The sequence below is a fragment of the Buteo buteo genome, chromosome Z (assembly GCF_964188355.1).
Source record: "Buteo buteo chromosome Z, bButBut1.hap1.1, whole genome shotgun sequence".
NCBI classification, from domain to species: domain Eukaryota; kingdom Metazoa; phylum Chordata; class Aves; order Accipitriformes; family Accipitridae; genus Buteo; species Buteo buteo.
In genome coordinates this window covers 74,191,014-74,263,102 of record NC_134204.1, presented here as the reverse complement: position 1 = coordinate 74,263,102, position 72,089 = coordinate 74,191,014, and positions in this window count along the sequence as shown.

The following is a 72,089-nucleotide window of genomic DNA, read 5'->3' as shown; positions in this document are numbered from 1 at the left end:
TTTCAGGAAAGATTTTTGCTTACTCAGGGAGTGGGTAGGTGGGATCCCAGGGGAGGCAGCTCTGAAGGGCCACAGGGCTCAGGGGAGATGTCAGGGCTTTAAAGGCTGCATCCTCCAAGGGCAAGAGTGAACCATCCCCATACTCAAGCAAACAGGTTTATCAGGAAACCCCCATCTCCACCCTTGGAGAGTTTCAAGCTCCTATGGGATAAAGGCCTGGGTAACCTGGTCTCACCCCTCAGCTGAACCTGCTGTTGCAGGGGGTTGGATTGGAGCCATCCTGAGGTCCCTGCCACCTTGAATTGTCCTACAGTCTTATGATAACAAAGTGTGGGACAAAGATGGAAAAAAGAGTTTCTTAAAGAACATTTCAGGTTTGCAGCGTAGTCATGTTACTGGAAAAGATGGTTGATGCGCTAGGTAGATACATCAGTGCCTCTGTTGGATAATCTGAGTTTTATGAGAATCTTTTTGCCTCTTCTGAGGAGAAATATGTGTCACATCCAAGTAATACATCTGTCAGGATAAATAGATGTCAAACACTCCTACCCAGAAGAGTAATACTTATGCTCCATTAGCCGCTATATAATGATGGAAGGCAGACCTCCAACCCACCCTGCTGATGAACACACATCTACTACCAAAGTAAAACTTTAATTTCCCGAGAAAGATAGTAAAAAGATACTATCAGGTAAGCCAAGATAGTTTTACTAGTTTAGTAGATACTTCATTCCATCTGTATGCATGTATACATACAAATTTACAGCCCGTGTCATCAGATTGAGAAAGGATGTATCAATGTTACCCATCAAGTTTCTTCATTTTTCTTCTTAACACTTCATTTCTATGAAAGATTTCTGCTCTTACTCAAAAGCCAGACACTCATAGCACATAGTATGGCCCATTTAAAAACCATATTCTTTTCAGCAAGTAAAACATGGTGGCTAGTGACCTTGACTGTTTGCTTACTTCCCCTGGCAAGAATCACCATAAGCTTCACTGACATCAGTGGTGTAACATCAGACAGCGAAAAGAGGTGTGCTCCCATGTAGTAATTTACACATGAAGAAGCACCTTTATAATGTTATGTTTAATCAGAAAAAATGCACAATGAGAGGCCCAATTTATACAGCAGAGCAAGAGCCTGAGAAGAGGGAAAGTCCACAAATTTCAGGAATAGAGCATGGAAATATCTATAACCCAACCTCTTGGCTTACAGTACTTTACACTCACATAATGCAAATGCACATTGTTTAGTAAACACAAGACAGGAAACATTCTACTGTTTTACAAAATAGCCAAATAATTTTAATATTTTACAACTATTCTGTATAAGCTATATAATATTCCTCTGACCTCTCACAGAAGGGTAGCTCCTGCTTTTTGCCTTTGTGTGTCAGTTCAGCATATAGGAAATAAAAAGGGATTTGTTCCCCCTCTTTCACCTTACACAATTACATATTTAAAAGGTATGCTAAAGATAACCAATTACTGGTGTTCAGGTCAGCTCCTCCAATGATTTAGGTGAGCTGAGTTCCTTTTACTTTAGTGGAGATTCAACAGTATCAGTCAGATACAAAGAAGAACTGAAATAAACCAAAATTGTATGTTTTCTTTAAAGATGTATTCCCTTGGTAAAGAGTAGCCAAGAAACCTAATAAATGTTAAGAACATTCCCCTGAATATGTCATGGATTTAAATCCTGTTGACTCTTAACAGCAGCCAGCAAAGTAGCCATAGCTGAACAGCTAGATAGAAGGACAATCTATTACATTGTTTTTCTGATTTTGAAAAATGCTAGAGCAAGTCAAGAAATAAAACCAGCTTAAATGTCAGTGCTTAGGAACAGGGTAAGCACAGCAAGCCAACTATCAGTAATACATCCCCTCATCTTCAAAGTAATGTTTCATTTCTGGCAACCAACTTAATTGCAAGTAGGAATGACTATTAGACCAAAAAATTGAAAGGTTTAAGCTCAGTCCTGCCTCAAATAAGTTCTGTGGATCAAAGTTTGTCTTCTGTGTGATGCCTTACAAAAAGATCTATTCAAAAAAGTAAACCTTGTTCCCATTGCTTTGACTAGAAAGATAGTGTTGCAGAAAGGCAGGCAAAAGGTGAGCTATTAGGTAGGCAAAATATGACTAGCAGCCGATGCTCAAATCTCTGAGTTAAAAGAAATCTGATTGCTTATTTTTTCATGGAACATCAAAGAAAAAAAACAAATGATAGTGTGAACCTTGACATGAAATTCAGATTTCACTAAGAAATGTATATCTATGTTTTCCTGCTCTCCAATAACTCTACAAATGAATTTTGTTCTCCAGTCAGACAACAGTTCTCTGAGCAGCCCATGACAACTCACATCATAGAAAATGGTCTTCCAGCCTCACTACACCGGTTCTGATGAACTCCATTATTTCTGGCTGGAATACATTTTGGAAATTAGACACCCACACTCCAAGTAAAATTGGAGTTGTTCACCCTCACAAAGTGGCCATCCTGAAGTATTCATCATGAAGACATTAAGTCATCCTGAAAGGAAAATATTTCAAGACATTAGCTGTTACAGTCAAAGTTGATCTTAAATTCTCAACACCTTAATTTACTTATCTGGATGTATTAAATGGACATATGAACATTTGTCACATGTACCTTGTAATTTGTTTGAACATATTTTGACAAGATATCTTCCAATTAAACACTGGAATTCTGAATTTCATTGCTTAACTCAGTACTTTGAATTTGAATGTAAGTAAAGATACTGAACAGTGTCATGTTTCACCCAGCAGAAGGAAGGATGGAGAATTTTAATTTAGTTAAAAATCTCTGGGCTTAAAAGCTTTAGGAACTGAATAGTATGGATTCAGCATCAGATTTGGTCCCAGCTTCAGCACTGGTGGCCATGGGAAAGAAGACAATCTCTTTGACACCATTGCAGTGCCAGGACCAGAACTGAACCAAATGTTAGATTGCCCATCCTGGGAGCTGAGAGATATTCCAAGAAGAGTGAGATAGAAACCGTAACTGTTGGAGGCTCCATTTTTTCTGTGTGGCATTGGGACTCCAGCGCTGGAATGCTCCATCTAAGGGGTAAACAGTTAAGATGCACATGAAAACAAAGAAATCATGTTAGTCAAGCAGGGACAGCTATGATTGCTTGGGAAAAAAAAAACAAACTCACAAACAGAACAAAACAAAAGTGCTCCTGTAATGATTTACGCTTCTCTTTTTCATGCCAGTTTTGAGCTAAATATATGGGTGGTGTGCTACCTTGGATGTAACAAGACAGCCTGAAGACTTGTGAGGGCTAAAATGGAAACTTTGGCATAGATCAATCTGATTTCTCTCATCAGGCCAATTTGGCAGTCAGAATAAGTTCTTCTGAGTGCAAGTTTAAGATACAGACCATTCTATAGGACAAAGAAATTTATTTCACCTATTATTTCTTATTAATCAAAAGGTTCATTAAAATTGGAAAAGCCAGAGCACAATATTTCCAACTTAAAGATGGAGCAAGGGAGGTGTTATACTTTCACCTCTGAGGGCATCAGATTTCCATAATTCAATTGCCCTGGAAGAAGGCAAGAGAATACAATATAAATGAAACTCCTGGCATGGTGAACTTGGCCTTTCAGCCTTCTGCACTATGGTGAATTCCATGTAATTTAATATTCAGAAAGGATGTTTTCAGCATGGACCTTAAAAAACAAAAGCTCCTCTTGCTCTGCGTGAAAGATGATACCTCGATATTTCCAGAAAGGCAGCATTTTAAATAGAAGTCTTCTTCAATGTTACCCTTCTGTAAAAGCATTGCCCTTACTGAGTGGTTATTTAACCAATATGATTTCTCAGAAGACAAGATATATATGTCAATGATATTACCTGGGAAAATTCCATCTTATAGTCTTGACTTTAAGGCACGTATTCTTCACCGCAGGTAAGGTACCTAATTTCCCCAGGGATATCATGGAAGCTTCATCATCAAAAGTTTATAAGAACCAGTTGGATCAAAGTCCATTAGAAGACACAGCTGATCCTGCTTTGGGGGGCAGGGGTGACACTCCAGACCATTTTGTTTTGGTTTTTTGCAGTACATGCAGTTACTGAGTATAATGACTAGGTTTAAAAAGGAAAAACAACACTATCCAGAGGGGTGGAGAATCCATCTGATCTAAAGATTTAGGCCCTCAGTTTTCTATTTCCCCTCCAGTAACTTAGTGTCCCATAATCTTTTCAATTAATGACTTAGCTTATTTAAAAACCCATACAAGTTCTTTCAAATTCCCTGTCTCAGCTTCAGTGATGAGAAATTGAGAATAAGTAGACAGGTATTCATCTATACACAAACAGGTATAAAACTTGCCTTGGATCACACCTAAGTCATGAAAATAAGGCTAAAATGTAAAAACCAATGAACTACGAAACATCCAAGCATTTTTCCCCTCCCTACTGTTCCTAAAGCCTGGGAAACATGAATCACGCTTAAAAGGAAAGATTCCTTAAGGGGAGCAAAATCTAGACTGACAGATATAAAATTAAACCTATTGTATAGCACTGGCATGACTTAGACTCATTCTACACAGCTTAAATCAATTTCCCAAATCATAGAATCACAGAATGGCTTGAGTTGGAAGGGACCTTTAAAGGTCATCTAGTTCAACCCCCAAATTGATACAGTAAATTAATATTTCAAATAAAAAGAAAAATACTCAAAATTGTTTTAAAGGGAAGGAAATTTCCTTTCTTACCATTTCTTTTGGGGAAGACACAAGAAGAAACTCCATTTTCAGAAATTATAAAATAAAAATACATATTTCAACTGATGATGTATTTCTCCAAACAAGCTAATAGCACTCAGAATCCACCCCTGATTTGTTTTCTTCCTTTTCAGGTGAATTATGAGCTAAATCCATTGCCAGCTAAGCCAGTCAGCTGAGTTTTTTCCTCATCTGTTACAGGTTGCCTACTAGACTGAACAGCCTATCCTCTTTTCACAAAGAAAACTTTTTTCTAAGGCCCTCACATAAGTAATATGCTCAGTCAGAGTGACCAATTTAAGCTGAATTTTGAAGATGAAGTCCTTTCGACAAGTTGTCACTGAGAAAAAAGTAGAGAATTAGAGATGAGACAGCTCTAAACTGCAAATCCTTGTCTCACATAGGTACTAAATTCAAGGCTATTGGTGAATCTGAAGAACTGGAAAGGGGTGGAAATTCACATGTTGCTCGCTCTCTCTGACATTTCCTAAGTGGTAGCTTAGTTATTCCTTTCCCAAAGCCTAAAGTGCAGCACAAAACTGGTTTCATAGTCACAAAGCACATTTTGAAGCCCATAACTTTCCTTGTACTGCACAGGAAAATAAGGTTAAGGATTCAGGGCTACCATTTCTACTCTGGAAATAAGGTACCTGGAAACCAGGCATCTGTTCATCTATGGATCTAGACAGATTCAGCACACATAAGTGCAATCACCTCAATAAAAAAAGCCTTCAGACAGGATCCTAATTTTCCTTCTGCAGGTGCTAGAGATAAATGGATCACTTTCTGCAAGTGTTTGAATATTCATTTTAAAAAGAGTAAAGAGCTATAGAGTAGTTAGTTAGATATCTCAAAGAATTGATCTAAACTTTTTCAACAGAGCAAAGAAGCCGGCCTCATGTTTCTCAACAGACAGGAAGCTAAACAGCCAATCAAACTTCTTGAAAATCCTTAATTCTGCAATGAGCAATAGGTGAAGCTCTATACAGCTGCCTAAATTACAAACTGCTGTCAGCAGGTGCAGGAGGAATAGGAGATGGGTAAAATATCCTACTCATCTGCTTTCTTCTTTAACCTTTACAAAATGCAGTTATTAAACCCTCCTTGACATGCTTTTCAGTGTGTTTTCCTCTTGCTGGGCAATCATACTGCCAGAAGTCACACTTGAACTGTAAACAGTCACTGTTATTTGAGCTAAGGAGTACAATTCAACCTAAATTGTTTGAAGAAATGAGGGGAACATACCTTTGTGGGAGATTTCTTTGCTGATGTTGAACCCCTGTGGTCCTTGGAACAGAATACAAAGCTACTTATTTAATTATGACCAAGGATTTAGTCCTGAGAAGCTTTACGTGCCTGAGCAATTCTCATTTCAAACAGCAGCCCTGCTGAAATTAAGAATTGTTTCCATGAATCTGTTTGCAGGAGCAAAACAGCACAGCAGCAAAACCTTTGCCATGGAAAGGCAAGCTAATCAAAGGCTGACTGCTGCTCCCTTTCAGATCCTATTGACTTCGTGGGAATTTTGATGATATCCATAGCTCTTTAAGGTCTGCTTTGCAGAGCTGCTGGGCATCCAGAGCCAGCTGAAGTCCCTGGGAATGACAGGATTCAGTATCTGAAAATTCAGCAGCTCACATGGAGAAAACCTCATATGGGAGAAAAATGGAAACCAACTTTCTGCTAATCTAGGTAAAATAATTGTTGTGGAGGTACCCCCAGGCTCTCCAAAATAGGTGATTCTCACAGTCACATAATGTACAGGAACCCATTTTGTCACCAGCATGCAAGTATCCCAGACATATCTTATATCTTCCTGGTTACATTGGGTCTGTATGTGCAAGTTCAGTCAAGAGGTCAAACGTGCAGACAACACAAAATATAACCCACCCCAGTACCTTACACCTCTGAGGAAGGCAGGGAAGAGCTTGCAGATTTTAAGAACTGTTTCAATAAGTTTTATATGGCTCATGGACTAAAAGCTACTTAGTCCTGTGGATAGTCTAGTTTTATGTAATTAGTGCATTTCCCTTTGCAGCTTGAGTAGGAGGAATGGACATCTGTGTTGATCATCTATCTATACAAAGATGAGCTGTTCCTAAATTACTGTTGTGGTGGGTTGACCCTGGCTGGACACCCACTGCCCACCAAAGCTGCTCTGTCACTCTCCTCCTCAGCTGGACAGGGGAGAGAGAAAATATAATGAAAGACTTATGTGTCGGGATAAGGACAGGGAGAGATTACTCACCAATTAACATCACGGACAAAACAGAGTCAACTTGGGGAAACTAGCTTAATTTATTAGCAATCAAATCACAGTAGGATAATGAGAAAAAAAACCCTGAATCCTAAAACACCTTTCCCCCACCTCTCCCTTCTTCCCTGACTTCACTTTACTCCCAATTTTCTCTACCTTCTCCCACCACAGCAGTGCAGGGGGACAGGGAATGGGGGTTGGGGTCAGTTCATCACACGTTGTCTCTGCTGATTCATCCTCCTCAGGCGGAGGACTCCTTACTCTTCCCCTGCTCCAGTGTGGGGTTCCACCCACGGGAGACAGACCTTCACGAACTTCTCCAATGTGGATCCTTCCCACTGGCTGCAGTTCTTCACAAACTGCTCCAGCGTGGGTCCTTTCCAGAGTGTGCAGTCCTTCAGGAGCACAGACTGCTCCAGCATGAGTCCCCCATAGGGTCACAAGTCCTGCCAGAAAACCTGCTCCAATGTGGGCTCCTCTCTCCACGGGTCCACAGGTCCTGCCAGGAGCCTGCTACAGCGCGGGCTTCCCATGGGGAAGCCTCCTTCAGGCACCCACCACATGCTCCGGCGTGGGGTCCTCCCTGGGCTGCAGAGGGACAGCCTGCCTCGCCATGGTCTTCCCCACAGGCTGCAGGGGAATCTCTGCTCCGGCACCTGGAGCATCTCCTCCCCCTCCTTCTGCACTGACCTGGGGGTCTGCAGGGTTGTTTCTCCCACATGTTCTCACTCCTCTCCCTGGCTGCCATTGTGCATTTTTTCCCCTTCTTAAACCTGTTATCCCAGAGGCACTACCACCATTGCTGACAGGCTCGGCCTTGGCCAGCGGCTGGTCCGTCTTGGAGCCAGCTGGCATTGGCTCTGTCAGACATGGGGGAAGTTTCTAGCAGCTTCTCACAGAAGCCACCCCTGTAGTACCCCACACCCCCACACCCGCCCAGGCTACCAAAACCTTGCCATGCAAACCTAATACAACTGTGCAAGAAGTAGATGAGGTCATAGCAAAGCTATCTAAAAGTTCAAACAAACTTTCATCTCAATTTTTAATCATATTTCTTTAGCCCCAATTCTGGTGCCAGTTCAGCTTTTTAGTGACTTCAACAGATTCATAAAGTAAGATTTATTTTCTATAAAGCAAGTTGGACCATAAAAACAGATTTTATAGTGTTTTTTTCATACTAATCCCATTTCCAGGAGAATTGCCATAGAGTCATTTAGACAGCAGAGTTGGATAAAAGAAGTACTCTGGAGATCTCTTTCAGCTGTTTCTGAAATTTCCAGTTCCTACTATTTAATCAAAAATTAAAACCTGGACAGTAAGGGTCTTAAAGGGGTTTTCGATATGGGAAAAAACCAAACTAAACCAAAACAAAAGCTTTTACAATGATTGTAGAAGAACAAAGGTATGTTCTATATACTGATTATTCTAACAAAAAAAATAAAAACTGAACCATAGCTGTTTGCCTGGAACACTAGAAATAGAGTCAAAACACACAGGCCTGAATTTTAAAGGTATTTAGATTGCCAGCTGACAGTGCATTTAATATAAATCAGAATTCTAAATACTAACATAATGCAAATAGGAATTCAGCGTGCTCAGTTCCATGAGAAATATTGGTATTTCTCTGCTTGCTGAAGTTTCTCAGAGACTAGAACTAGAATATTAAGTTTATTAAAAAATGAGGTTTTATTCTTCCTCTGTCAGTATAGCCATTCTGAGGTATCTGGATCACAGAATTCAGGTCCCAGTGGCTATTTGTAGGCATGGTTTGCCCTGGCTTTCACAGAACACCTGAGCAATGCTGAGCTAGTAAAGCAAGATCTGCATTGCACAGTGATACAACTTATGTGGTGTATAATAAAGCACCATTCCCAAACTCATTCCTATCTGTAAAAATACCTAAGTTTACCACATACATAAAATCAGAGCTCAAATCAGAGCCTTTTCCCTTTTCAGCTCTAAAAAAGGTTGAAGGAAAGGACGTGACACAAGCCTGCTGACTTCAGTGGACTCTCCTTTAAGCCATGATTGCAGGTGGCACCTACAAACAGGCTTTTTGCAATTTGATGCTAAAGAAATATATTTTTTTTAAAGAAGGAAAAAATCAGGATCAATTTGTTGTATCTGTTCAGATATTTGTTTTTCTGGAGTTATAAGAGAGATTTTATAGGTTTGAATCAGGAGGTTCACTTGTTAAATTGATCAACTCTGACTAGGAAAGGATTTGGCAGGATTTTCATTCTGGCTAATATAACAGGTCCAACACACTGATGGAAAAAATTGGTTTATAAAGAGTTGTGCTGGTTTTGGATGGAGTAGAGTTAATTTTATTCATAGTAGCTAGTATGGGGCTATGTTCCGGATTTGTGCTGGAAACAGTGTTGATAACGCAAGGATGTTTTCATTACTGCTGAGCAGTGCTTACACAGTCGAGGTCTTTTCTGCTTCTCACCCCACCCCACCAGTGAGTAGGCTGGGGGTGCACAACAAGTTGGGAGGGGACACAGCTGGGACAGCTGACCCCGGCTAACCAAAGGGATATTCCAGACCGTATGACGTCATGCTCAGCAATAAAACTAGGTGGAAGCTTGGGCAGGGGCCGCTACTCAGGGACTGGCTGGGCATCGGTTGGTTGGTGGGGAGCAATTCTTTTCATTTGCATCACTTGTCTTTCTTGGGTTTTATTTCACTCTTTTTGTTATTTTCCTTTTCATTACAAATATTATCGTTGTTGATGATGATATGATTGTTATTATTATTATATTTCAATTATTAAACTGTTCTTACCTCAACCCATGAGTTTTTTCACTCTTACCCTTCCAATTCTCTTTCCCCCATCCTGCTGAGAGGGGGAGTGAGAGAGCAGCTGTGGGTTGCTTAGTTGCCAGCTGGGGTTAAACCACAACAACAGTAGAAAGTGTATATACAAGTGTATAAATAAATTGCACAACTAGCTTCTGAAGACCAATAAGGACTTTCTGGGCAAATAATTTGCATCTAAATTAGCTATAACACTGTATTTTTGCTATTGTCAGACACATGAAAAAAAACCCCTCATGTTCTCTGCAGGGATTTAATGTATGGTTAGGTATTCAATGATTTTTTTCCAAGATTTGTAATATCTTTGGAGTTTTCCAAAGGAGTATCATGCTTCTTGCTTTATCTGCTTTTGTAGACATAAAGCATGTGTTTTTATTAAAAATAATTGACAAAAATATATCCCATTAAATATCCTTGTAGAAAGAATAGAAATATGGACAGGTTAATATAATATGCATGATATTATAAAAATATTGCTCCAACAATGACTGTAAAAATAAAGTGATCACTTTAGGCAAGTTAGAATATGCCCATTTTAAAAGCACAATTATTTTATGTCTACACATCAAGTGTTCATGCATGTACATAGCCCAACAGGTACCTATGTGACAGCTATAATGAATACATGCCTTATTTTCATAGTCACAGATAAAAATCAGAAGAATAAATCATTTCTCTGTGTTTGTGTATATACCATAGGTAAGTAAATGCATGATTTTTAGACCAGAAATTTGAAGTTGCTTTCAAAATTTCATGTTCAGTGTTTACTATTTCAATTCACCTTTGAAAACCTGAGCGTACACTGAAGCATGTAAATAAGATTCTTGAATGTATTTAGGGCCCTTTGAAAACTAGACTCTGCATATTTTCTAGAAGGTGGAATATGCTGAGCCTGCTGTAACTGAATATTTACTTTTTGTCCCTGTCAGACAGAGGCATTCCAGTCCTTTTTCAAACTACATGCTCATTATTACAACTTATACTGCAATATGCACTCCACTAACCAGATGCTCCTTTTCTAGTAACTGGATTGTTCCATTTCCAGCAAACACTCCAATAACCAGAGAGCTCCAGTTTTTTATTACTAGTCTGTTCCTCTGGAAAAAATAAATCCCATAATTCTCATTCTCTTCTGAGACACCAGAGCTTGGCAATATCCCCCAACACAGGCAGAGCTTTGGCTGTGGGGAAGTGATGCAACAAAACTAAAGGCTGGGAGTTTTCCTCTGAAATGTCTTCTCAGAAAAAAATAATACAGAAGATTTTTGTGACACATTTTTAACTTGGTGAGGAAAAAAAACAAAATAAAACATGTATTTTCATGGCTTTTTTGGTCTAATTATGACATCTTGCTTAGTTTATGTTAGGTAAGTTTAATAAAGACTGAACTTGCAAGCCATCTCATTGGCTCTTCTGAACTGCTGTTTTATTCTCTGGTTTCTTCTACGTACCAGACCTCCACAGGAGAAAAGGCAACAGGGATTGTCTTCTCTCAAAGGTACATTATGTTGAAAGAGATACATACCTCTGGATCCGTGACACTGACATACCTGCTATATTTCCCTCTTATGTTCCTAAACTAAATACATTTATGGATAATTATGCCCCAGGAGGAATGTAGGTTGATCTGTTTCAGTTTAGTTTCTGAAAATTAAAAGGAAGTTTTTATTTTAATTCTGTTAAATTTCACTTAGTTCAGAATTTCATTGGGAACATCATAATGCTTCATTTTCATCAAAGATTACAGTATGACAGGTCTTGTCATCTTCAGACTGACATTTGTAATATTTAACTTCAGTAATAATAACTAATATAACAATTTTTCATTCCAGTTCTCAGTGAAACCTGGTAACAAACTATAGTAATGTCCCAGAGTCCCAGCCTCCTGCAGTTCTGTGGCTAATCCAGTGTTGTGCTTTAACCCCAGCTGGCATCTAAGCACCACGCAGCTGCTCACTCACTTCCCCCCCCCACTCACTGGGATGGGGGGAAGAATTGGGGGAAAAAAGTAAAACTCACAGGTTGAGATAAAGACAGTTTAATAGGACAGAAAGGAAGAAAATAATAATGATAATAATAACAGTAATAAAATGACAATAATAATAAAAGGATTGGAATATGCAAAACAAGTAATGCACAATGCAATTGCTCACCACTTGCCAACCGATGCCCAGTTAGTTCCCAAGCAGCGATCCACCCCTCCCCAGCCAACTCCCCCCCATCTATATACTAGACCTGACATCACACGGTGTGGAATACCCTGTTGGCCACTTTGGGTCAGCTGTCCTGGCTGTGTTCCCTCCCAAATTCTTGTGCCCCTCTGGCCTTCTCGCTGGCTGGGCATGAGAAGCTGAAAAATCCTTGACTTTAGACTAAACACTACTTAGCAACAACTGCAAACATCAGTGTTACCAACCTTCTTATACTGAATCCAAAACACAGCACTGTACCAGCTACTAGAAAAAAAATTAACTCTATCACAGCTGAAACCAGGACATCCAGATACGCTCTATTTCAAACACAAATTACCTGGTTCAAAGCAATTACTGCATAAGATTTCATAAACTTTGTTCTGCAGAAGATCCCAAAAGACATTTATAATGATCACTTCTGAATCAAGGAGTAGATCCAAGACTCTGCTCATCCCTGGAGCCCTGGGACCAGCTGACATCAGTGAAGATCACTTTCATGTTGTCCTAAACAATGTCTGAATCCAAGAAAAACATAATCCAAGCATCACAAAGGTAACTTGAATTTATTTCATTTCCTTGCAATCCACATCTCCTGACTATTCTAAAATCAGATTACTGATTTTATTTCTTTAGAAGAACTGAAAAAAAATTTTTTACTTTCCCAAACGTATCAAAAACCCATTAATGAAGCTGTCATTAGACTAGTTGCTGGTTAATCTCCCCGACTAAATTAGATCCTAGAACTCATTCTGTGCAAGCCTGGTTTATGACAAATGTAACCTAGACTGAATCCAGTTGTTCCTAGTTCTGAATGTTCTGCCTGCAGCATTTCCTCCAGATTTTAGCCATGATTTGATATACAGGGATGCCTGGAAAGGCCAAGGAATGAAATCTGGGACTCATCTAAATGTATAACTAGGCTATTCTACCCAATGAAGGCCAGACAGAACCCAAAAATACAGCACATGGATAAATGATTTTTTAATTTCTGATTGAGACTTTTTTACCACATGACAATGTTACTTAGAAATGTTTCCATTCAAAGAGCTATGGAGACAAGCTAAGCCAAGCAAAGGTAATGATCAAAAATTAGAGGCTGGCTCTAACTATAAAGCTTAAACATGGATTGGGACAAAAATATGTATTTTTCATACCACATGTATGCCTTTTGAGATGAGTTTTTGGTGTAGACCTCCATTAGAAAGAGACTTAAACTGTACTTTCAGTCTGAAGGGAAACTTTTCTGATTTTAAGGCATCTGGAACTTTGATTTCCACTCAATTCAAGTTTTTTCCAAAAAATGGGAGGGAAAGGACAAGGAAGAAGGTGGAGGGGAAAATAATGTTCAGCAAGCATATGCAAAAAATTTTTCTTAAAAAGGATCTGAGTGCTTCTGTGTATGGCAAAAGCATGCAGCTCTGCTATAGCCTTCTCAGGAATCTGGGAACATCTGTTCAAGCTGGGCAACCTCACATCTAGAGTCCCTTTCTTCTCACTATTATGACATTGTCTTCACTAGGAAAGCAGGAGGAACACATGTTGTTAAAAATTCCAAAACTAATGACAGAGGTGCAACTGCTTTTTCTTTATTGAAAGAGGATTTCAAAATCACCATGTTTCACCTGCCATCAGCAGTTCTAATTTGCTCCCTGTTTTTTGGCCAGAGGAATATCAGATAACCTTGGCACATTGCCACTGCTCTGTCAGAACCAGAACCCAAAATTAAGAAGCTAGATCACTGCCATTCCTGATGCTTGTTTAGTCTTAAAAGGGTACATTTCCACCTCAGTAGTGGTCACTACCACATTTTAATTATTTCTCTCTTGACTTGAATCCTACGCATTTTCCAAAGCCTTTCTGTGTTTTCAGTGAAGACACATTTCATACTAAAGTTAGAATAAGATGTACATCCCTATTTCTACAGATCACTTTGTCATCACAAATTATTGCTGTTCCCCTACCCCAGTACTGGAGCTGCAGCTAAAAGGTATTAATTGATTTTAAAATATCCTATGCTGGGTATGTTATTCTCTCTGAACTGCACTGGTATATATCTTAATTTTTTTGTACATAATAGCACATTCCCCCCTTTTTACATTCCTGCGCAGTGAATAGTCTCCCATTGACCATCTGATTTAGTTTTGTCTGCTTGGATACCTTTTAGATAAAGGACACCATTTAATACTGGGATTAGCAGCACTCTCTTTTGTCTTCTTTTCCCCCATCTTCTCCCCTGCAGCCAGAAGAGCAAAAGAAGGAAGAGAGTAAGGAAGCAGAAACTCAAACAAATCTAGATGCAGCAAATTCTGCAACCACTGAGCAACAAGGTTTTGTACTCTGCTGGAGAACCCATTCATCTTAATCCATCTGGAAAGAGGTCTACTTGCAATATTTCACAATCTAAGTACTTTCTGACAAATCTATTAATTATGCACTCAAACAAATTATTTGCTGCCTGTGGAGAATTGCTACTGGATTTTTTATTGTGCCAGAATCCTTGCTCTTTGCTCTCTTTTTAACTCATTGTTTTCATCACTGTAGTCCAGTTACCATCATCATTTTTTCATAGTATTCTCTTACCTCACACCACAAATTCCTTGGGGAAAGGGATCTAAACAGATGTGACAAATAAAGTAACAATTGCCCCATTAAATGGGAATAAAAATCTTTTATCACCACACCCTCTCCCCTCTCCTCTTACTTTTCGTAGATTATCCCATAACTCTAACATTCACTGGCTTTTCTATTGCCTAAATTTAACACACAGGCTTTAAGTAAATTCTTCTGCTCTTACGATCACATTAGCATCATCAACTATTAGAAGACTGTGAAATCTTTTTTTTCAGGATAGACATGCCAACCCACTTAGGACCACAGGACAATTCAACCTGACAGGGACCTTGTGTAGTCTCCACTTCAACCCCCTGCCCAGAGCAGGCTCAGCCACGGGGTCGGAGCCGGTTGCTCAGGGCTCCATCCCGCGGGGGCTGGAAACCCTCCCAGGAGGGAGATGGCAGCACCTCCCTGGGGCCGGCCCCACTCCCCAGCTGTCCTGGTGGGGGAAAAGCTTTCCCTTGTCTCCAGCCTCTCGGGCTCTGCCTAGCTGGCTGCCCACCAGGACCCAGGGCCTTCTCCCCAGAGCTGCCCCAGGCCCCACCGGCATGGCTGCCAGGCCTCGGCCTGCCCGCCGCAGGGCTGCGCGGTGCTCCTGCCCCCAGCGCGGGGGGGTCCTGTCGGCCCCTTCCTCCCACCGATCTTGGTCCCGCTGGTCAGCAGCCCTGCCCCTGCATGTACTGACTGGTCTCCTCGGGTCTCAGCGTGCTCTGTCTTTTTGAAGTCCTTCTTTTCCCGCTGCTCAGGCAAAGTCCTAGTCCCATGGAAAAGAAAGCATTACCCTGAGTCCACAAGAGTTAAGGATTTAGAGAAATACATTTTCAAATAGAAAAGTGGACAACAGTAGAATTATGATCCTGTTCTCTCTTAACCAGTGATTTGCAAGGAGCTACATCTAACGGTGGACGACTGTGAGCTAATCAGTTCATCTTAATCAACTGAAACTGAAGTATAGGGACACCCATGGCTATCAGGACATCTGGCTTGACAAAGCAGATCCATACAAAACATGAGCAGCAGTAACAAATTTTCAGCCTTCTATTACTGAGGCACACACGTTTCTGAAAACAGACAGTTAAATCTCCATTCATGTACTGAAAATTTTACCATGCATCCAGATTTTAATTGTAGTGTGTTCATTCTCATGAATCCTACTTCACTGCAGCACAAGCAAACGCTATGGAGGCAACAGAGCAACCTCTCAAGTGGCCTTTTGTAAGAATTGCAAGGTAAATGATATAAACAGAGAACAAGAAATCTCCTACACAGGCTGTCCAAACAGAGCACAAAAATCCCTCACTTTATAGTACATAGGAAAAATAATTTTGGAAACAAAAGTTTCTAAATTGCCATTCTCTTTCTCACTCTGTTTCATATCTACAGACAATGCTCCTCTCAAACCAGGTGACATCTAAGTTTAAAATTAGAACTCTCATGTTACTTTTTGTATTTTTCAAATCTCATGTCACGCACAAAGTATAATGCATGGGGAGCAACACTTTCAAAAATATTTCAGATCCAATACCATACACCATGTTCTGTTGACCTTCATGTAACTAAAACCTGAGGATTTGTCACCATATAAGTAAATAAGATCATTAAGTACACAGATCTATTGTGCTACTGAGTAGAAGAGGGAATTAATATTGTGTGCCATTTCCACAATTTATCTGAACAATATAAAAACCACATCAATTCTGTTTCAACAGCAGTTGGTAATGTCATTTCTTCTTGCAAATTTAATAGGCTTTGGGCAAACTAAATAAGATCTGACTTTGCTGTGTAGATTATATCTCATTCTTAAAAACACTGAAGAAAAGAAAGGAACTGCAAATCCTACTGTTTGTAACCTTGATCAGCTATTTAAACTTTTTCAGAAAGTATAGTATGAAATAAGGATATATCTGACTGTGCCATACTGTATAGAATCTCTGTTACCTAGAATGATATATTATTGCTATAAATTGTTTATTTAGCAATATGTTAGCACTCTGCCTGCCAGAGGCAGGAGAGCATGACCTAGGTGAAGTGAATTTTCTGACCACTTCTCAGGGGAAAGATTTTGCAACTACTCAAGTCCAGTGTAATGGCAGCAGCCTGAACAAGACAAAGGAGGGAGCTGTACAATGTCTTCTCATCTCATGTGCACTCCTTGCATGTCCAGGAATGAAGATAGAGAGGTGGGTTGTTTTTTTTTTTTTCTTTTTTTGCAGATTAGAAGTTATATACCCTATCTACTTAACCTCATTTTTCTATTACACATTTTTTCAGCTCAGTTGTTGTAGCACTCAACCAGAACTGGTCTTCTTAATAAGATCTTGCTCTTCTTTGTAAATGCAGCCAATTACAGTTGCATACCTGCGTCAAGTTAGCAATCTTTGCTCACTCTCACCACCTACCTTTCCGTGGGTGCATCTGGCCCTAAAAAATGCATAAGGAGTTCAAGTAGCAGTATTGAAAAAATCAGGGGTTTGCACCAGGTTTTTCTTTGTAGCATTCTAGCAAATTCATGTCTTGGTTTCCTTTTGAGTCAGTGTAACAATACATGATGCACCATGTCTAAGATATTTGCAGAAAGTTCAGGGCGAGTATGAGTACCATTATACAAGGCACTGATGAAACATGTTCAGCTAACACTGTGGGCAGTTATAGCCAAACACATTTAAGAAAGGCAATTCAAACTGAAATGGAGCAGAGAAAATATTACAGGAATAGACAAGGCATTGGAGTCTACTTCATAAAAGGAGCCTAAAAAGCCTTCTTCACCTGCTCAGGTTAGAAAAAGGAAGGCCAGGAGGGATTCCACAGTTAAAAAAAAACGAGGAGGAAAGAAAATGTTGCTTAAACATTAGGGAATGAAAATAACTATTTTGCTAAACTCTAAGATAAGCTGTCTAGATGCAGGCTGGGAATTGGACAACAGTTTCTGCCTGCAGAGGAAGTGAAGTTTGAAGCAGAACACTGCAGAACAAAGTCAGCCTCACCACTTTCATAATAATTTTTATCAGCCATGAGAGAAGATTTCTGTTTTACTGCGGTGTCCGTAGTAAATGGAAACTGTGGTCATAGAAGTCCTTTCCAATTTTGCATTTCTTTTTTAAAGACTGCCTACACTTACAGCAGAGATTTTATCTCTGTGACCAGACTGAAGGCATCAGGCATGTTTCATTTCCCTTTCATCTGTTCTGCTACCATCTCTGGCCCTCCAAGAATAAGCCATTAATACCAGCAAGATCGACCCTTCAAATTCTGCCAGACTCCAAAGTGTTCTGGTGTATTTCTTCTCCCTCCAGTCCAGCTACTGGTGCCAGCATTTCAACATGTATATGTGAACTTCCTAGTAATCCTGATTTCATCAGTCCTAGCTATTCTTCCTCCACATCCCTTCCCAAGTACCTCCCTTCCTAGGAAAGGAGGGGGAAGGTAGAGCAGACGAGGGCCTCAACATGTCTGGTCTAAGGAGGAGATGGCAACTGACTGGAAGAGCAGAGTTGGATTTATAAGCATTATGGAGGAGTGACACATAGGGACCAGCCACAGAAGTGTATGGAGAGGTCATGGTCTCTTTGGTAGACATGACAGATGCTACTAAGAGGTGTCAAGAAAGTGAAGGGTTTTGGTTCAGCAGCCAGAGTCTGGTGAGTGACTAGAATCACTTGGGTCCAAAATCTTAGAAAACAAAAGTGAGAGCTTGAATGTTTAATGCTTGATTTTACTGCTGATTCAGTGGTGAGATGTGCAGGTCAGTAGCTGAGTACTACCTAAAAGAATGTTTAACAGGACCCCATTATTGCTTCCTCACTACCAAGAGAGTAGACATTGCTTCACACAATAACTATGTCTCCCCCTCCACCCTGATCTTCCCAGTACACATTTCTTTCCTGCCAGCCTTCCACAGCCCTGCAGGACTATACAAGTAAAAACATGATGGCAACCGAAAATGCTAATCAACTGAAACATTAAAATGCCAACTGCAGCTGTTACAAGTATCTATTGATATTGCTGTTGATCCTCATGTGAAGGCGTGATTGCCTCCAATTTAAATCACTGCCCATCCCAATACACTAGGAAAAGATTTTACTAAGAGCAGATGACACATGCAGTTCTGATATTGAGGGACTGTCGTGGTTTAAGCCCATCCAGCAACAAAGCACCATGAAACCACTCACTCATTCCTCCCCTACTCAGCCGTGGTGGGATGAGGAGGAGAAAATATAAAGAAAAGCTTGTGGGTGGAGACAAGGACAGGAAGGGATCACTCACCACTTACGGTCACAGGCAAAAGACAGGCTCAACTTGGGGAAGAAACAAAATCAATTTCAGTTACTACAAATCAAATCAAAACAAGGATAATGGGAAGTAAAACCAATTCTTAAAACATCTTCCCCCACCCCTCCCTTCTTCCTGGCTCAACTCCACTCCCAAATTCTCTACCTTCTCCCCCCAGCAGCACAGGGGGATGAGGAATGGGGGTTGAGGTCAGCTCGCCACACTTTGGCTCTGCCACTCCTTCCTCCTCAGAGGAAGGACTCCTCACACTCTTTCCCTGCTCCAGCGTGGGGTCCCTCCCATGGGAGACAGTCCTTCATGAACTTCTCAAACGTGGGTCCCTTCCACGGGCTGCAGTTCTTCAGGCACAGGCTGCTCCAATGTGGGCTTTCCCGTGGAGTCATGGCCATATTTGTGGACATCTCCCTGCTCCAGTGTGGGCTCTCCATGGGCTGCAGGTGGGCATCTGCTGCCCCATTCCCCTCCATGGGCTGGGGGGGACAGCCTGCTGCCTCACCATGGGCTGCAGGGGCATCCACCTCCTCCGGCACACCTCCTCCCCTCCTTCCTCACTGACCTTGCTGTCTGCACAGGGGCTTCTCTCACATTCCAATCTCCTCCCCCACTGCAGGTTCCCCTTCTTAAATCTGTTCTCCCAGAGGCGCTACCACCATCACCAATGGGCTCTGCCTTGGCCCGTGGTGGGTCCAACTTGTAGCCAGGGAAGCTTCTGGCAGCTTCTCAGAGGAACCACCCCTGCAGCCCCTCCCCCACTACCAAAACCCCACCACACAAACCCAAAACAGGGATGAAGTTTGATCTCTGAATCTGCATTTGCAGACTTCATAGAAGCAGCCTAATGTTAAAAATTGTAGTTATGTGTAGCTTCCACTGGAGTCAGTGGAAATGTGAAGTGTCAGGCTTTTCTGAAAATCACATGCAGCAGCTTGCTAATTGAATTTTAGACTTAAACCTTTGTTGTATTAAGAGCAGCATACAGAAATGTAAGTAGCATTAAAAAAACAAGAATCCTTCTCCTCACAGTCAGAACCATTTTCATCTGAAGCCAATTGCCACATTTCCATATTCTTTCACTGAAGAAGAAGCACGCTCATTTTGCAAAGCAGGCAAGCTTTTAAAAGTTGTGTATAATAACAGGAAGAAGCAGAGGGAGAACACGCAGAGGTCTGAAAATTGCCTCTGAACTCGGGCAGCACAGAAGAACTGCTGGGCAAGCATACAAAAGTATCACTACAGAGAAACTCTTTTTGTTTAAATGAACACTGAAATCATCCCAGAGATAATTGTTTGGGGATTTCTAAAACAATGAAACAGATTTTCTGATTTTCAAATAGAAATAATTTCTTTGAATTGTCCACATCATATAGACAAAAAAGGTTTTTCAGTCCATGAACGGGACATTTGAAGCAAACACATGGGTAAACTTTATATTCTGCTTATGGTTGAAGGCTTTTGGGATCCAGGGTTCGGGTTTTTTTTCATGCAAACCTTGGAGAAAAAAAAATATTAAATATTTAAGGGAGATTCTTCCAGTAATGGTGCCTCATAAAATTCAGAGCTAACCATGAGGTAACCTCTTAGTTTCTATGAATGCTTGGTCTAATTCAGCTTCCATTTGCAGAGGGATTGCTCTGTGCATTGATGTGATGCACTCCCCCTCACTCTTGTTTGCTAGAGCTCTGCTTGCTTGGCAGGGTAACTGGGAAACCTGAAAAATCCCAGCAGGAGAAAGAGAGCCAGCACAGCTTTAAATTCAACAATCTGCCTACCATCTAAGTCAAACCAGGCAAGGTGCGAAAAGGAATTGCCTTGTAATGCCAGTAAACACTCTGGGCTGGCAGCCAGGGTAGCAGATTTGTGAGACAGAGATGTGAAAAAAATGTTTTAATACTTTGGCTGAAATGGTGACAATCAAGGGCTATGCACAGAGGAAGGGAGAGCGCAGATGTGAAAATGAATGCCAGTCTCTGCCCTCCATAAAATGCTCCCTTTCTCAGGAAGAATAACGTGAGAACTAAAAATTTCACGGGTGATTTAATGACACTTCTTCAGGTCCCATCTAGAGAGGGCAGGGAATTTACTGATCATACATAGAGAAAATAGACAGGAGGGGGGAAAAGAAAAGTTCAGGGACCTTGCATTAGCTTTTCCTTCCCATTTCATAAAAACATAGGCTTGATCCCCTCTTCCATGTGTTCACTCCCATAGTTTAAGTCTGTTTAAACTAAGGCACCTACTGCTGCTAAGTCAGTCTAAAAGACAAAAAAAAGAAAAGAAAAAAAAACCCAAACCAAAACACAACTAAATGAAATGAAGTGACTGAAAATGTATGTTGAGGTACAGATATCAAAAAAGCTGACTTTTTTTTTATCAAAGCAGTATTTCATTTGAGCTGAAATGCAGTTCAACAGAAGAAAAAACTGAGAAAAAAAACATAACAGAAAGGATGTTTAGCTACTTTTAATGAAGGACATATGTTCCTCTAATGAACATAAAAACTAGGCTGAAATACTGGGATGTTCTTCCATGTTGGCTTCAGGAGGTTTTATCCAGAAGACAAAGAGAAAAAGCAAAATCATCCTACAACAAAAATCAATAGACAGCGCATACCCTATTTACACCTTCCAAACATTCAGAGGAGGACAATGCAAATGAAAAAAAAGAGAAAATCTCTAATGAGGAGGGTATGACAAGCTAGTAAAAAAATCAGTTAAAGAAGTTATGCCAATCAGATATTTATATAAGGAACAAAGAAAGGCTGCAGTTATTTTTGACCTATAAAGTTGAATAATCCCTGTTAGTATTGATTTGTAAAAATGAATTCTCACACACCCATCATCCTAATTTATTTCAACAAATAACACAAGGAGATGTTATGTTACCTGATCAGAAAGTAACTCCCAAAACACACAAAGTATGTTTAGAAAGGAGACATTGCTTTATTCTGCACAGGGTGCAAGGTGGAAGTTTTCCACAAATCGAGCACACCTACTAAGGTTTTCAAGTCCATACTTAAATACTACAGTTAAAACACCATGCCTATCTGATACTTACGTTCCACCTAACTACTGCATATTCACTGTGTTGAGCAAGCCTGACATGTTGTTCTCTTGAGCAATCATCCCAGTCTTGTATGCCTGCACGGGGGGGGGGGTGGGGGTGGGGGGGGGGGGGTATGTGTGTGTGTGTCTCTAGTGGTCTTCAGGGATCGTTTGGGGAAGAATACCCCTATTCCTTTTGTTCTTTTATGGGCATGTGTCCTCTGAGGACACCAGGGTCTTTGTTTTTCTTGCCAAACCCTCCTTTCTCAATGCCAAAGGAGGATTTATGTCCTTAACTAGCAGGTCTGTGACTTTGAAATGTCCGTTATCTGGTGCTTTGACTGTTATCCAAACACTCCTCTATTGCATCCTCTATTGTAAGCAGAATCTTAAACTAGATAAGCTTTACCCTGAGTACACATAATCTAAACAGTCCTTGAATAGCAAGCATATCACATTTCTCATGTTTTAGGTGTTTTTTCTTTAAGCTATCACCACCTTCTTATTTGTTAGTCTGTTGAAGGTTTGAGGCAAGAGTTGCCACAAGGCAAAACCATAGAAATGGTGTCAAAACATCCTTACCTATGTTTTATGACTTGCTAATCACCAGTCTTTATGTCTGTCACAGACATGTATCTGATTCTAGTCAGAAAAACAGAACATTACACACAATGGCAGCCGTAAAGGAGCTTGTGAAAAATCTCATGAAAATCTAAAAACAGCTGATTCACTTTTGTGCCACTAGGCAGAATTCACTTAATGGTTTATTCATGCAGACCACTGGGAGGGGGAGAAGCGGGGTTACAGTTTTTTGGTTCTAAATTTCTGCTGCTGAAGGACTTGCTCCTTTACCTAATATGAAGCACTGATCAAGCAGAAGGTTTCTTACTGATATTCTCAAAGTCTAAAAGTTTCTCTGCACCAAACATCTTAGGAACGAGAAGCAGCACACCAGTTCAGTTGAGCGAAGATGACCTTACAATGTAGACACGCTTATCTAATGAAAATGCACTCCCAGAAACCCAACTGTGGTAGAAAACTACTCTTTCTAATGTATAATGAAGGCTCCTCTAATACTTGTACGGGAGCTGAAAAATATGTACCATTTAATGTGTAAATTGTACCATTTTAGTGTGTAGTTTTTTTTAAAAATAAGAACCCCAAACTAAATTCAACAAGGTTACTCCAGATGCAAAGACTTGCCCAAGAAGCTACTACTGAAGTCAATGGGATTATGTATCTAAATACTCCAGAAATCTCCATAGGGCCTATCCGCATCTTCAGCAGCTCCTACTGTAGTTATATGTTTAAATTACGGCCCAGCTGTGGTGATACTGCACAATTCAGGGTTAAAGATGATGCATTGTGCTTTAAGGAGGACCAGTATGGGATAGCTTCACTATGCAAGCCTGATTACTTCGTATAAACGATGCATGCTTTGCTAACGACTATGCCCTTGAAGAGGGAACTAAAGATTGATAAAAGGAAACATCCTGCCCCAGAAGGCTCCGAAGGCTGGACAACTGCCAAAGAAGCATGAACTAAGGGAAAGGTAAAGGTAGCAGGGGGAGATCTCGACCACCGACTCAATTCAAGGCTGGAAGAACTTGTCCCCCCACACCTGCAGAGAGCATGCATGCTAATTTACATAGCAAGCGAGGGTAATTTAAATATAACTGGCCAATAGTAGATGAGAGGGTGACTACTAACCAATGAATGCAAATTTAGGTGGGTTTTGACTAATCATGTAGCAGAATACATTGTTTTTCTTTGGTGAGGTGTGCCAGCTCTGTGGAGTTACCATCTAGCACCCATCTCCGCGCAGACATGAAATAAATAAGTATCTTGGCTCTGTGTGTAAGATTGTCTCATTGCACATCCGGTACTGAACCCCACTTGTGAGACAACACTATTACTATGAATATTTTTCCTTTCTTCAAAACACAAATTCTCACCTGATCCACTGAGCCCTTTTTGTTTAACTGCATATGTTAAGTGAAATTTCATCCATGCCTTTCAACAGACATCAATCATTTGCAAATCTTTCCCACTACCCCCTCACTCCCATGTTTTATATGTTCTAAATTTCAGGGTTCAGACAAGGTTAGAGGCAAAGCTGACCAAGAGAAGCATTTCTCTTTCTTTTCTTCTAGCCATAATCAATAGCAAAACTAGGGAAAAAATCATGGATGAGATTTGTTCTCATGCTGCATACAGCTCAGTGTTATAAACCAAAAGGGTTTAAATAGCTTTGAAGTCAGAGCTCTGAAAAATCTGTCTGGACACTTCAGCAGTCCATCACAGACACAGGTGTGAGGAAACTTCAGGAGGTACTCGGCATAAGTACATAGCAGCCAGAGGCAGAAGCAAATCTTTAGCAGTCAAAATTACCATGGGCAGCAAAAGTTGAATGACACTAGTATAAATCAAAGCAAATAAAATTGTGCCTTGACTGTCATTTTGTTCCCTCCTCAGCACCTGCATATAGAGCTCTCATTGTTGGGATTCTTCTGAATCCTTCATCAGGTATTTTTTTAGATGCATAAATTTTTATGCTTATGTTGAACGCAGGTTCAAACTCTGAAAGAAAAAGATGAAACATTCAACTTGATCAGGATCTTGTAGATGTTGGGTTGAAGAGGAAGGCTGAGTTAGTACTAGGCAGGCTAGAAAGGACTGAGACAGTTCAGTCATTACCTTCCTATTTGGTCTTGGGTAGCCCATGAGTGTAACTGGGATAACAACATGTCATGTCTCACAGGTCCATTGAGAGAATAAATGTGCAAAAAGCATCTGATACAGTTCTCAGGTATTATGGTACTGGGGATGGATGAAAGCAACTGGGTTATTAATGGTTCCTTATCCAGTATCATGTCCTTTCATTTAGAATTTTCAAGGACATAGATCTTTACCGTTCAGTCAGTCTAACTGATAGTGAAAAATTCCCATTAAGGTGAGCGTATCATGCGTTACGCATATAGTCCTGTTGTTTGTTGTTAACAGCAGCTGTGCATGTTGTCTGGCCAAGGTTGTTTGCCACTTGGTAGTTTTCATCATGACACATTTAAAAAATGTGTCAATAATTAGTTCATGAGACTCTTGTACAATGATCACTGTCCAGTGTTTATTACTGTACATAATAAAGCTCCAGAACAGCAATCAGGACAGTGACAGCTACAGTAGGTGCAGGGAAAGATATTAGTTTTAGGAATGTGTAATAAATCACATTTCTATAAAATGGATTGTTGTAACATCCAAGTAATACTGCCATAGGGGCTTTTCATCATACTGGTCAACAGACTCAGATATTATTAAAAAAAAAGAAAAAAACCTCAACAAATGTAAATTTGAATAAAGAACTGTACCTTTGAATGGATCCAGGCCCAGGTTAACAGAATTACATTCCTTCTATTTTCCCCCTTGCAAGCTGAGCTTGCATAAGCCCCCATGTGGTGTAATGGACAAATCACCTGTACTACAGTGAATCGGAGCAATGTTTCCAATATAGTTTGTGCTCGGTTTTATAGCAGCCAGGAGAAACAAGACACAGAAAACAAACGCTTATCTCTTCTGCCATTATGGTACCATCAACCTGAGAAGAGGACACAGTCCTGAATAAAGCCCATCTCAGGAACAAAAGAGCTTGTGATGGACTCTACCACCCCCTCCCAGCTTTCCCCATACTCCCAGTTCAGTCAGTTCACTATTGCCCTGAGATAAAGGTCTACGGCAACATCTACCACCCACTGTGTGAACTGAACACAGAGGCTGTTAGCTCCACAGCCTCTTGCCACAGTCACACGCATGTAGACAGCTTCTTGATAAGCAGCTCTGGGAAGGCCCTTTCTCATTCCCTTGCCTGGACTTCATCTAGCTGAGGAGATCCAGCAGAACATCCCAGGTGCTCATTTAAGGGACTCACACCAGACATTTCCTAATTCTGTGCTGGAGTAAGTGTGCACTAGCTGCTGCTCCAATGGTTTGTCCCTCCTGCTTTGTGTGGAGGGGAAAGGCACATGTAGGCTAGATTGGAAATTCAACATATGTCCAAGGAACTCCAGCACAAACAACTGGAGGACCAGGACCCAAGGATTACAACAGCATCCACTGCGAGCCAAGTGTGCACCCAGACAGAGCTCAATCAAATTTCAGCCCATAGTTAGTGCGGTGTTAACTCAAAAATTTTGTGTGTCCCCACCTCAAACTCTAGAAAGTTAAACCACTTAACCAATATTTTCTTGGTAATGTATGGAGGTGTGACAACATTTTAAAGGCTGAACTCCAAGAAAATGCAAAATTAAATGTTCTTGGGGGGGCGGTGGTGGTGGTAGTGTTTTTTTTTTGTTTGTTGGGGTTTTTTTTGGTAGAGGCCACTGCAGAACCATTGGCTTTCTGACTTCAAGAAGATAACTTGAAAATGCCAGTATTTTTTTCAGGCTATTCTCACAAGAACTTAAAGGTGTGAATGGCTGTACCAGCTAAGACCACAAGTCCATCTGTCTTGTTGTGTTCCCAAAGACAATGGCACGGAGCAAATATTTAGGAAGGACAGTAGTAACAGAGCAGACATACACTCATCTCATTCCTGATATATCAATCCTGCTTTTAACAAGCAGAGGCAAGGGGGCTTTCTGAGCTGGAGGCTGAATTCAAAGCAGTGTTGCCCAGCTGGCAATGGACTTATGCTCCTACCTTTCTGAAAATGTAGTTACTTTAAGCAGGGTCCATAATATTAGCCTGCCATGAAGATGCAGTCCATGGCAAGTATCTGGCCTCTCCTTGTAGCTGATGAAGAGAATGGGTACCCCAAAAGCTGATCAATTCCTGAGGGCCCTATCCTAATTGTTTAGCTTGGACAATCTTCAGCACAGGTACATGTGCATAAGGTATGCCTCTCATTGAAGATGAAGTAAGTTTCACCTTGATAGCAGTGAAGAGATATCTGGGAGGTGTTGACATATTTGCATAAACCTGTGTTCATTCAGATATTATTGAGAGATATTGTATGACCCCTTCCCAGACTGTGTTTCTTGTCTCTGACTGAACAACTACCATCGTGGTTGGTTTATGGAGTTGTCCAAAGCAGAAATCCTGCTCTGTTCGTGTGGTATCTTCTATAGGTGGTGATTTCTTATGCCTTGCCATCAGTTACCAAAATTGAATGTAAGTATTCATGTTGCTCCTCTGCATTCAAGATGTTATGAAAAAGATTCAGAGCTGCCACTTGTAAAAAAATCCCCCCAAATCCCCAAACTTCTTCATATTTGGATATTTTCCTGCTGGATTTAAATAACAGTAACAATAATAATATGAATGGAAAATATCTACTTTTCAAAAAAATGATAGTAAACCACAGAGTCTCCTGAGAACTGTACAGATAGTGAGCATTGAATAAAATATGATCAATAAAATCAGGACCATCCAGATGGTTAGAATTTGAGAAGACACTGCTCTTTGCACCAGGACCAACAACAGTACAGGGGTTACAAAACTAAATTTAGGCTTTTGTAGGAGTAAACCCAAGTCCAGGTATTCTGACCCACAGTCCCACTTATACTTCAGTGATAAGCACACTTTGTGCAGTCCTCTGAAAGAAAGCTAGGTCTCTCATCCAGTACAGTAGCCCTTCTAAACAAGCACCATTTCTGCAATGAATGGGTCTGTTAGAGTAAGAAGAGTAAGATCATGGAAAGTTTTAATAAATACAGACAATTCTTAAAGGGTTCTAAACATATATTTTTACTTCAGGAGGAAATCTGATGCCATACACATTAAACAGTAAGGTACATTTACATAAATTCTAGGGAATTTGTATTCTGCAGTATGAGACAGCACAAATCAAGTAACAATACTGTGGAAAACAAGTGCAGTTCATTTCATTTCAAGTTATCTAACTATTCCCTATGACAAAAATTGTAAGCCCTCTACCTAAATGCAAAAAAGAAAAATTTAATGAAAAATTTAGCAACCTGACTATTTGTATTTTTCAGGCATCATAATGTGGTTTATGTTTGTTATTTTAAACATTCTTTGAAATTTTTCAGATTCTTAAAAGTTACTAAATGTTTTCCCCAAGTTATTTTCCTTACTTTTTTTTTTCTATTCACTGTATTAAAATGCAATACTTCTGCAAAGCTTTTCAACCATATTTTTGAATTTGGCTAGCCTTTAAATTTTCAAAAAGTGAAAAAAATGCAAAAAAGTATGGTAAGATAAGGAAACTCTGCAAGAGAGAGAATGCAGCTGCCATTATTATTCAATCACATGTGATGTAAGGAATAATAAAAGAAGAATGAGAAAATGGAAAAGAAAACAAAATTTTGGAATTTTCAGATTCAACAGAAAACTAGATATTTAAAGAAAAAAAAAGGAAACCTTTTTGTTACAATTTTCAGGTTTTAAATAAGTTTATTTTTAGTGGAAAAAATTTCCATTCAAATTTCCAGCCAGGTCTACATATCATCTGGAATAACATTCACCACAGATGATGTACCACTGGGACATGCAGGGTATCCTAGTGATTACTTCACTGCACAAGACTGATATTGATGTCCTTCTGTGGGGAAAGCCTCATAATAGTCAGCTGCAGGTTTCTATCCGCAAAGGACTATGCATAGTCAAACTTATTATGCAGGACATACTCATAAGGACTACCCAGAGGTAAGAAAAAATAAGTCTAGACCCACAATTAAGGTAAGAAAATGACAACAGGAGTAGGTGTAGACTGAAAATGTCCAGTGGACTTGAAATAGTTAAGTTATACCCCCAAAAGTGCAAGCTGAAGCCCTGTAACTTCGGATGAACACCTAAAGATAGGAGAAAATAACTTATCTGTAGATACTATAACTGGAGTATTTTCAGCTGAGACAGTCAATGCTGTTTGTGTTCACTTCTAACACATAATAATTTAACAATTTACAAAGCCGTTTTACTTGTACAGTGCGAGGTAGGTCCACAGCTAGGATGACAAATGTCCAACGAGATGCTGTAAGCATTTCTCACCCCCACCATGTGACGAATTCTCAAATGGGCTCTCTGTGGGCTGAAGCACCCTCGCACTTCATGCAAAAAGGCTGAGTGCCTTCTTGATATTTTATGCTGTACAAGAAAGCAAGCAGCTTACACTTGGGCTGAATGTACAAATGCTGTAAAGAAAAATCAAGCAAAACCAAATTCAAAACACTGCATTGGGGTTGCTTTTGTCCAGACATTCAATGTTTTTTCATCATGGGAATGCCATGCCCTTAGCTGAGATTTTATTATAATCTCCAGGTTTTGCTGGTGTTTCTACTCACCTTTTCCAGCAGTGCTGTGCACATTGCTAAAGGGCAGTGGTTATCTAAAGAAGACAGGGGGATAGACAGGCTCTGTGAAACACTAAGGCTCTGTAAAACATTGAGGCTCAGCTTTTTCACCCATTTTGGTGGGCCTTCCCCATAAGCTCTCAAGCGCTTCCATTCCCGCTGTATATCTGCATCTTTTCAGTATTCCCCCCACTCTATTCAAGTGATACAATTTCTTTCCCTGACAACTTGATTTTTAACATGCTGGGGAGCACAGTCTGCAAATGTAAAGCCACTTAAACAGATTCAGAAGGTTTTCTAAGCAGCTGACAGGTGTTTTTTCACCCAAAGAAAGAGGTGTGGAGGGAACCCTGCTCAAGAAAAAAAAGATTTTTTTCTTGCAGACTCCTTATCTCACAATGTAAAATATTCATGAATTCTCAGCTAGATACACTACATTAGATAGCATCAGAATCTTTAACACAGAGTAAAAATCATTGAAAAGTGCCTTGTTGCTGTACAATGACGCTCAACATGTCCATGAAATCCAAATTGCAATGCACTGCCTCATACTGCAATATCCTCCCTGCATGGAGTGGAGGAAGTCAGGTCCTTGTTCCTAATAACATGTCTAAAAGAGGCAGCAGAAGGCTTCTGACTCTTTTAAGTCTCTTCAGCTTCTCAGATCAGTGACTGAAGTGAGACTTAAGCAGAGCTCTGGCCTCATGCCACTCCTTTGCCCAAGTGTTAACTTTACCAACATGTGATGGTCGGGATCACTATCCATATGCACCCACCCTGCTAAGTAAGTCCACTAAAGTAACAGTCACTCCAGAATTGATTTTGTCCAATCCTAGTTTATAATGATCCATACTGTGTCTACCTTTTTGCAATAGGAAGCTAAAGATATTTTATGGTAAGGGTAAAACTATGCATTTGCATCAGCTTGCAGATTCTAGAGGATCACATAATGATCTGGCTTTTTTTTAAATCCAGATTATAAACCAATGTAAATTGGCATTGTTCCACTGGCAAAGGATATGTCTTTCAACACACAGATTTATTTGGCTATTCACCTAATTTAAATGGATTTATCTTGCACATCCATAAATCATGTAATAAGCAATCTTCAATCACTAGTAATGCTGGGTCCACAAGAAAGTGATTTGTAAGTCTCTTAAACATCGATACAGTGTCTGAATTAGTTTGTATGGACTTTCCAATGCCTAAATAGTATATGCTCTCTCCTAACAAATACTGCCTGCCTGTAAGCCATGAATCTTAACAATTAATTGCACCATAACTGAATGAACTGGAGTACTATGACTACAACCCAGACGCCATGAGCAGGAATATCAATGCACCAGGGGAAATCCATGTCTTGGCATCGCTTCCTGTTTGAATCACCTTGCCCCAAAACACTTGCTGCTGGCCTTGAAGGAAAATCCCAGGTAACATAAAATGTAACTTTTTCTTCTCATAAACACAAGCTTCTGCAAGCATAGTTATGTTGCCCTTTGGCCTCTAGCAGGGCTTTTTGTAGAAAGTAAAATAAAGTACTAGGCCTAGGCCCTGATGTCCAAAGAGCTCGTGACATGGCCTTATGAAGTCTGGAAAAAAGCCATAAGATGAAAGCACAGGTTAACAGTTCAGTTTGTATTTATCCTACTGGAAGGTAACCCTGATCTAGGTAGAAGGCAAAACTTTGCATCTTGAAATTTAACTACAGCCTTCTAGTGCAAACATGGCTTAATCATGTCCTTTCCCGCAGCAGCAATATACATTTTATAAAGATGATTGAAGTAAAAGAAGCCTGCTCTTACATATATTTTTATCTTCATTTGAGACATTTAAAAGGACACATTCTCCAGTGTTTAGCAAGTCTTGGGCTCCCACTGCAGCTCTTCCATCAGCTGGAGGCCTTGCTGAGATCACTTACATGGCTTTTCAGCTCTTCCTGAACACCTGTTTTCACAAAATGCTTAAGGACTCCATTATTCTGGAGACATCTACTGCTCTGTTAAATCTGATGTTGATCCATGGGTTCAAATGCTATTTGGATACAGGAAGGAAGCAGAAATAGGAGTAAAATGCACTCAGTCTAAGCGCTTACAGAAACCAAGAAAAGAGGCCAAATCCAAAACCTCACCAAAATAACCTGCTACTCTATACAGATGTAAGAGAAAAAAGGAAAGAAATCCAACTTCCCATTGCAGAAATTTTTCTAAGAATATGTTCAGACATCCAAGGATGTGATGTAAGTAGAGAGCAGAAAAGAACTGTAGTGAAGAAGCAGACAGACATTAAATGAATTTGTAATAGTCATGGCATTAAGAAACAGAAAATATAGAAGTATTGAAGAAACTGGTTTAACTTAAATTAAACAGATCTGTATAATTCATCCTCACAGCAGATGTGTGTATGTATTTGAATACATCCTACATACTTAAAAGAAGTGTTAATTCAACATACTATTTGTTTATACAAAATAAGAGAAAAATGAAACTGCTTAACAGGTTTTCATTCCTATACCATAAATGGAACAGTAACTGTAGGAACAGAAAACTCTCGTAGAGTTTTCCCACAGCTGTAACTGTAGAAGATAGGGTACTAGCACCACAAACCAGGGCACAGTGATCTAGCTAAAGCAGCAATGCACACTCTATCTGGAATAGATTTAGGCTAGATATGCAAGAGGTGCACAAAAGCCAACAACAAAGCAAGCAGCTTAAAAGTGCTACAGCTGCCTTGCAGAGCAGATAACATGATTCTGCCACACTATGAATATCCAGGAATAGATTTGGGTAACTCGTTTAAGTAGGGAATGAAGCTTCCTGATGTCACAGCAGTGTAACAATGGCCTTATTGACAGCTGACCCATATAAAGAGGTTGTGAAACAAACTGGTCCTACAGAGCAAGTCCAGTCAGTCATGTCACTAGGGAAATTTGCAACTTTACCTGTGTGGTTAACATCTTAGATGAATGACCTGACATGATTTATGATTATCTTAAATTAATGTAAGTTTATAGAATATAATATAAACATCTATATTATTAGACACTTGAAAAGTTTTGCTCACAGTGGGATTTCAGCAAGATGTCATCAGCTAGTGATTATTCTAAAACCAACAGTTATAAGCAAGGCTGCTCAACACTGTCAAAATTCATGCAGATTTACAAGATGCTGCACATTATCGCCAGACGTTTTCCACTAGTTTTGAAAATATACCATGTTTCCTACATGTGGATGTGTCTATAGCCAGCTGCCACACATGGGAAGAAACATAGCCACATTTCAAGTCTTCATTAATATTACACTGGAAAAATATCTGGGGGAACCTTCTTTTCTAATCATTTCAATGCTGTACTAGTTGCCAAAGGAAATTAAAATAACTTTCTTTAATAAGGTTTTTACCACACTTACTTCATTCCTTCAATTCTTCTCTCTCTCTCATAGGCATAAAAGCATACACACATACCACTTGGAATACAGTCTCAGTATTAAAATATCTTAATACTAACATGAAGGTAAAACAATATTGTTTCAGCAGGTCCAACTTAATTTAAATCGTAATTTGAGGGATATCCCAGCTCTGCAATGATGAGTCTGCAGCAGAATAAAAAAGAGGAAAAAGAAAGTCCTTTCGCTGTGACAAACTATTACAGTTTTAACTTCATCATGAATTTCCTGTATGAAAAACCTAGTACCCCAAGCCACCAGATGACAATTTAATTGATGTTAAATACGCACAAAGTAATTAAAAAAAATGTTAGGACTTTTCAGACTATAAAACCTTTCAGTTAAACTCAATTTAAACTGAAAATAAACACTAGTAGTGATCCAGCTGAAAGAATTTATTGTCTGAAACATCCTAAATTCTCTTTTGAATTACCCTGCGTGCATTTTACACACTGAAATTATCATGTGAAGATTATTGTGTACTGATAGGACACTGTCAGTTAATTAAGTCTTCTGGGCACAAAAGATTCCTCTGTGAGGCCTTTTTCTGTACAAAGAGCAAAATATTTTTGTTTAGCCTCAAGAAAAAATTCTTAAGCAGCACATTAAGGCAGGAAGGTAGCAATAAACCTTCAAATAGGTGTTATTTGTGAAAATAAATTGTTTGTTTAGCTACTAAAAATAACAAGTTGTGGAAACATGATTTTGGGTCACAGTTAAGAAACCAACTGGATTTGTGCACATCTTTCACTCTCACCTTTGAACACATTTATTTTCTCTCTTCACCTCTCTTTAGCAGTACAGTAAGGTCAGAGGAAAATCTTCTTGGAGCTCAACTCAGATGAACTAGCATTTACTTCTAGCATTGGGTGGTCTAGCTAAATAAGGGCATTTTGTTTGTAAATCACCCATATGTAAAACAATCTGACCAAATATTCCACTTGCTCTGATCAGAAGTGCACATTCACTCACAAACCTTAGAGGTCTCTAACTTGGTAGAACTCATGAAGAATGACAAGGCTTTTGCAGTAAAACTATTACTATAGTCTCCTCACTGTCAGGGCAATTGAACCCTCATTCTTGTGGTGCCTCAGGCTCACATCCCTGTATGTCACAAGGAACACTCATTATGAATGAAAAATATGATGTCATTTTAAATGTCAACAGAAAACAGACAGAAAACCTATATGTATGGATGAAACAAGTCCTGTACACATACAGAACTCAGGATTATACAGGCTTTGAATTTCAGAATTTAATCCTTAAAAATGAAATAAATAGAAGATGCAGTTGGAGATTTCAGCATTACTTGGAACAAAATGGCAGGAATCCAATGTGATCATGTACAAGAAAAGCCTTGGCAAATGGGTACTTAGTCACTACTCCTGGGGCTCAGGTACCTTGACACATTCAGCTACATGAACTATTCATGAAATTCACTGCCATCAGTAGTCTTCTATCAGGGATACATTAACCCTCAAGTATAGACTGAAAAGTACCTCATTTCTGTCCATTTTTGAGACAATATATTAAACATAGATAAATATTATGTTAAAAGCAAGAAAAACATCCTTGCCTGGAGAAAAAAATTCACTATGATAGGCCCCTGTTCCACTTCTCAGTGTATTTTTCAATCTCTACAGGCTTCTTCCTTCAGCCCATCTAAGAAAGGGTTAAATCTTCAGGCTATAAGGGAACAGTCAGCTTTCATATAGAGATATTTCTCTGTGAATGGCATAGTGATATATAAGCACCATTTTTTTCGTGGTGGGCAGGTACTGCTCAGCCTTTATATAGACATTTTTTTAATTTGGAACATAAATTAAATTAAATATTTATGGCAGAACTGCCAGAAGAAAGACAAATAGAGCTGGCAAACAATTCTCTTAATAAAGTTCAATCACTGTAATACACGCTGTTGTCAAAGGGTAAGTGCAAGTTAATTTTTTCTTTAAAAGTTTTGCTCTCTTTTTCCTGACAGTGATGTCAGAAAGAACTGTTAACTTGAAAGGAGATTTATTCAGGGCTTAATCCTGTGCTCAGCTGAAGTGAATACAGTTTCTTTTCCCTTTGGCAACATCAGCAGCTGGTGAAGTCCTGTAGCTATTTTTTTTTTATTTTTACTGGCTCTTTTGGGGGAAGGTTTTTTCATTAATATATATTTTAACATAGAAACAGATTCACACACACAAATGAAAAGAGAGAAAGATTACTTAGTTCAGTATTTATTTTTTTTTTTTACTGTTCAAGGCAGATGATAAAGACTGCAGAGGTCCAAAAGAAATTGGTAATAATCTAAACATAGCCAACCACGGTATCACGATATCCTGCTGATCCTACCCAGGTGTAAAGCATTGCTGGATCATCAGTGGGCAGGAAAAAAAAAAGATGCTATGTGTCTCTGAAACACAGGTTTTCAAATATATAGAAATATGCTAAGAATTTTAAAAACCTGGCTTTCAGCACAGCTAATGAGTGATTTCCGTCTCCTGTACTGCCAGCCTTCATTCCTGTCAACACCATTTTAATATCTACAGATAAAATCTGGGGAGACCAAAGCTAAGTGTAATAAGAGGAAAACTGAGGTAGGCTTTGGAGAAGTAACCTCCTGCAATGCTACTGCACTGCTGAATTCCCTGGAAATAAAATATAGAAAAAATGCTCAAATACCTGAAATCCTTGCTCAGTGGCAAATTCCTAAGAAGTAGCTTACTGTAGTGCCACAGAATGTAATTCTAATGAGACTCAATGTGTCATGTCCTCCTAAGCCTTAAAAACTCATTTTAATGGCCTTTTCCAAATCTTTTCTCAAACAAGTCACGTGTTTAAATAAGGACAGCTTGCGTGGTTAAGAATAGAGGACTGGGCTAGTCTAAACTAAAAAGTGGATAATTGCATACTAATGGAATACCTCCCTGCTGTTTGTTTGCTAGATGACCCTGAGTTACTCCTTCTCTGTGCCTCAATTTCCCCATTTTTGAGTGACAATTATTTGAAGAACTAGTAGCCCACATTCACTTCTGGAGTTCTTCAAACTCCAGCAACAATATTGAAAGAGATGTCATAAGATCTGAATTACATTTCCACCTCAGTTTTAAATCCCCCAGTGCCTTTTAGTCCACTCTCTGCCTTATCCATATTGCAATATCTCTCTTAGTATGTGTCTGCACAATGTGATTTGAGCTGGCTCTTAGTACAAGAAGTCCTGAGCTGAGAACATAGGAAATAAAAATTGATATATTAAACCTATGGAACCAGTTCCCAACTGGTCTAAATTATCATCACTGAAGTCATTCTGCTGGAAACCACTAAAGTCCACCTTTGCAACTTGCTGTATTGTGTGATTCACCATAATACAATGGCATGTCAGTTATGTTTTACATTAAACACCATTTTCTACTGCTGTAAATCTTGAATCCTAGCCCTCAAGTATCACCTGGGATCTCTAAAAAAGTCCAGTTTTTTTATTAACCATGCATGTATATTGCAACATGAATTGTTGTCTATGATTTGTGATAGAATATCAAATACGATTTTCAAAGGTCAATCTATTTTGCAGAATATGATATATTTGCCTTACCAAAAAGAAAGAGGCATTTTCCAGTGGGGCACATTCCACATGTACATTTTTCCTCAACAGGGGAGAAAGCCAGAAACCTCTGAAATCTTCTGAAGAACAATGAGGAAAGCCCAAAGAACAGAAGCCTTGGGCCAGAAATTAGAAACAACATGCATATAAGTAGAATGAACACCATCCAAATATTGTTGCCTGCCTGTCTTAATTTCACCATTTAGGTGGACATCGTGCAATTCATCACTTAAGATAACCTGCAATTTTTTAATGGAAAAAACACCCTTTGGACTGATAAGTATTTGAAACTGTGCTATACTAGTGGTAGTTCATTCACTTGCTAAGCCTGCCAAAAGGATGCTAGGTTTTGGGCGAATTACTTCCTTGTATTGGCCACTTACAGCTCACCTAGAAATTAAACCTCCACATATTTCACAGCTGTCATGAACACCCAAGATACAATACCATTCCTAATAAGTTTTTTTAATATTTATTTTGAAATTCCTGCAGTCTCTGTACTTTGCTTTCTATGCAATACCTAGATATAAGGCAGGCATTGGTAGAGTCAGCGCATTGTTTGTTAGAACAGGGTGGGCATCTGAAAGCAAAATTGTGAGCATGTATCTGCATATATATATATCTCACACTGCCTGAGAACACATCTGCTAATGATTCAGTAAGTTTCAATGTTCACCTCATGTGATATCACAGGTCAATAAATGAAGCTATTACCTCTGATGCCAAACACCTTCTGTGGCAGCACTCAAAAAGCTTGAAGAGATTGAAAATATCATTTAGAAATTCAGTATAAAATGAAATAGTGGGGGTTTTTTTTTTCCTTCTGGAGTATTGATTTCTCCACCACTGTGGTGAGGTTTGCTTATCTAACCTGATTCATGACCATGCACCTGCAACATAGCAGCAACAGTAGAACTAGCTTGCAACATTATGTTTTCTTCCCTCCTTTTAATAATACATATAAAACAGACATTTAAATTGGCTTCCTTTATGATCTATATGTCTTCAGATACATTGCACCTTAAGATCGAACAGCATCTGCTTTTCATCAGACACGTCACAATTTTGAAAAATAGGCTAAAACTGAGAGATGCAAACACCAGCTTTGTGAAACAAACATTGAAAGTCGCAAATCTCAGACCTCGTGTTCCTCCTGGACTGATGTGAATATAGTTTTACAGTTGTCTGTGGTAAATATACTTAAACGAGTCATAGTGAACTGAATAGTCAGTGGTCTGAACGCCCAGTCCTAAGCAAGTATATTGCAAGTGCCTGGTTAGACAGCTATCCAGCTGCACAGCCACTCACAGATTGAGACAAAATGGGGCTGGGAAGCTGGTTGCTCAACTGCTCGACCGTTCCAGTAGTTTCTGCCATGACCTTGTCCCTCCTGTACTGTGACATAACAGAGTCAATGAGCCCTTTGCATACTCAGGGAACTTGACCACCCCTTTTCTGGGCAAAACAGAGTACAGGCCTGGGAATTAACCAAAATTACTCCCAGGACACGAACTTAAACAGAGTTTACACATAGTGTCCTGAGAGGAGTTGGATGTCAGGTCAAGGGCTTGCACTGATGTAAGGTTGCTGCTTCCTTGCCAGGAAAGGGGAGAGGTTTCTGTGTATTCATTGCACACTCACTTATATCACATCCATTGACCTGTATCTACTGACCTGTCTTTTGAGGAAAAAAAAGTATTCAAGACTGTTATTGGAAGCAGTGTCTTGCCTCTCCTCTAGTGAATAGATGCCACTCTTACAAAAATGAAAGAGACAGAGAATAAAAAGGTCTTTAGATGTTCTCAGAACAGAAGATGCAAGTGCCAGACCTGAGAATGGAGATAAGTGGTAATGAGTTTCACCTCCTCGACCTTTTCAGACACCTGGAGAAGTTGGCAAGATTTGGTCCACTACAGAAGCAAGATAACAACAAGCTGGAAGCAATGCTCTTGGATTTTCTTTCTGCTGAATAGGTTTGTTACTCTTCCTACTTACTTCTAGGAAGGCCATCACAAGCCTGTAAATGGATTTCCATTTCAAAACAGGTATCTAAGCCTAATTAGGTATGATGGCCAATCAGGGCTGGTACACAGTCTTAAAATGAGCCTGAGTAACTGCGTATCTCTACCCCAAAAGCATGAAAAGGCTCCAGTCAGGAAGAGAAGGGAGAACTTGGAGACATCAAACAGAGGGTAAAAGTGCAGCTTGTCCTGAACTTGACAGAGATGCTTTGGATTTGCAGTGGTAGTAGAATTTGACCCAGAATAGCTTAAACACCAGTTATACAGAAATATCAACATAAGAAACATAAATGTTTTTTATATTAACACTTGATTTAATAAGCAATACTTGAAAGAAATATTCAAGCCTGTCAGAAGGCAGATTGAGTGACTGGAAACTAAAGGTGTATAAATGATTTACCAAGGATTTTTCATATTGCTATACATTAAACTAGAAGGCAACAAGACAACTTTGAAGGATATGCAAAAAATCACTTTAGGTGCATTCCAGAGAATGGAAAAAAGAGTGCTGACAAAATGAAAATGGGGAGAGAAAAGAGATGATGTATCAGTGGCAGAGTTTATTTGTTTGGGTTTGGGCCTTTTGGAAGGTTGGGGGTTTTTTTCTTCAAAAAACACATTTATTTTACTATTAAACTGATAATCCAGTTTAAATGCTAATGCCTGAATACATATCCAGTCATGCAAGATATAATTCACTATAATTACAAGAACAATCATACATTAAGGGAAACATCAGCCCTTAAATCAGTAAATCAGTTTTTAATAAAATACATTGTACAAAGAGGGAAGGAAGTGATTTCTTTAATGGCCAAAATCCAAACATTTTTTTATCAGATCAGTATTTGATGACTATCAGAACATGCAAGTGCTTTCATAGTTCTATTTCATCAATAGCGGTGCTATGCACTCAAACTGGAAAAGTAGCATTATTAATAAACAATACAAATGCATATAAGTACTACAAGAAAAATCCATGTTTACCTTATGATGTTAATCTATCATATTTTTTGAATATCCCCCACACTCCCCCCCCGCCTTGTTTGCTTACCTGAAGTAAGACGCATTACTTGGGCTTGTTGATCTCTGTATTAATTCTCAATAATTTAACATTTATATAAAAATAAAAGTTCATTTATTATTATAGACCTTAAGAAATAATTTATTCATAAAATTGCATATATTCTTTGCTACTTTTTAAATTAGATTCATGTCTCTCTTCTCCAATTTCTGCAACACTGATATTGTCATGACAATGACCATGACACGACCCTGACAGCTGTCATGCCAGACCCATCACTCATATATATCAGTACCTAAACCACATTATGCTAACCACTGCAAAAAAAGAATGACTATTTATCAGATGTTATGGTAAGTAAGAATAAATTAAAAGCCTAACTATGATCTTGTTCCTAATTCCATAACAGAAGGTTGTCTGGAAGTTAGGCATTCTCAGCTCAAATGAATCTTGAAATTTACAGTTTTGGATTAGATATAATCTCAGTAGGTATAATTAAGAGCCAGGAGAACATAAACTAACTGTTTGTATGATATTTCATACAATTCTGATTATTTGCTAACAATTAATAAAGAACTTAATGTGGTTGGTATCGAAAAACAATAACTCTGAAGTTACCTCAAAGAGACAAATTCAACATTAATTCTATGCAAAAATTACACTATCAATCATATCCCAACAGAGAAGCAGAAACCCTTTGTTTGTCCTTTTTAGGAATGGCTACGAGTTACAATGTTTTGCAATCTTTAGTTCATTACCACAAACACATTCATCCAAAAAAAACCACAACCCAACTGTTAGGTGTAAAAAACTCTTTCTGCTGAAGATATAAGCGTTTAGTAGAGTTAGAATTTTGCTCTGAAACTTTAATTGTATTTAAAATGAATGTTAAGATGCATCTTTCTCATTTGCTTAAATACCCAAGGATCCATAACCAACATTTCACATGACCCAAAAGCCTATTTCCAGTCCTAATAGACAGCCCAGAAGGTTGGAAAATCAGCCCAGAAATTTGGTGCTTAGCTCATTCTGATGTCGTGCAGATCCTCTCATCTCCAAAACTGGAGCTTAGTTTTAATAACCACAAGTATCATCATGTGAGAAACTGAAGTTTAATTGCTTTATCAGGCAGCAGTTTCACTGAAGTAAATACAAAGGCTATATGATTAGGATTTCATAATCAGACTCTAAGCCACTGCTACTGAACAGCTGTTAAACTATTTATACAAAATTAGCTTGCAGTTCATAGTGGACAAGTGTTGATAACACAAAAATCACTACTAGAACTGGCACTAACTGGCATGCTTGTTGGTAATCTGAGAAGCCCATGGTCCCATGGAGGGACAGCTATTTGAGAAATGTTCCATCTGTAATACTGCAGTATATAATGAGTAAATCATGACATCCACAACTTCCCTATTTTTCAGCTAAAGAGCACCAGAGGGCAAGAAAATCTTCTGCAGAACTGTGATTGTGAAAAGGAGAATACAGCTGCCTTGATAACTGTAGGCTGAAGTTTGTATTCATCAGGTTTCTGTCAAAAACTGAGCTCTAAAAATAAAAATTATATGGCTGTTTTGTTTTCCATTTTTCAACTAAAAAAATGTGCTTTTCCTAGAATTTAATAAACGAAGCAGTTTTAATCCTCATGTACAGACTGCAACAGTGCAACAGAGACTAAAACTGATGAATATGAAGTAAACAAAAGAGGCTGGTTAGGAGGCATGCACACACCAGATAAGGAATTAATGATCTCAGGAAATATGGCATTGTGCCCACTAAGGTTTTGAAACGTGTTGTTTATTACTCTCCACTCTGCAGACATCTAAATGTAATGCCCTTGCAGACATCTATATGTAATGTCCTTACTTTTGCATCAAGGGGTAACTCAAATTTTATTTGTTAATGAAGTAGCACACTGTACTGTGCCTAGCTGTGCAGAACAGTACCCAGACAGGCAATGCAAGGTCAATAGTCCAGTATCCAAACTTACTAACCTTCCTTACAAAAGATCAATCTTCCATGGTCATTTTCAACTTCAACCAAACCTGTGTTTCCTGAGTATGGAGCGAATTGAATACCTGATGTTCAAAATTAGTTAGGTGTTATTTAATGCTAAACTTTCTGTCTATTCGGGTGGAAAGTCACCAATTTTACACGGGGAAAAATATGGCAAATGTGATTTCCTTTCCAAATTTAAGAGATTACATTAGAACATTCGTCAGGAAGTAGTGTAACATATTGTAACTAATATCAACCTTAGTCCTACATACTAAACTTCTATCACTATAGAGTAAAAAGTGAGATTTAACCACATGAGAAAAATAATCAGATGGGACATTTTGCTACTAATACTATGCTTTAAGGTATTTAATATAGTGGCAATAGGATGGCTTAGTTGACTGCTTGGTAAGAAGCTGTGCTGATAATCAGTAATTTAGAATTACAAGAGGACATCCAAATTTTGAGATTATGGAGAGTAAAGACAGTCATGTGACTAGGTCATAAAAGGTTTCATATTCCTGACTGCTTTTCACACCTGTGTTCTGTGTCTCTCTAAGCTGAATCACCTTTAAAACCAGGTATTATCGTCACTGATCCACCTCATTTCCCAACATTCCAGTCTTCAGTACTTGGTGCTATGGAGTATGTGTGTCTGTTCCACCAACAAATCACAGCTAGGGACCCCTTAATTCTGAAATTACAGCTAGGAACCCCTTAATTTCCAAAGTCTACCCCAAAAGCTACGGAACCTAATCCCAATTTTTTGCTGCTAGGGTAAATGATATGCCTGGATTGTGTCAAAGAAGGGCAGGGAAAGAGACAATTTGTTGCACTAGTTAAATGCCCCTTTGTACTAATACATCTGCAATAAGCACTTTCCTTTACAGAACTGCATGAGCAGCACAACACTTACATATAGCACAGCGAAGCAATTGCTCAGAAGTTACAAGAATTGAATTTGTCCTCAACTCCATGTAAATAAGTCTTAAGATAATTACTAGAAGGAAGCTGAAATTAATCCAAAAAACAGCATGGTGAAGATAGGAAAACACAGAAGGAAGTATTAACAGCATCAAAAATATTCACAGCCAATTATTATCAGGCAGGAGCAGAAAAGGTCAAAGAAGGCTGAAAAAAAGCTTTTAAAATACCCTACCCCACCCCAAACAACAACAAAACCCCCATAGAATGGAAGAAAGAGAGTGAAAACATATCTAGAAAGGAATAGACTATAATGTAAGATTTGGGGGAGGAAAACAGCCAGAAAAAAAATAAATCATTTTTGTAAGAAATAAGACCAAAGAAAAAGAGAAAAAAAAAGTATTGTATGGAGGTATCAAAACATTTTCAAAGCTCTTTAAATCCTTCAGGAGATAGAGGTCCTCAGGATTGAAGGCTTGGTCTGTGATAAGTAGGTATACTGGTTAAAGGTATAGTTAATTACACACTGGAGACTAGCTTCTCTGTTATACAGTGTTGCTAAACCGAGACTGATACCAGCTGTGTACTGTGTAGGAGGAACAATTGGAAAGATGAAATAAGATTCTTTTCTCAAGCACTTGCGTGTGATGGATCTTTTTGTTTTGCAGACTTTTCCTTACAATGCTTATAAATAGAGCCCTCACTTTCATGCTCCCACTGGGATGATGCTCAGGGTTTCACTTCATTATCAAAAGCCGAGAACACCAGCACTGTTTAAATTCTACTGCTCTTCTGTGTTGCTGGCTGTAGCATCCCTTCCAAAACAACAATGAAAACTGTACTACATACCAGATTACTCTAGAAACATCAGCTAATTGTGCTTCAAACATGTCCATGACATAGAATTACAATCCACATCTTGCAAGTAGAGCATATGGCATGTTTACTTATTTGCAGTGTTCACATTTACTCCCATGATGGAAGGAATAATATCAGATTTATCTTGAGAAGCAGATTCCTTAATTTTAGGGACCATTCAATTGAATAGTTCAAGGCACATCCAGAGACTGAAGTAGCAAACCTAAGAATAAAACTGCCTTCTATGTTGCTACGTAAAGAGGCTTAAGAAATTTAGCTCATCTTTGCTGTTTCCTTCAGGAGCAATGAATGTCTCCCTCTACTGCCCCAAATAACCAGAACAACTCTGTGTTCGTTTGGAATATGAGAAACCCTCAGTCACTTGACATCCCATTCTATTTTTCTTTAGATACGGTGTCTCTCAGGAAATCACATAAAGCTGGCAGAACACCACAATGGTGGGAAAAAATTAGAATAAACATATCATCTTATTGTGTGTGAACTTATTTAAGAATGACAAACCAGATAATTTTCTTTTAAGTTAGAGAAAACTGTTATGCATAAGCAATGCTTAATTGCTCCACCCTGTTATTTCTAAGAACAGGTATTTACTGTTGTAGCTTGAAATCTATCCAGGTATTGCAATTGCAGCTCCTGAGAATCAGAGTCCTGCCAAAGAAACTTATGAACTGCATTTCTCTGACTAGATAGACTTTAACTGATAGCAAATACAGACAATGTTTCATAGGGTGTTCTGCATGACCCAGAAAATACATCTTTTCATGTTTTTTCCTTGTCTTTCTGGGGACTCTTTACAAGACTGAACTATTGTACTTTTTTTCTAAGCCCTCCCCCAGATTTTATGCTATAACTCAACAAACTTTTCCCTAAGAATTCAAAGCCTGTAAAAGAAGTAGGTGATAAATTCCCTAGAATAGAAAAGGAATTGGGGCTTAATTAGGTGTGCCATTCTCTTTTCAACATTTTGTATCATTTCACAGCATCTGATTTCTCATTAATATTCAAATACAGGATATACAAGACTATGTCTCACACATGAAGAAAATGTTTCAGCTGTCTAACTTCAGGCATTCAGAGGTAGCACTGCAAATGAAATTGTATAGCTCTCAAACACCATGAATCAAGAAAGAGAAATTTAGAGATGAAAAAACAAATCATACTGCAGACTCTGGGGAAACTGTTTTTAATAGTCATGAGAACAAACTATTGTCACTAAAGAGTTAGTAGAAAGCAATAGTCAGGAGGTGAGATCAAACACTAGAGAAAAGAGGAGTGCTGAGGGAATTTTGCACAGAAACCTGTGACAGCGGGGGAGGTCCAGGAATACTCTGAAGGAGAGGAGAGGTAAGTTAGAAGGGCGACTGTGGGCAAAAAGGAGGACTTCTCATTCATACACTTACCTACTTGAACATGTAGAAAAACGGAAGTATAGCATGAGTTCTCCAGGGTTTTGCTTCTAGCAAACTCCAGGAGGTTCTAAAGAGCTCTGTCACTGCTAACAAGATGATAATACCCCATCCAGTCCTGATGTCCCATTGAGATGGGCCAGGACCAGAGGGAGGAAGGGACCAAAAGGACCCCCACACAACTGGGGCAAGAGCACTGTGCAGCCCTGTGCCAGACAGGCAGAGCCCTGGCAGCGATGCCAGTGGGGCTGGGGACAGCTCTGGGGAGAAGGCTGAGCAGGGTCAGAAAGGTGGGAGATAGGGGGAAGACTTTCCCCATGAGGACAGTGGGGACAGGGCCCAGGAGTTGTTGCTGCCCCCTTCACTGGAAGGTTTCCAGCACTCACAAGATAAAACCATGAGCAACCTGATCTGACCTGATGGCTGAGCCTGCTCTGGGCAGGAGGTCGGACTGGAGACCTCCTGAGGTCCTGAGTTATCCAGTGGCACTGGGTAGAGGGCCATACACTAGCAGGGAGTATGACTGGGAAACAGGTACTCTGTTCTTCACAATGAGACATCTAATGGACTCTCAGTTACTTATTTAGAAGTAGTTACTTTCAGCAAGCCTGGCAGTTTCCAGAAGCAAAAGAAAATCATGTTTGCTGTATTACCAGTTGTACAGTGTAATTAATAGACCTCTCTGTCAGCAGCCAGATTTTGTTGCAAATGCCATGGGGGAATGAAAAATGATTTTTCTCTACACCATCTTAGGATCGCTCAATGAGTCTGTGCTGTGCAAGTGAAGGGAATCACTTGGTACCCATAATGGCAAGGAATGTCTCAGAGCACTTTGAAGAAGGTAGTGTAGTGTAGGAGACTGGGACTCTGAAGGTCTGCATGCTGTTTCAACTTCTGTCTGATGAAGTTCAGTTTACCTAGTTGCAAAAGGAAGATGATGATGCTACCATCCTGGAGGAGAAAAACCTCTCTTTGTAGACTGAAGTATGCTTGATACTAGCTTATCATTTGCTCCTGTCATTTGCTTCTTGTAACATCCTTGCAAGCAGGGGCTTGATTTTTTTATATGGCACATGTACATGGAAGAAGGTAGATAGCTTGCCCATCAAGTTGACAAGGAAGTGACCTTGTCTAGATTTTAATCACTGCAGACATGGCTCCATGAAATTGACAATAAACACTAGCAAACAAAAAACAGCCACAGGTTCCAGCCCTAAATAAAACTCCATTAATAAAAGTCACACATCATAAAATGTCAGTGAAAAGTAAGGAAATATTTCCAACAGTTCAAGCCAGAGTATAGGAGGTTTTGCTCCAGGTCATCCTGATTATAAAAGGATGTTGCTTTATAAGATAGCATTTCAACTGTCATCACAGTGGCTTGTACATCACTGCTTTTGATACAATTCAGTCAAAGTGTTCAGAGGATATATATGCATTATTATTAAAGAATGCAAGTTCAGCAGCAGTGGGTGTGACACATAGTTTTTATTAATCAAATATGAGACAAATTACTTACTAAAATAGAATGTTTTAATTCATTAAGTTCTTAGAAAAAGCAAGGAAAGACAAAGACAGAGAAAAGGTTTTGGTTTACATATTAAAATACCAGAGATTCACACAAATCTTGCTCACACCTCCATTCGAAGGCTTAAAATATTTGAATCTAGAATGATGCCTTGAACAAAGGCAGAAGGAAAATTTTACCCTATCACTGTACTAACGAACTTTTGCTTACTTGAATACCTTCAAAATTTTGGTGTGTACTAATTAGATAAGAAAAAACTGGAGCTTTGTCAATGGTATGTGCTAAAGGCGCCAACAGACTGAAGGCCTTGAGCTGACATGCCTTGGGCCCTGATGATAAGCTTTGAGTTCTGCTGAGTTTTTGTAATTAAAAACTTGCCAAGGCCAGCTAACTAGGAGAAAAAGATGACCCACACTGTGCCTGACCAAAGGGTGGATGTTATGTAAATGATAATAAGAATATGTATGACTGGAATAATATAAATTTTGCTTGCTGTAGGTAATGGTGTGCACAATAGGTGGAACGATCCCCTGTGCACCCAGTGCTGCAATAAAGAATGCCTGTTTTCTAAAACTCCAAAATCGAGTCTTAGAGAGTTTCTTTGACCTGCTTTTTCAGTAGCAATTTGGCAGCTGAGATGGGACCCTGCCTTTAAACATCAATGGCTCCGTGGGATCTCTGGACCTCCAGCTGGCACCTAGAATTTCTGCGGGAGAACCTCTGATCCCTGGACCTGAAGATTTCAAGGCAAGTCCCCTGGAAAGGTAAGAAGGCATTCTTTCTTTTCCCTTGGGGTTAGATTCCCCTGCCTGTCTGTGGTTAAAATCCCCAGACTGTCTGCCTCATCAGACCGCGAGTAAAGCCCACAGAGTTTGGACTAGGCACCTGTGGGCTTAGAGTCCCCTGACTATGCGGTTAGAGACCCTGGCTGGTAGGACTGGTAATACTGCTGTGGTTGTGAATGATGTAATTGTGCCTGGTTATCAGAATTTGGTTATTGGCAATATGGATTTGTTTTGTTTGCTTGGATCATTTAATTGTTCTGTTACTCATATTTAATATGGGTGGGGAATTGTCTAAGGGAGTTATTTTGAAAAAGTCACCTTTGGGATGTATTTTGGGACTTTGGAAGCAGATTGCTGGACTCCCAGGTGGGGTCCCAACAAGGGAAAATTTGATTAAGTATTGCAATCAATGGTGGCCACTGTATAAGTTGGATGATGGGGAAAGTGGCCTTTGAATGGTATGTGAAATTATAACACCTTATTACAATTTATGTTATTCTTGAGGAGAGAAGGAATGTGGGATGAAATGTTGCATGCGGATATGTTCTTCACTTTCAGGAGACATCCGGAGTGGCAAAAGGAATGTGGTATAAATCTTGCACCTAGTGATCCCCTCATTTTAGCTTTGGAAAAGGAGAAGGGTGAGTGTTAAATTTCCCTAAGCAGAACTAGCACAACAGGCTAGGGAAAAAAAATAAATCAAAACTGGGACTATAACAATGTAGGAGACTGAGCTGTTTGTCAGACAGGGCTTTGAAATTTAATAGAAGCCATTAGGGCATGTGGAGAACTAGGGGTAAATTGCTAAATTGGACTAAAAGGCAGAGACCTGGTGAGCGTCCCAGTGATTTTGTGGGGACTCAGACAAGATCTGCTAACAAAATTTTAATGATACACTCACATTTAGTGTCCTTGTAGGTCAAACAGCCCCTGATTTAGAGAAATCATTTGAGTGTTGCTGTGTTTGTTTACAATGAGCATGAAGAAAAGCAGAAAAGTGAGAAGAGAAAGAAAAAAAAAAGGGGAGGGAACAAAGCAACAAGAGGCTGATATAGTGACAGCCACTTTTGCAAGGAATTTACAAGTAAGGTAAGGATTAGGAAGAAAGATGATCATGTACAGGGTCTGAACTAAGACCCAGAAAAAGGGTTAAGGAAGAGGAATGTTAAAAGAAAAAGGAATCAAGTGTGTTTGCAGCTGTGCTGAGAAAAGCATTTGAAGTAAGCAGTGGGAGAAGACTGATAGGGACTGGAGGAACCTCTCTCCCAGCTGAACCTCTGGTTCTAAAACTCCAAAATCGAGTCTTAGAGAGTTTCTTTGACCAGCTTTTTTGGTAACAAGAAATCCTAGAATCAAGGATTTTATGAGGCTAAACCTTAACACGTAGTTTCACTCTTCCACTAATGCCCTGATTCCAATAATTTCTTTCGTTTCTTACCCATTTCTTAGTCATTCTTAGTTTTCTGTTTCTTACCTTTAAAATCTCAGCCAAAAGAAGCAACGGTACTTACCATTCTCACTTTAAATGACTAATCTATTATTGGTTCTTTCTACCCATGTCATTCACCATCAGCCCTAACTCAAGGAGGAGAGCTTGATGAAAAACTTGGAGTTCAGATCTTCACAGAGGAGATATCAATACAATGTTTGGATACATTCTGAGTAAAATTTCTCCTACTTATGCTACATCAGTGCCTGGAACAGAGGGAGTCAGGAGTATATGGGTAGTTTACTGGTTCTGGACTAAAATATTTTTACTTGGATCTGGCCCAGAAGAGCAGTTCAGAATGCAAAATCAGTCTGACAATTAAGGAATAAAACAATTTATCTGGCTGCTTAGAGAGTTCTCTATAGCCAGAACTCCATATACGGAATTTTTTTCTCACTCTAATAATTCTACCATGCTCAGATCACTTATCACTTACTGTGATAAGATGAGCCAGCAAAGCTAGAGTCTTTCCTTAAAGCAAGCCAGCAGAGTGCACTGGTCTTTCCTGTGCTTATAATTCAGATTGAGGACAGGAGTGGATTAGGAACATCTCACTCACAAGTTCCCAGGGTTTCACAACACTCTTCCAGTTATATCCGCTGGCAGACAAGATACACACAAATATGTAAGAAAAAAAGACCAGCTGTAGAAAACTAAGGGCATTGTAGTAAGATGAGACTGTACTTAACTGAGATTATTGAATTGCAGTGACTATGAACACTAACCTCCTTCCTTGATTTAAAAATGTGAACCAGAAAAGAAAAGCCTCTCTTCTTTAGAGGCTCTAATTCTTTGTAAATGTGACTGGATAGAGTGACAGGGCAGCAGAGGGAGAAGAAAGAGACCAATAGGGTTATGAAACAGAAGATACACTAGAAGCCAGATGCAGTGATCTGGAACTTCAGGGCTTGCTGTCTTTCTCCTGCAGTTGCATCAAAACCTCAGACACCTCAAACACATAGTATTCAAGATCCTGGAAAAAAAGCAGATTGAGCCCAGCAAGGCACTTGTGATGTGCCAGAATAATTATTTCCAAAACAAAAGCTCTTTAACTGAAGATGACAGGGAACTAGCAATTCAATCATTCAGCAATTCTTTGTGACCATGATACAAATTTGAAAAATCAGGAATTAAAGTGAAAATTACCAGCTGAAGATGCAGTTGGATGTACCTGGGGAGGAAGTATATGTGAAGCAGGGAATAACCTTTCTGTCAGCTGTACAAATGCTTCAGAATCATCATCAATCTGGACTAGCTAGGCATAATTCAATGTTTGTCGTTAGAGTTTATCCTCTTTGTAACTGTACCAACAATTCGTACTCAGTAACATGGTGGAGTCAAAAGTTTTAGAGTTTTAGATTTTGAAAGTGTGTTAGAGGAGTGAATGAAATAATTTCAACACTGAGATCAAATTCAGCAAACAGTTTAGGCCAAAGAAAGCGAATGTGGGATTTTTAGGGGGGAAAAAAGGCCCGAACACCACAAATACTGAAGCATACATTGTTGTACTTCAAAAAAAAAAAAACAAAAGAAAACTAAACTAAACTAGACCTTTGGGTTCAAGCATACTTTATCACAACATTTCTAATTTTAGTGGTTTAATTATGTTTTAATTCATTCTTTTTTTTTTTTTTTTTTTTTTAACTGATGGTACTCCGTTTCTAGGAACCCATCAGCTTACCTCATGTTGGGCTAAATCAAAAGTTCCCAGTTGATTTGAAATGAATTTTTGGTGAAAATAGATTTTTGACCAAAGAAAAAAGACAAGGACAACCTGTTGTTTAATTCTAATCCAAGATATATATTTGACAGGTTTATTTTTTTTTCAGTTTGATTACCAAAAGAGAAAAACTCCTCTATTCATACTGCACACCAGATCCCACCTTTGATCTCTTTTGAGTTTTTTCTGGCACAGACCCACTTACTGATGTTCACTAGTTGCTGAAATGAGGGTTAATACTCTAAAAGGTTTCAGGATTATGAAGTGGTAATTACTGTGCACTACTGCATCTCTTCTGGTTTTGCAAAGAACCTCAAAGCATCATATGAGTACTCTCATGTAGACTTAAAGTGATCATTAAAACCTAACTGGTACTTAAAGTCCCAGGAACAGGAAAAAACGCTACCTCTGTTACTGGACAACATGCATTAAATCTGTACTCACAGTGCAGAGAGATGAGATTCATTTTACTAGGACAGTTTGGTTTTAACATTACAAACAAAACTTTTTGTTTTCTCTTTTATGTTTTGTGTTTGCTAGTTTAATATCTGCCTTTCCAATGTTGGCTAACCCCCTGGGGTATTCAACAGGCTAGGTCCTTACAAAGTAGGCTAAAGCTCCATAGAAACAAATTTCCTACCTACTGCACCTATTTAGACAGCGTTTTTACTTTCTATACTGAGAATGGACAAGTGGTTTTGAGGCAGTTCTTACTATTTGCCAAAACCAATTTTATTCATTTCTATTCTTTAAGAAAAGAAACTTTTACCATAAACTCAGGTGAACTGGTCTTGGGGTTGGCTTGGGGGGGGGGGTGTCTGTTGCTGTTTATAGAATCATTTTTTATAGATGGCTATCATGGGAAGTTTTCAACGGCACAGTATCTGGAAAGTCTTTGTATTGATAACACCTTTAAAAAGATTTTTATTGGCCATTTCACTGAGGCAGTTAAGGCTGATAGTAAAATTTATTGGTGGTATTATGTTGGTGGAAATGCTGGAAGCCTGGACAAAGTTTCCTTTGTTTCTTGCGTGGTTTATAGCACTGATGACTAGATGTCACAAAAATGTCACCACCAGCATGAATTTGTTCTATTGGAGCAGCTTCTTATACTGGACTCATTATCACAACTGGTATTCTTCATCATATTTTTTGTTCAAACACTGGGTTTGCTCCACGTAATGGCCACAGTTATTATGGACACTTCAGCTTCTGTGCTGATATTTGACCAGGATAGTTTCCTCTCTGGTATTCTCAATTTTCAAAGAGTTTTTTGCTGCGCTCTTTGCCAATGGGACTTCTGAATTTAGCAACACATAGATCATAAAAACTAAATATAAAATTGTTAGGGATTATTTACTGTAAGAGCTTTATATCAAATGAGTCATCTAAATCCAAGTGCTTTTTCAAATTCTGACAAATTAAGAAGGCCATCTATTTTGTCTTTTGTTATCTCAAGACATAAGAAAAAGAACATTAGTCCCAGAATATCCATTATAATCAGTCATAGCTATCAAGTAATTCCAGTGGTGTTTAGTATGAGGAATTTGGTTTTGTCACTCAAGCAGGCAAGTTTAGATGCCTTATTCAAAACAACTAGGATTTGAGGGGACACATTCTCTAATATTTAATTTGAAAGCACCTTTGGGAAAAAAGGGAATATAGGAAAGATGAACAGGATTGATTCTCGCTGCTGAAATAGGAGAAATACTGCCTAAAAACACAACATGGGATCTGTGACTGCAAAGCCTCAGGAGGCTAGCTTGCACTCCTTGAATGATGCAAAGAATATTTATGACTTCTTCGTTTCAAGAGCATGTTTTAAGAAAGGAAAGCAAGTAGGCCAAGATTTAGTTAGATGACTGTCTGCCACAGGAAACACTTTCACTTTCAGGAAACATTTGTCATGGTATGTTTAAAACTTGTTCATCAGCAGTCTCATCCTATATTATACTACACCAAGACAAGTTACAAAACAACATAACTGCAAATATCACCACCTTCCCTTTTGTCAGAATAAACAAACTCGAGTGACAGGAGTCGTTGGGTATTTTTTTCCTCCAGAGGACCCAGGAGACTGAATGGCACTTAATATAAAAGCTCACTTGAGAATCCCCTGGGAGTGAGGCTCTCCAAATACTAGAACTGCACAGAAATTTTCTTTGAGAACACTCCCTGTTAGGTAGCAAAGACACTTAGGGTAATAAGTGTCTGGTAATACCTTGGCTTCTTGGACCAAAGTTGATTAAGAATAAGAAGTTTCCTTCTTCTGGCTGTGAATTTGCACTCCCCCACAACTCTGCAGTTGAGCCAGAGCAACGGTTTCTGGTACTGAATTGTAAAGCAGATCACAGAAGTGATCTATGCTGAAAATAAGCTTCCAGAAAGGGCATATTATCAATGGAGGTATTTCATCGACATGAAGACCTCTCTCTTCAGTGAATGCTAGCATGAAAATCCAGAGTTAAAGCCAACAAAACTGTGCAGATAATCAGTTGTTAGCTGAAGATAATTTCAGTGTCTTAAATTACTTTAACTAAAATCACTCCATTTTCTCCCAAATATGGGCTTTCAGTGACAAATATATTTTTTATTGTTTTTGTAAAATTATTTTTTATGTAATTTCTGATTTTTGAGAGTCAATTTCCAGCTAAAATGGCACCTTAGCCTATATCTGAGTTAAAGTTGTTTTTTAAAAAAACCCATAGGTTCTGGATTTTTCACCCATCTGCCAACTTCCTCCTTTTCCTTCTTCCCACTCAGTAAACCTCTAAAACACCTCCAGTGTGGAAGATCTTGAGGACAAAGAAAAGGACTAATTTTATGACTCTCTTTTGTCAACAAAAGGTAAAAATGAAATAATCTTTTACAAGACATGCTGCCAAAAATTAAGATATATTCTTTTAGAATTGAGAGTTCCCAAGCTTCATATATTTTTTTTCTGGGGTCAAGGTTTTCCAAATTCATACTGAAAATAGTGAGGAACATAGAAACAGAAAGAAAACAATTCACAGAACACCTCTATGTATCATATGTTTTATGTCACCTGGCTGCAAAATATTTAGTATTAATAATAACAATAACAAAATAAAAGCAAAGAAAAAAAAAGAGAATTAAATTTCAAAATTAATCTTGTATTTTATTTTTTTTAAATGAACATTAAAACCTGTTCTACTTCAAACACTGCAAAGTTGCAAAACAATTTCTACTTTCAGTTTTCTGCATGTGACACTTATTTTTTCCATTTTTGAATTTGAGCAGTGGTAAATAAATTTCAGGAAATAGCCTGTAATCAATGCCCAGCTGAGAAAAATGGATATCTGAAGATACAGCAAAGCTCTAACATCTGGTAACTGATCCCCAAAGAAGTATCATGCACAAATGTCATTATTGCTGTTATAAGCTATACATAGAGTTTTCTTGGGTTTTTTTAGGCAATTTCACTGGATTCAAGGTTTTCAGAGCTCATGATAGCACTAGACCTTATCCAGATCAGTTATGAACTCTGAAAACAGTGTATCATCATGCAAATATTGTGCTTGATTGATTTCTTTTCTTCACTATAGTTTGGGGTGGCGGGGGGGGGGCTATATTCAGGTAGTCATCCAAATCCCTAATTCCATACCTACAAGTAACTTAAGATCCTCATTTTTTGTAAAATGCCCCAGGTGGCTAAGATTGCATTACCTAAACCATGACCACCTAAACCTAACTACAAAGCTTGGCAAGCTGAGCTGCTATGTCCTGATGTATTTCATTAAAGGACACTGTCACATTTACTAAATTCCTTGGTGACAGAAAGGGTGAGACTATGTGCATGTGTGTGGAAGGAAAGAGGAAATCTGTAAAACAGATTTCTTTTTAATATGTCTTCACATTTCCAACAGCAAGTTGTATTTTTACCATAGGAAGACATTTCTCTACATTGTCACCAATTCTGTGATATAGAAACCGCATATTTCCTTTTTTTAATCTTCATTAAAAAGGCATTTATGCTCCAAGCAACAGTAATGAAAAAGAGAAAGAACCAAAGGGAGGACTGGTTTGTAGTGTCCTTTTCGGCTCTTTGCCTACGGAAAGGGAACATTGTACAACGATGCACAACAGGATAAACTGTTTAGCAAATAAACACTGCCCTCTGTTGGAAAAAAAGGTCCCTCCTCAGCTACAGCTTTCTGCAAGTTTTTTAAGTGCTGCCATACTGACTGTATTGGCAAAATACTAGCCACAGTATGCTTACAGGAAGAAAATAATGATCTATAAGAGTAAAACTTATGGCATCATCTAGTACATTGTTCCAAATTTGTCCCTAAGACAATATCACAATATTACTGTTACGCTTAATATTAGAGGGCCAAAAATACAAATGAGATGGCATTTTCTATTAAAAAGGTATGTTCTAACAGAAGATTACACTGCAGCTCCAGAAACATAACTTCCCGGTGTTTCCTGACACACCAAATGCTTTAGGAACCTTTCCGAATGTTAACTTTTTCTGAATGCAAAAAACCTGCAAGACTGAGCATTTCATCCTGTCAGACAGATATTAATTTTCTGCTTTGTCTTCTCCCCCCTCCCCCGCTTCACCAGAGAAAAAATTCTATACTGGTGTATGTTGCAATATTTTGGGGGCAACAAGAGCTGTGATGCACTATTCTCACAAAGAAAAGCACAACAGAAGAGAGAAGACAAGCCAGCAAGAGATAACAAGAGCCAGCAAGCTAATGCCTCAGCTCTCTAGAGGCCATAGGATATATCTAGCACCTTCAGAGAATGCCAATTTAACCCTAAATTACCAATCTCCCCATCTTCAAACCCAGTTTAACTATGCACTGTTTTTAAATAGAAGGAATGAGGTTATACAATTTTGCCACCCTTGAGTTGGGACAAGACACATCCTTACAGACTCAAATTGAATCTGGGAAAAATATTTCCTGCCACCCTGTAACACACACTTTGGTCTGCAGAAGACAAGGCCATGGCCTTGCTGTGTCCTCCATCCTTGCCTTCAAGTCATCTTAAGTAATAGGGGTAAAAGGTCAAAAGAGCATCCACAGGTCCTGAAACCTCTCAGACAGAAGGTCATTTATGAGCGCTGTATGGCACCCTTGCCTTGTTCATCAGGCAATGCCAATCACTAGGAGGCTGACAGCTTATTTAGAAATAACTTTTATATCACCTTTCACTGCCATTCAGTCGATACAGACCTTGTTAGCAATGTCAGCAATGCCTGACCGTGTTCTTCCTGAGTGTATCTACATGAATCTGACATCAGATTTGATGGTTATGAAACAGTATGGGGTTAACTAAGAAAGCTGGCAAAAACAACAGACATGACTGGACTCACGTGTTAGAAGCTATGCTTCAGACCTCATGTTACAGCACTTGTAAGCCCACATCAGGAGCCCTGCATCCAGTTTTGTGAAAGCAGAAAGACATTGCTGTACTGGAATGAGCCTGGCAGAGGGCCCCTGGAGTGACCAGAGCTGGGACCACACAACAAACAGGGCGGGACTGAAAAGCTATTTTGGCCTGAGTAAGGCAGCTGTTGAGGGATCTAAGTATTATCTTCAACTACCTAACGCGTGGTGGGTTATAGAGAAGATCGGCCACACTCTAGAGTTGCACAGCAGAAGGATAATGCCACCAGCTGTAGTACAAGAAATTAAGTCCAAGTAGATAGAAGGAACTAACTCTTCACCAAGAGGGTGGACAAAGACTGGAGTTATCCACAGAGGCTGTGGGATCTCCATGGACCTGTGTTTGAGCTGGGGTAGAAGAGGGGAGAGGATTTAGCCAATATGACCCCAGAGGTTCCCTTCAGACTAAACCAGTCCATGATTGTGAATTGCCATTGGTATTCCTGAAAAAATGCCCCAAGTAAGAAAAGGTCACATTGGAACTGCACAGCTAAAAAAGAATATGTTTAGAGCATATGGGTAGTTCCACAGGAGGATGGTATTCCTGATAAAATACAGCTTCCTTGATCTCCTAGGTTAAATAAAATAGACTCCTTTTCTTATTTGCATACTTTTACCATTTTCAAGCCAGGAAGTTATAGTCATGAAATACAATATTCATTGTCAACACCCTACAGAACATGGTTGCTGTTGTCTTTTAACAGATTTGACTAACTCACTTCAGATGCAAACCAGTGTTTCAGTTTCCAAATAGCACTATTTTTATGTGTTTGCTGCTAATATTACAAAAAGTATGTTTCCATAAGAAGTAGCCTTGAAGTAAGAACTTATAAGTTCTCCACATTAAAAAAAAATTATTTCCCAAAATCATTCCCAAAATGCTTCTTTCCAAGCATGAATTTCATCTTACAAGCAAATAAATATTGGTAATATTCAGTTAAGCAGCACACTGCAGGACTACAGTTCCATGCATTAGCTTGGGCTTTCCAAGACAGAGGCCTGTGAACAAACCATACAGCACATAAACACTGAATCTGTACAAAGCACAGGTAAGATGTCCCAGACATATCAAACACAAAGAAATGCATGCAGTAGAGTGGATCTGTAAACAGACAGTACTCACTTCCTGAGACATCCAGAAGTTAAAAGGCTTCAGACAAAATTCCCTCTGCTCTGGAAACCATGTATTTGTGTTTTCTCTGATATAGATTTTTATGGCATAAATATAGTAAAAAAACCCAGTGCTACTAGCCAAAAGTTTAACATTATGTTCACTCAAATGTTTTCTGGGTCTTTATGATCCAAACCTGGATGTAATGATGGTTATCTTTTTTTTCCTCCCCAAAGAGTGAAATTCTGCATTGTTTGTCACCAGAGTGGTTCTCATAAAGAAGTTTGTAAGGAGCTCCCAAACTAAATTATTCTTTGTATTTACACAATAATATCTAAAAACATATTTGGGTATTCCCTGCACTTCTGTTAACCATTGCATGCTTAATAAATCCTTATCATACCCTTCTAATATGAGAGGAGAATTACTTTAGAAATTATGTTGCATCTTTCAAATGATCCCAAATTGCAAAGATTTAATAAAACAGTAAAAGAGTTGTTTTATGTGTCCAACATGAACATAAAACTGTTCATCATGAAGGTTTATAAAGTGTTTCAGGAGATTCTTTGAGTTTACTATCAGTACTTACCAGCTCTAAGGACTGCACCCTGGTTTTACTATTTTCCAAAGTAAGACAGGCAAAAAGGGGACAATTTCATATGGGGAGATTTTGAGTTCCTGTTGCCATGGTAACATCACATCATGTTAGGAAGCTTTTCTGAATGTTTTGGCTATTTTTCTATCCCTGCCTTTGCATAATAGATCTTTAGTGTTCAGATGTTTAATTCACCTGACAAAAGCTTTTTACCTTTTTAGCAATTGCAACAATCCCTTGGGTTTGTATGCATATCTTTAACCTGAACCTTGCTAAAACCAAGGACTTCTGAACTGTGACTGTTCATAATCCATTCAGAGTCCTTATGTCCTGGTTTCAGCTGGGATAGAGTTAACTGTCTTCCTAGTAGCTGGTACAGTGCTATGTTTTGAATTCAGTATGAGAAGAATGTTGGTAACACACTGCTGTTTTCAGTTGTTGCTCAGGAGTGTTTAGACTAAAGTCAAGGATTTTTCAGCTTCTCATGCCCAGCCAGCGAGAAAGCTGGAGGAGCAAAAGAAGTTGGGAGGGGACACAGCCAGGGCACCTGACCCAAACTGGCCAAAGGGGTATTCCATACCATGGGATGTCACATCTAGTGTAGGAACTGGGGGGAGTGGGGGCGGGGAATCGTTGCTCAGGGACTACCTGAGTGTTGATCAGCAGGTGGTGAGCAATTGTACTGCACATCATTTGTACATTCCCATACTTTTATTATTGCTGTTGTCATTTTATTAGTGTTATCATTATCATTATTAGTTTCTTCTTTTCTGTTCTATTAAACTGTTCTTATCTCAACCCACAAATTTTACTTCTTTTTCCCTATTTTCTCTCCCATCCCACTTGGAGGGGGGGAGCGTGTGAGCAGCTGCCTCGTGCTTAGTTGCTGGCTGGGGTTAAACCACAATACCTTAGAATCAAAACCTAAAAACAACTCCAAATTTAAATTTTAACTTGCTTAAGAGTGCACATTTGGAATACCTCAGGTTTCAGGAGTGATTGGTTCTGTGAAGTGAATGGAGCTATATCAATAGTGTGCCACCTGTCCCTGTAACTTCTCTGTATCTCATTTTCCCCATCTTTAAAACAGAGATTGTGATTCTTCTGCACCCCTGACAAGTGTGTTGAGATGTCTGGGTAGACAGCATCAGAGGTAAGGCAGAAAGGCAAGGCTTCTGAGGAGATGGACCATTATTTAACAAACTGAAATGGCCTGAAAAAAAAGCAGATATACTACTAAGCACATAAGCCTTTATTCAAATCACCTTACCAAATTATTATTATTTTGTTATGAATGTGTATCACTTCTGTTCTTTGCCCTTTCAGAGAAAATTCTCATTCTTGAAATATTCCTGAAACATAAAATAGCATACATACACTATCATTGTTATGTTATTTTGAATGTATTTTCATTTTTCTATCTGTTTCAGTGTTATGAACAACCATGGAAGTGTTGTAAAGGAAACAAAAGTCTCCAATGCCCAATGAAAGTCCTAATAAACATCCCCAAAACCCATTTTCATAAAGGAGTAAATCCCAGTGTTTTGAAAGCATAGAAGAGAAAATGTAAGCTTCTGCTTAGAGCTCCAGTATTACAGTACAGGTAACTGCCACAGTTACCTGTGTACAAATTCTTATCCAATTTGTTATACCTCTGGTAAATTTAGCAGAATGTAATGGTTCCTGTCGTGATAAAAGGAGAATAGGGTAGCTGTGTTTCTGCTGAAAAGAAAATTTCAACCCTGCAAAGATTTCTTGATATTATTGCTTGTCTCTTCACCAAGAACTCTAGACAGACATCACCTTTTTATTTTAAATATAAATGAATAAATAGAAAACACTGATTGATATAAATGCCATTATACTATTTTCTAGTATTCTTTTCTAATATAGCAGATGTTTTATTTTCTTCTTAAACTGCAGCAGAGATCCTGGAAAGGATCCGTAATGACTTGTCAGTCTTTACTTGGGAGAATCTAAGCTATTCAAAACCATCAGCAAATACAGTAGAGCTCAGCCCGCACTGCATATGATTGTCTTCCCTACTACTGCAAGCCCAGTCGTTACATTAGAATTCAGCATTAGTTAGAAATAATGTCATATCCCTTCTGTGCATTTCCACAATAGAAACAGTTCCAGCAATCGCAAAAAGATCAGAGCTGCCATCCTCTGTATCACCTGTGTCTTCAAAGAAACAGGAGCTGGGCAGCTTCCTTACAGTAACAGGGCAGCCTGGTCCCGAGTGCACTGAAGAAAAAAGAGAGTTCACATTTTGTTCAAATAATTAACTCCCAAATGACATACACACAGAACAGTAAGTCACAAGAAAGAAAAGATGTGGAGATTTGTAACTCAGTTCTAATTTCTGGTCAGGTCAAACCAAAAGTCTAGTCACTGTCACCCCGTGAATATATTCCTAAAACTCTCAAAGATTCCTGGTGACTGCACTGTTGGGTTTGGGTTTTTTCCCTAGATGGAAACAACATTTCTGAATGCACTGATACTGAAACGTTTCCACAATAGAGCAAACTTGGATTTGCAGCTCCTATTGCGATTACACGACACAATGCACTGATCCACTGTAAATTTAGACCACCTTTAAAGTAATTCAAATACAGGTTAGTTAACTATGCAGCAGCTGGCTTTATAAGTGAAGCATTATCTTTCTATGCCAATCTAATTTATTCTGATAACTTGTCCTCTTACACTAAGCAATAAGTCAGACTACACTCTGTATTGGCTGTTCCGGCTAATCTGAATGAAATTAAAGTATGTGCCTGCACAAGACCAGGGGACAGTGCTGAAGATCCATCTATGCACAGAGCTAGTGTGAAGGATTGGCAACATAAGGTAATGCTTCTCAATTCTTGTACAGTTCAATTCTAGGGCCAGTTTTGTTCAATATTTTATTAATTATCTGGATGCAGGAGTTGAATGCAGCATTAGCAAGTGTGCTGATGTTATCAAACTGGGAGGTGCTGTTGACTCTCTTGAAGGACAAGAGGCCTTGCAGAGGGGTCTAGATAGATTGGAGCACTGCGCAACCATCAGTGACATGAAATTTAACAAGCCCAAGGGCCAGATTCTGCACCTGGGATGGAGTACCACCAGACACAAGTATAAATTGGGAGAAGAGTGGCTGGAGAGCAGCCCTGCAGGAAGGGATCTGGGGGTGCTGGTTGACTGCAGGCTCAGTAGGAGTCAGCAGTGTGCCCTGGCAGCCAAGAGGGCAAACCCCATCCTGGGGCGCATCAAACACAGCAGAACGAGCCGGTCAAAAGAGGGGATTATCCCGCTGTATTTAGTGTTGGTGCGGCCTCACCTTGAGTACTGTGTGCAGTTCTGGGCCCCACAAGGGTCCTTCCCCAAGTGAAGGTCCTTGAATGTGTCCAGGGGAAGGCAACACAGCTGGTGAAAGGTCTGGAAGGCATGTCCTGTGAGGAGCAGCTGAGGACTCTGGGTTTGTCTGGTTTGGAGAAAAGGAGGCTGAGGGGCAACCTCATTGCTCTCTGCAGCTTCCTGAGGAGGGGAAGTGGAGGGGGAGCTGCTGAGCTCTTTTCCCTGTGATCCTGTGACAGGACGCCTGGGAATGGGTCAAAGTTGCATCAGTGGAGGTTCAGACTTGACATTAGGAGGGATTTCTTTACAGACAGAGTGGTCAAACACTGTGGCAGGCTTCATACAGAGATGGTCGATGCCCCGTGTCTTTCAGTGTTTAAGAGGCATTTGGACAATGCCCTTAATAACATGCTTTAACTTTTGGTCAACCCTGAAGTGGTCAGGCAGTTGGACTAGGTGAATGTTGTAGGTTGCTTCCAACTTGAATATTCTATTCTATTCTATTCTATTCTATTCTATTCTATTCTATTCTATATTCTATTCACTACACCTACTATGACCTTTCTTAACAGTGAAACTTAAGTACAGAATCTATTTGCCTTACATTGCATTAATAGAAAATCTGTTCTAGCCATGAACACTGCTTGGTGTTCTGTTTTAAGCCCATCTGGCAACAAAGCACCACAAAGCCGCTCACTCACACCTCCCTCCCTCAGTGGGATGAGGAGGAGCAAATATAAAGAAAAGCTCTTGGGTCGAGACAAGGACAGGGAGGGATCACTCACTACTTATAGTCATGGGCAAAAGACAGGCTTAACTTCAGGAAAAAAAAAATCATTTAATTTACTACAATGCAAATCAAAACATGGAAAATGAGAAGTAACACCAAATCTTAAAAAACCTTTCCCCCACCCCTCCTTCCTTCCTGGGCACAACTTCGCTCCCGGTTCTATCTACTGCTCTGCACCCCGAGCAGTACAGGGGGACGGGGAATGGGGGTTGGGGTCAGTTCATCACACGCTGTCTCTGCCGCTCCTTCCTCCTCAGGGGGAGGACTTATCACACTCTTCTGCTCCAGTGTGGGCTCCTCCCCGGGCTGCAGGTGGGCATCTGCTCCCCTGCTCCCCTCCATGGACTGGGGGGGGACAGCCTGCTGCCTCACTATGGGCTGTGGGGGCATCTCCTCCTCCCCCGCTCCTCCTCCCCTCTTTCCTCACTGACCTCAGTATCTGCAGAGGGGTTTCTCTCACATCCCACTCCCCGCTCTGCGGCAAGTTCCCCTTCTTAAACCTGTTATCCCAGAGGCGCTACCACCATTGTTGATGGGCTTGTCTTTGGCCAGCGGTGGGTCTGACGTGGAGCTGCGGAAGTTTCTAGCAGCTTCTCATGGGAACCACCCCTGCAGCCCCTCCCTTGCTACCAAAACCACACCACACAAACCCAAAACACTTGCTAAGTCTGAATGCAGATCAGCTTTCTTAGTGTTCAGTGTTCTTTCCAAACCTATTTTTTGTTTTCCTGTACCTAGAAACTTCAGAATATCTACTTGACAAACCTTTGTTCATGCACATTTATGTCCTTTATAGTACAGATATCACACTAGGAAAATTATATTAAACTATATTGGTTTTGTGTGGCAAGGTTTTGGTAGTGGGGGAGGTTGCAGGGGTGGCTTCTGTGAGAAGCTGCTGGAAGCCTCCCCTGTGTTCGAGAGAGCCCATACCAGCCGGCTCTAAGACGGACCCACCGCCGGCCAAGGCCGAGCCCATCAGCGATAGTGGTAATGCCTCTGGGATAACATTTTTAAGAAGGAAGAAAAGTTGGGACAGATGGAAATGGCAGCCAGAGACAGGATTGAGAACATGTAAGAGAAACCACCCTGCAGACCCCCAGGTCAGTGCAGAAGGAGGGGGAGGAGATGCTCCAGGCGCCGGAGCAGAGATTCCCCTGCAGCCCGTGGGGAAGACCCTGGTGAGGCAGGCTGTCCCCCTGCAGCCCAGGGAGGTCCACGGGGGAGCAGATCTCCACCTGCAGCCTGGGGAGGAACCCACACCGGAGCAGGTGGGTTCCTGAAGGAGGCTGTGACCCCGTGGGAAGCCCGCGCTGGAGCAGGCTCCTGGCAGGACCTGCGGATCTGTGGAGAGAGGAGCCCACGCTGAAGCAGGTTTTCTGGCAGGACTTGTGACCCCAGGGGGACCCACGCTGGAGCAGTCTGTGCTCCTGAAGGACTGCATGCTGCGGAAGGGACCCATGCTGGAGCAGTTCATGAAGAACTGCAGCCCGTGGGAAGGACCCACATTGGAGAAGTTCGTGGAGGACTGTCTCGTGTGGGTGAGACCCCACACTGGAGCATGGGAAAAGTGTGGTGAGTCCTGCCCCTGAGGAGGATGAAGCGGCAGAAAATAACGTGTGATGAACTGACCGTAAACCCCATCCCTGTCCCCCTGTGCCACTGCGGGGGTTTGGTAGAGAATCTGGGAGTGAAGTTGTGCCCGGGAAGAAGGGAGGGGTGGAGGGAAGGTGTTCTGAGATTTGGTTTTATTTCTCATTACCCTACTCTGATTGGTTTGGAATAAATTCAGTTAATTTTCCTCAAACTGAGTCTGTCTTGCCCGTGACGGTAATTGGTGAGTGATCTCTCCTGTCCTTATCTTGACCGGCAAGCTCTTTGTTATATTTTCTCTCCCCTGTCCAGCTGAGGAGGGGGATTGATAGAACAGCTTTGGTGGGCACCTGGCGTCCAGCCAGGGTCAACCCATCACATAAATACCTGCATCTATGATCCTAAGACTTTCTCACCACTAAGGAAGTTACAGGATCTACATTGGAAGTTTCAGTGCTCCCATTCTATTAACAGGGAGACTTCTTTTTGTTGTGTGTTCATAGAAAAGGATATATAGGTACCTTGATGGCTTTTTAAGACCAAACAGAAAGTTTGTCCAAGTTAGACAGAAGCATCTATGACATTTTATTAATAACTCATAAAATAAAACCTCCTTATTTTTTTCATGCTATTAGTATCACATTAGAGAAAAATCTGTACAAAACTGTAAATGCAGCTAAAAGAGTTCTGCTACATCACAGAATCAAATCCTAGCACACAAACTTACATATATTTTTAAAAGAATATATTCACTGGCTTCTTTCTACATTTTCACCTATAACTTCGAAGTAGGGTGACAAATTATTCCTTCTAAAGATTTCGTATTACAGTTAGTTATGCAAAGGTATACTATATAGCACAGTAGGGCTATAACCTATCTGCAGCTTAACTGATAAAAACTGAAGTCAGAAGAAGGACTAGAACCCTGCTTTTCAAACTCCAGAGTTCTAATTGTTCAGCAAAGAATCATCCCCTTCATATAAAAAATTTTGATACATTGCTTTGTCATATGAAGCTCCTTGAAACTAACATTACAGTGACGAACTTTGACTAGAAAAATCCAGACTCAGCTATTTTAAGAAACCTCCTTTGCAAAAGGAAATTATTATGTCTACTAGCTATATATGTGATCTACTCAGGCATTGGGGTCTAACAGTGGTTGCATGTAAGTGTCTTTTATTACAGAATGGTACTCCTGCTACTGAATGACATTTCCATTACACTATGATATCATCCATTAACTTCAGTGCACAAGGCTATTCCTGCCTGCCTGTGTTATCTTCATTATGTATCCCTAAGGTATACCAAAAATTTCATGACTATCTATTCATTAATGTGTGTTCTAGAAAGAGGACTTAACTGCAAAAGTTACAGTTCTGGTACTTCCTACTTCCTTTGCTTTAAGGAAAACTATCGTGCTTCCTGTTCTGTAGTCGGCTTTTATCTTGCATCGATTTTTACTCTGATGGATATTTTTCTCTTGCCTACAGGCCGGAAAAAGCTTTCTTACTCATTCAGTGTGACCTTGCTGCAGAACTTCATTACCAAATTACTAAATTTACTAAATTAATAATTACTAAATTACTAACTTGATTACTAAATACTCTTGGCTACCTCCATAAGAATGTGAAGAAAGACCTTCAATGAACTTATTATTTATAGGCATGAATTTTTATAAATGCAGTTTAAAAGAAAGGCACTCACAGAAGGAATATATTTATGAATGTCAACCATCTTCCTAAACAGCTGCCCTATTTTACACACAAAAGTACTCAAAATGTTTTCATGGATTATGTAAAAGACCTGTTGCACCAGTGTCCTACACTGAGGACAAATTATACAGCAATGTTTAATGGTTGCCTCAAATCTTCATATATGGGATTAGGGAAAAACTGGTACTGTCAGCAATGTACCCTGAAATCTCACTGATATTTAAACAGCGTTTTTGTGCCATATTTTCAAAAGTGCTTGCAGATGCACATAGGCATGATTTGGGATTATCAGTAGCTGAAAACCCATTTGTCTTTGAAATCAAGTGGCATGATGCTCCCACAGTGTGCTGGAAATGTCACTAGATACCTCCTTGCCTTTGCTAATGCTACAATGCATTTAAATTCTGGCCCTCTTACCATTGAATATGAACCGTTATTCTGAGTTGTTGATTTTCCAGTTCTGATTAAATTGTAAGAAATTAATCAGAATTATATCTTCCTTGTCTTATTTCCATAAATGTGTCTGCAGGCAAAATTCAAATGTGATGCTTCAGTATATGTTATGTATTATTTTTCTCACTGTAGGGCCTAGGGGCCTAGCCAAGTGAGGGTGCTTTCATGCTTCTACCACCAGAGTAGGAGGCAGTCCATGCCTTGAAGATAATCAAAATAGGCAAACCAGATAATAAGGCTTGAGTAACAAGTCTGAATTAGGATTACAGTTTCTTGGAGAAGGAAAAGAGGTCACAGTATTTGTTAAGGTGACAGAGAAGATCTGGGACAAATTTAGCATTTTCTCCAGAATCCCAGACCAATGCTTTGGCCAGAAACAAAAGACAGAAAACATACAAGGAACCATCTGCTTTTACCACTACACTTTTTTGAAAACCTATTTTGAGGTAGCTGTTGTCTTTCATTTACTCAGATAGCAAGATGGAAGCAGAGTTAGCAAGTCAGAGGGCTTGATCAAAATATCCAGCTAGATGTCAGGACTGAATACTCCCTTGCACAGTCTTCAGTGTTAAATCCAGTTATTCTTATCATCTATAATTCCTGAAGTAGATGCCTGAAAAATATCTTAGTGAGACTGCAAGGTGTACATAATGAGTCTTCAGGCAGATACGGCCCTTAACATTTTTTTTCTTTAGACTCCACAGCAAAATGGATAAACTGTTGAGAAATAGCTCCTGTTTGTTCCTTTGGAGCATTTGGTTACATGGCTTTTGATAGAAATCCCTAATCCACTTCAAAATTTATATTCTTATTTCTCTCTTAGGGTATTGGTAAGACGGACCTCATTATGGCAGCCATGAATGTTTTGAGATTTTCTGTAAATATCCTGTTTAACAGTTCCTATTTCTGTCATTTTTGGAAGACTGCATTACCACTGCTCAAAAAAAAAAAGGTTATTTTTGAAAGGAGTACAGGCCTGGTCCACCAGCAACAAAGTGGAATCATCTCTTTTCTGTAGGCTTGTTTGCTATTGCTCATGTCGACATTTCTCCATACTTAGACCAGTTGCTGGTGTCAACCACACATGTGGATTGGTAGCCTCCGAATCAGATGCAAGTATCAGTATATCACTGAAGTGTTTTTAGGAGGTGGTTTATTCACCACAAAACTGTGATTTATGCTCCATTAACATTATCTGTTCAACCTCCATGGCGTCTTTCTCAATTGTTATTTTTAAGATACCTTCATTCAAGACCAATGACTTTAAAATACATGGTAGTTTTTGGCATCCTCAGTTTCATCCATAGGTAATGCAAATGCATACCTTGCAACCTTTCCAAACACAAAGAAGCATTTACACCTTTCCTACCTGATTTCAAGGAATTCTATTCATCTCTGTTTCTAACCTCCTGTACTGATGTGAGGTTTCCTTTACTTCTGACAGGGTTTAAAAAAAACCTTCTTTTCTCACTTTTTTCCTTATATATTTAGATATGCTTATCAATTTTCTCTAGTTCTTATTAATTTCCCTCATTCTTCTGTATCTTTTAAATTGTTTTGTTTGTTTGTTTGTTTGTTTTCTAATTGTTGCTTTCCCCTCACCACTGAACCTGAGGGACGCTTTAGCCAGACCTTTAGAAGCTGACTTCAACACAACTATTCACCTGAATACAGAGGGACAGCTATTGCTAATGGTGCTTTCAACTGTCATACAGAAGACCTTTATTGCTACCTAGGTCTATTAGTGGTCTACTTCCTGCCTTGCTCCAGCGGTGTCATCAGACTGCAACCCCTTATCTAAGCAAGACAGGAGATAAAAAAATTCTGTTCTCACAAGCTAGGCCACTGCAAGAAGAGGTAAAGTGGCAGGATGGCTGTGAAAAGTTCAGTAAAATTGTACGTGAGTGGGCACAGTAATTACAGAAGAGACTAGCTGGGTGCGCTGTTCATCTGCAGCCTGACAAGTAAAGGCAAATTAAACCATAATGATTTAAAATTTCAAGAAAACATGAAGTGTTTCTGGTATAAATGAATTCCATATGTATTCACTTTATCCACTGCATGAAACAACTATTTCACTGTTTTGTACCCATGTTTGGTTTTTGATGTGTGTTTTGATCTGAAAGCCTGAATTCCCCCTAAATTATAAACATCCCAAATAAAGATGTTTACTTGAAAATAGATGTAAATAAATGTTTAAAAGACCTTAAGATATTACAGAAACACTGATTAAATGCAAGAGTTGCGTTTTAAAGAACCCATGGAACTCATCAAAGACTCAGGGTTTTTTTCTTACTAGGAGACATCTTTCTGCACTAATATCACTAATTTTAGTAGGTCTGATCAAAGGATAACAGAAACCTCATGCAGTCTTATGTTATTAAGAAAGTGAATAGGCTAGACTGACCCTAGTCCCAACCAAAGAAAACCAGCTCCCTCTTATGTCACAGATGCTATAGAAAAGACAGCTTGAGAATTAACCAAATGCACTGTGTAAAACATGAGTGAAATAGAAAAGATAAATTCATTTAAGTAATTCTTGAACCTTATTAATCTGTCATAAACTCAATGGTCTCAGCATCCTAGCAAACAGGAAAGCCAACAAGTTACTTCTGTTTGCACCAATATCTGTGTGCTGGCAGGGCGACCACCCTGCAGGAAGCCACAAGAGTGGTGACGTATGAAAAGTATCAGGACAGTGACAAAGAACATTTGGGGAATGCCAGAACGAAAAATAAACAATCTATCCATGTTTATCTGTACTAAAATATAGACATCTTCACAATCCCTAAAGCTTGCCCATAGACACACAAGATCCATCACCAGCTCAGTACTTCAAACTTAAGGATGACTGGAATCTTAACCAAAATTCAACCAGTTGCTAAGACCATATGCAAACAGACCTGTGGTTTCAGCTTTATAACAGTCTTCTCCAATATTACACAAAATTGAAGAAATAAAAATACACTTAGCTTTGAGTAGACAAGGGCTAAGCGCTTTGAAAATCAAATAATATTCCCTTCAGCTGTAGCATAAAACGAAGGTTACTTTAAAGTGAAGCTGTCAGATAATACCCAGGCTTGGCTTAATAAAGAGTTTACAAAACATAGTGTTAGGAGCAATTTGTTCTTAACTGCTCTTTAATCATTAGAAATGTACTTTACATTTCTGGAAACAACAGCAGTATGCTAGTCTATGCAAATCAGAGAGTGAAAAGGGCTGCAAGTAATGAATCTAATTTCACTTTTTTGCAGGAGTCGGTAAATGGATATGTTGCTGGGTCTACAACTCACATATGCAAGAATAATGTATATCATACCTGAGGCAGAAGGCAGAATAGCCCTAGAGCTACAGTTTTATTCCCTCTCACCTACCTCCAATGCAAGCCAGCAGTCAGGTCTTTAACATTTCCAGATGTGACACCCAGCTATTACTTTGTGATGGGAAGCTCTTCTATTTTTCAGTTTTGGAAAATTCCATGTTACCTTTATAATGCTAATATTGACAGAACCTAAAATGAATCTGGATCTAGTGTTATTAAAGAGAAATGTTTTAAATGTGTCACTTTCTTTTTTTTAAGAAAATGCCCCATTGGAATTTATTCAAATTAATATCTATTATTAAATATATTCAGTCCTCACCAAGGATAGTCATCAGTTATCTTCCACAGCTCTAAGAATAGTTTAAATTTGACTAAAGAAAACCACTGATTTTTTTTAGTTATAAATATACGTTAAGCTTGGTTGCATTCCCATTCAAAAATTAATAAAAGCTGAACAATAACACTGGGAGGAGAAAATACTCCACTCAACCATATTAGTATTAAAGCACTTAGCAGTGCACTTAGCACCTCCAATCAAAGAACAAAAATTGCCTTAAAAACAACTGCTGCAGCTGATGAGCAGAAGCATTTTTTACAGACAGAAGTCATGGTCCCATCACGCAGATAGATCAGATTGGCTGTAGATGCCCAACTGATTTAAAAGGAGCCACATGTGACAGTAAGAGCAACAGTGTCTGCAATTCTTTGCAATTCAGTACTGAACTTTTATTTGAAAAGTCTCATCTATAGCTGTCTTCTTAAAAGGGTAGGTCCATTTTATATACATACAAGAACTATGGAGAAAAATCAGTTTATTTCTTTTGCTGGCTCTAACAGTAAGGAATTAATAAATACTCAAGGAAGCTAAAAGAGTTAATTTCAACTATGTTTAGCAATAGAAACAAGGAAGGTTATGTTTGCCAAATGAAAATCAACTAAGTTTTTAGGTTAATAATTCTTATTTCACAGCTTTTAAGGAAACATTACCAACAAAGCAAAGCAAATAACAAAATTTAAATTATTTAAAAATTACTTGCAACTGCGCCTTCAAAGGGAGTTAAATTGTGTTGCCACTAAACTTTAAGGACTCTTCCCAGAAGGACTAGATGTGTAGTTCTTTTAGTTGGAGTTCTGCCAAGTCTTCATATGATTACAGCATTAAATGCTGGGGAAAACATAAATTTGGGAGAAATACAATGCTTCGAAATGAATTTATAGGAAATACTAAAAGGAATAAAGAAAGTACAAAAAAGGTTATTTATGATTTGCACACATGTATCTGAAATGAATAGTTATCAACAAAAATGTTCATTTGGAACTAAATAGAAGTTTAATAAATGTCAATATTTGTATTTTTGAAGATGTGTTTGTGCAGCAAACCTGTATAAACTGATAAAATAAGTCTTGGAGTTTTGTAAACTCTGAAAAAAAGGGAACAATAAGTGTTTCTTCCAATTAACTGTTGAAGCCTGGTTCAGCGCTGATTATTTCTTTCACACAGTTGGAAATCATGAAAACTGAAGAAGTATTGGTTACAAAAGTACTAGAGAAGCAAAATGAAAAGAGGCATAAAATTTAAAGAATTGTTGTTACTTGTGAAGCAAACTTCAGAAATGCCTTAAAGAAACTCACTTTCCTTTTTAAGCTTTCACTTCAGACTTTTATATGAAAAGATTATGAGAAACTTCAAAGGAAATACAACTTTATAAATTTACACAGTGATTCCAGCACTTGTATATGTCATTCACATTTATGTTGGTATATTCTATAAGTAGAGCTAGGAAAGTTATACAGGCTGCTGTATAACTTGTATATACAAGAAAAAAATATCAGCTCTCACTCATATAGGGCATAATAATCCCTGAATGACTGAAACCATAGTAAAATGGCTCAAGTGGCAAGAAGGAGACCTACCATTTGTATCCTGTAAATATACAGAAATGGCTGCTGCTTAAAAAATAAGAGGCAGGGGCGGGGAGGGGCGCGGAAAGTAAAGGGAAGAAAGCTAGACTTCTGAATAAGGATATGGTGAAAAACCTATAAATGGTCTAAAGATCATGGACAGTTCAGGATAACTAACAGAGAATCAAGGCTGCAGGATGGAAGAAATACAACTAACATTTTCATGTCCTTTGCAGTAGAAACAGTGGAATGTAATAAAGATGAACACATGAAGGTTCAGTATAAATTGAATATAACTGTGCAAAAATGACCCCCAAACCTCTGTAATGTAATAAAGAACTAATGTAGAATCTAGTTGCCATTTTTTAAAATATATATCCAATACCAAGGGCATGCTCTTTACAGAATTACTTACACAATTCATAACACCTATATAAACTGACATCTTTTCATTTTTTTTCATGTAGAGCATTATCTCCATTCTACAGGTGAGATGTGAAAGCACAGAGATATTAAAGACAAAAAAATAACATGGGTAGCACTAAAGAAACCCCTGAAATTAGTACAGTGTACCAACTTTGAACAAGTATGTAATTTAGCAACAGATAACTTGTATAACTTGATCTCAAATTAGAGTAATAAAGTACACACCTGAATAAGTAACTGAAACTTCCTACCAGTTGGGGATGGGGGGGGGGAAGTATCTAGGAGAAGCAGCTGACTAAAACACCATGTTGGAATCCCAGGTATGCCATGCTCTGCCCCTTGACTTTTGAGTAAGTTTCTACTGTGGATTTGACTTTATTTTACCAAAAAAATATCAGAAAAGCAGGGGACCATATGGTGGTTGGAAACAAGTTGGTATCTGAGAAAGGAATATCGCTCTTCCATGACAGCATCCTCCTGCTGGGCATCACCTTCTAGAAGAGAGTTAGATCTATGCCAGGAAGATATTGCCCTGCCAAATATTAATCCTATGGACATCAGGCCAAAATAAAAATTTGACTAGACACCAGACTCTAGCCATTCCACTCTTTCTAGAAAAAAAACAAGAAATAGAGTCATTCAGATTGCAGTAATGCTTTCAAGAATGACAAAAGGATGTTTTTCAAAAGACTAGCTCATTTAAGAAATGGTCTGTTACTCACTCAGACACACAAAGTTCAACCAATAAAAGCAGCACAGAAAAACTGCGAAGTATATTGTTTTACTATTTTTTATATCCTTTGTTTGTACTTGACAGGCAAATGGTTAACATCTGGACTTTCAGACAAGTGCCTTCCTTATATTAACAGTAGAATTCACATCCCAATAGTGGTTGTTAAATTATCAGGGAGAAAAACATATGAATGATGCATATTTCTAGGACTGAAAAGTTTCCAGGTAAATTCCTGTTTTGCCAAGAAAGAGAATTCACAATCTCAGTCTTTTACTGTACTATTTTTAGGTAAGTTGTTATTACTAACTCACTCCAACATGTTCACATCCCACTAAAGCATAGTTGTTAGAGCACATGTTTGGGGACAACGTGCTCATAGCCAATGATGATGGACTACAATTCCATTTAATTTTGGATAAATAGGTAAGAAATAATTTGTATGCTGTAAAACAGTTGTTGCTTCCAGAACTTTGAGAAAACAGACATGAATTTCAGCAGGGGTTTTTTTGTGCCTGTTGTTTTTTTTCATGCATTTATCTGTTCTCTGCAGCAAACAAAGCAGAAACATGGAAGAACCTTGCACCTTTAGCTTCTTCTTTTCCTCTGTTCATAGTTT